Source organism: Lissotriton helveticus, chromosome 1_1 (genome assembly GCF_964261635.1).
Source record: "Lissotriton helveticus chromosome 1_1, aLisHel1.1, whole genome shotgun sequence".
NCBI lineage: Eukaryota > Metazoa > Chordata > Amphibia > Caudata > Salamandridae > Lissotriton > Lissotriton helveticus.
Window position 1 is genome coordinate 1439621863 of NC_136057.1, and position 72089 is coordinate 1439693951.

Below are 72089 nucleotides of genomic sequence, written 5' to 3' on the forward strand. Positions count from 1 at the left end.
CAATATATTTTCCCAAAAGATTTTTTGATTATCCTTGGGGTATAATCATATATACTGTCTGATTTTTCACATTTGTTTTACAAAAACATTCCTGCCTGTCACTAGGCAAACTAGACACTATTATCTTGCCTTCTCTTATCTATTCTCTAGATATATACACATCAAACAAACAATCAACACAATGTGCCCAATGATTATATACAGTGCGCAAGAAGAGATTTTAAAACATATAGTGCATATAGTGCATTGTTCACAAAAATGATGGTCAATCAAAGATTAGACTCAGGTACATGTAACATCCTAAAGAAATGTATTAGGTGAAGACTGTTCCTATTGCACTCTCTTACCATGGGATGAAACAAAGGCAAGTTGCTACTTTTCTTGTCCTTGAAATTATAATATTTTTATGACAGGCAGGAATGTTTTTGTAAAACAAATGTGAAAAATTAGACAGTATATATGATTATACCCCAAGGATAATTAAAAAATCTTTTGGGAAAATATATTGGTTGTTCGATCTATGGTGTCAGAGGCATTTTTGTTTTATAATACATTCACAGGCAGTGGCTGCAGGATCCAAGAGAGAGCGCGGCCCATCAGTGAGGGCTCCTCGCACGGGGGATCAATCTGAGAAGTTGGAACGGCGGTCATAGTCTGTCTGAGCATCCTCCTTAGAGCGAGGTGAGAGCGTTAGAACACAGGCCAAACCTAAAATGGTGTCTGTGGGGACGGGGGGAGTGGGGGGATGACGGAGGGGAGATTGCACAAGGGTAGATACGTTAAGGATACAGGGGTCGGCACGGGAGATGGGGTACTGGCTCTGGGTACTAAGGTTGAGAGCGGGACTAACACTGATGCAGCGGGGGTGCTAAAGAGCCTTTGGAAAGTAAGGAATTGAAAATTAAAAAACTACCCTACATGGGTGTGACAAAGCCTTTGGGTGCTCATTTAATGCCGGCGACCAAGGAGAGTATATGGAAAGGAAAATACGTTGAAATACTGAAGCTCCTTTATAGGGAGGTAAGGTCCAAAGAGGGCTCCAAGGAAGAGGAGAATGAGTTGGACAAGCGCCCTAAAGTACCATTGACCACTGAGAATTGGACGGCAGCGTTTTTGATTTACGCTAGTGTATATTGTGAGAAGTTTCCTGAGCGCAGCATGGCTATCTTCAAATATATGGATGTAATCAGGAAAGCCCAGATTAAGGGTGGTGGTTATGTATGGGCCCAATATGATGAAGAGTTCAGGGCACGGATGGCATGGGATTCGGAGGCAAAATGGGGGGAGTTGGACACCGATTTATAGCAGCATACTATGGGGGCAGCCGCAGGGGGCAAGACCATGTTTACAGCTAGTGGGCTGCCTCTAGTTTACCGGCCCGTTCAGGGGAAGCCCACCCAGGGTGGGGTGGGAGGCGCAGCGGCGACGCAAACTGGATTCTGCGCATGCTGGGTCTTCAATAAAGGTCTATGCACAAGGGAGTACTGCAAATATCGCCACGAGTGCTCCAAGTGTGGAAAGTGTCATCCCCTTGTTAACTGCTGGGGTGCCAAACCGCAGGGAGGCCAGCAATGGCAGCAGTTAGGAGCAGGCACATCTGGCACTCCGCAGCAGTTCCAGGGCAGTAGGGGAGGTAGGGGAGCACAGGGTCCTGGGCCCAAAGGCTCCTACGCCTGTTAGGGTATCAAAGCTGGGAGAGGCATTGCAGGATAAGGGGATTTGGGGGCAAAACAGTTGCTTTTGGATGGGTGTCAGTGGGGGTTTCATTTGGGCTACCGGGGACCAAGGCAGAGAGGATGGGCAGATAACTTGAAATCTGCGGCTGAGCATAGCAGGGTTGTGTGAGAAAACTGAGCAAGGAAGTGAGCAAAGGGAGGATGGCAGGCCCTTTCGATGATTGGCCACTTGAGAATTTGATTATATCACCCATTGGTGTGGTGCCCAAAAAGGAGGAAGGTCAGTACAGACTGATTCAGCACTTGTCATGGCCAAAGGGGTCCTCAGTGAATGATTTTATTGATGAGGAGGCTACCTTGTTTCATATTCCTCAGTTGACGTGGCCATGTCACTGGTAGTGACCGCGGGCGCAACTGCAGAGACGACAAAATGTGACATTAAGTTGGCATTTCGGTTGCTTCCAGTCCATCCAGATGATTGGGATCTTCTGGGAATCCATTTAGAGGGTAAATGGTACGTGGACAAAGCATTACCGATGGGTTGCTCTATGTCATATGCTTTATTTGAATGCTTCAGCACTTTCCTGCAGTGGCATTTTACGCACCACACAGGTCACACATTGGTAACACACTGTTTGGACGGTTTCTTCTTTGTCGTTTCCCCGGGCTCCGCGGAATAGCAGATAGCTCTAGACACTTTCCATGAGCTCATGGGGGAACTAGGGGTGCCTTTGGCTCCCGAAAAGACAATGGGACCTGCTACAGCCTTATCCTGTTTGGGAATTGAAATGATTCTGTGGCAGTGCGGGCTCGCTTGCCACAAGACAAAAAGTTGAAAATGTTGGAGTTGTTGGACAGAATGTTTTCCAGGCAGAAGGTGACGGTGAAGGACATTCAAGTGTTGCTGGGACATCTTAACTTCGAGTTTTCAGGGCGGGGAGGACTTTTTGTAGGCGGTTGGGACGGGCATTTGCCTCACCACCATGTCCGCTTGTCAGCAGGGATGAAGGAGGACTTGCGTATTTGGTCAGTTTTTCGAAAGTCCTTTAATGGAGTGCCATTGGCCCGGGAGGAAGATGTCCAGAAGGGATGTTCAAATGTTCTCTGATGCAGCAGGCAGTGATGGTTTTGGATTATATTGGCAGGGCGGGTGGTGTGCAGAGAAGTGGCTGCCTGACTGGAGGGATGGTGGGAGGAGCATAACATTCCTGGTGCTTTTTCGTGTGGACAACATGGCAGTGGTGAAGTTCGTCAAAAGGCAGTCTGCAAGAGATTAACAGTTTTTGAAGTTGCTGAGAGTGTTTGTGCTGGGCTGCCTTAGATATGACATCTCATTCAGAGCTTTGCACATACCTGGTGTGGACAATGACATAGCAGATGCTTTGTATCGTTCACAGTGGGGGAGATTCCGTGGGCTGGCCGAGGAGGCAGACAGGACACCGACCCCAATGCCAGAGCATCTTTGGTATGTAGGCAACGTAGGGTTTTTCAATTGGTGGTAGGTTCTCTGTCAGTGTCTACTCGAGCAGCATACGAGTTGGCATGGAAGGGGGTTTTAGCATCTGGGGCTTGTAGGCGAGAGGAGGTATGGCGTCGTTCTGAGGATGTGATCCAGTTTATCTTAGACATCATTGAGAGAGGCCCTTCTAGGGTTACCATCGCCAGGAAATTGGCAGGAATCTCTTTTATGGGGAAGCTCTTTTGTGGCAACTCACCGTCCGCTGAGGAAGTAAGGAGGAGAATGCTGGAAGGCTGGGCTAGGGAGTAGCGAGGGGTTCAGCTGTCCCGTTCCCCTCTTTCTTGGCAGACTCTGGTACGTTTGCTGGAGGTTTTACCTGTGGTGTGTAGGGATGATTTTGAGTCATGTTTGTTTGCTCCACTTATTGCGTTCATGTTTTTTGGGGCGTTTCGAGTATCCGAGCTCCTGGGTAATAAAGCAAAGCAGGCCGTTACTTGGGGTGATGTGTTTTTAGCAGATAAGGGTGTGCATATTTGGCTGGCCAGTTAAAAAACTGATCAGAAAAGCAGTGGAAAAGGCGTTTGGTTAGAAACAGAGGCTCCCAGTTCCACCTGTCCTCTGCGTTTGGCACGTCGTTGGAAGATGTTGTCTGGGGGGGCTAGTTCTGACTTGTTTTTTCAGCATATCAATGGGGCCCGGGTAACAGATTACCAATTGCGCATGGTTCTGCGTAAAGTGGTGCAGAAGATTGGTTTGGACAGGGCGCAGTTTGGGACTCATTCCTTTAGAATTGGGGCGGCAACCGAAGCACACAAGAGGGGTTGGTCGCAAGGGGACATTATGCGGCTAGGGTGCTGGTCGTCAGATTGTTTTCGGCGATATGTGAGAGGGAATGCGGGGGAGGCGCATGCGTCATCCTCTTTGTTTTGAGTCTCATGCTATTTTTCACTTAACAGTTTTTGTGTCTGGGCCCCACTCGAAGGAGTTGACCGTTAGGATAGTGGGGCATTCTTTCATGAAATGGGCACAGGTTCAGGCGTGCCAAAGATATTTTGGGAAAATGTTGGGTTTTAATGAACAGTTGTTTAGAGTTATGTGGAAAGGCAAGGGAGGGATGCTTTGGAGGGAGCTTATACCATGTTTAAATAGAGGCAATGGTGAGGGGCCAGTGCCCGGATATTTTGCTGATACATCTAGGGGAGAATGATATTTGTGGAGTAAAGGGCGTAGTGTTGCTCAGGGAAATGAAGAGGGACATGGTCTTGTTGAAAGAGCATTGGTCGGGATGCCATGTTTTGTGGACGGAGCTGGTTCCGCGGAAGACTTGGAGAGGGGCAGTGAACCCCAGAGCTATTGACAGAGCAAGGAGGAAAATTAACTCTGAAATTTCTTGGTTTTGCAGCAGCCTGGGGTTTGCGAGAGTGACGCACAAGGAGATTCGTTTTGAGGCGGTGGAATTTTTCAGGGATGATGGGGTGCATTTATCCAGGCTTGGTATGGATTTGTATTTGCTAGAGATCAGAGAAGTATTTCCAGATGCTTGAATGTTCAGAGGCATGGATTCTGAAGAGTTTTTCCTACTTTGGGGGGCAGAAAGGGAGGGGATAGTTTCCTCCCCCCCAGCTTTCTGGGTGGCGGGGGTTATGTGAATTTTGACAGTTTTGGCAGAGGTTTGTTGATTAATTGTTAAGTTGGGTTATCGACTGGGAAAGGATAGGTTGGTTAATTTTAGTTAGGTTGTGCGGGTTGGATGATTGACAGCTGTGAAGGGACAGGCAGGGGAGTTTGTTAAAGGACGGTGTGTATTTATGGGTTATACAGTGATGTCATGTTTTGTATTGTTTGGAATGTTGTAATGTACGGGTGCGGTGGGTTCAAAGAAATATTAGGTGAGGGGGCGGGTTGTGGGGTTAGGTATGTGGTTTATTTAGTGAAGTTTGGTTTTGGAAGGCTTTTGCTGAGGTTTACTAAAATTGTTATGTGCACATGCTCCAGTAAAAGCAGCCTTTTTCACACAAGTCATGGTCCGTGGTCTGCTCTCCTCACCCCTCGCTCCCAAGGAGGGCTGGGGGGGGGGCAGCCGACCGCAGGGAGGTCCCCCCCGGGCATTTTGGGGCAGGGGGTGGGGAGGCGGGAACTGGCATCCATTTTGGCAATTGGGCTTGTTAAGTTTATAGCCCAAAAGGAGCCCAAGCATAAATGCTTTGAGATCCTGCTCCCAGCCACCATTTTAGGTTTGGTGACCTGGTGGGTGGGAGCTTTGGCTTAGAATTTTTTCCCTCCCTCCCTCCCTATTTTTTCCTTTTTTAGTTTTCTTCTTTTTCAGTATCTGGGAGTTTTTCCTTAATTTTTTCGGTCTCGCGTGGCGTCGGGTGCGCACTCGAGCTCGCGAGATTTAATGACTTGGAATAGCGAGGTTAAGCCTCGCCCATCTTCTCCATTGGCTGGCCTCCTAAACGGTGGCGAGCCATTGGAGAAGAGGTCCCAGTGACGTTCTTCTTTGGATCTAAGTCCCATCCTTTTCGTATTGGGAGGCGTGTTTTTGACTTTCTTTCTAGGCTGTAAACAACCGTCAAAAACATGCCCCCCAGTCTGAAAAGGACGGGGCTTAGAGACAAATGGCAAGCGCTTGTTTGTACTGCCTCTGCACTGTTTTTGACTATAAAAGTAAACTTGGAGCTCATGTGTCGTTATATTATGGCCATAAATTTGAAATTGTTTTTTTTTACTTTTACAAAACGGTGTTTGCTCATCAACCAATAATTAAGGATTACAAATCGGTCAATTTTGCTGTCTCACTAAACAAACACAAGCATTAACCTAACCATAGTTATTTAACAGAACTGCCTGTTTGCGCGCATGCACTGGGAGGGTGCGTTCACCCGAGCGCGTGTACCTGTGTTTTGCGGCTCCCTCACTCCCTGACGCAGTTTCCGAGGACTGCAGCAGTGTTATCTCCACGCGTTATTTATTCAGCGAAGCCGGCCGCTGCCGGGCTGCCTTGTTTGTGGTCGGTGTGACTGTGGCTGCCTGGTGGTGTCTTTCCGTGTGTGTTGCACGCTGCTCTTCTCTCACACTCTCTGCTCACCTGTTTGCCTTCCCTCGCCTGTGGTGGCTCCGCCCCCTCCTTCCCAGGGAGGTGAAGTGGGTTAAGTAAATGGCAGAGGTACCTCGAGGTGGCGTCGGCACTGCGCACTCCCGGACTGGGGCAAGTGCCAGAGAGTGCAAATTCACTGGGGTGAGGCTCGGGCATGGGTGTCACTGCCTCAGATGCACCTCACTCTACCTGGGAGAGGACGACAGGACGGGTCCGGTACAGGTGCCTAAGGAGAGCCGCGGGGATGGACTGAAGTGTCCTGGCAGAGCTGTGTACGGGTTCAGTACTGGAATGCCCAGAGGTGCTGCAGGTGAGTGTCGCTGTGCCCCAGGAGAACAGGTATGTGTCTCGGTCCTGGGCTGAGGTGTACTGACAGAGCTGTGTGTAGGTTTCAGTACTGTTTTGAGTCACAGTCCGGTTTTGATGAGCTGCATTGGTCGAGCTGTAAGCTCGGAGCTGTGTGATGGCCCCAGTTCTGTTGTAGATGGGGTTTCTTTTTTTAATTTAAAAAAAAAATTTATTGGACAGACAAGACCAAAATAAACAATACATGTTCTTGAACAGACAAGTATAAAAATTTATTTCTAAATCATTTCAGGGACAGATCATTATTCAGCAAATACAACAATAAAAAAACAACAAAAAAAAAGTTAATCCAGATAGGTTTATCTTTGTATATCAGCAAGATATACAGCTTAGATCCTTTAAAAATTAAACAAAATTAACCCATATCTTTTCGGTTTTAACTACAGCCTTTAAGCTTCTGCCCTTTGCAAGAGCCTTTTCCATAGTATATATTTCATATAGCAAATTCCACCACTCAATCGTATGCGGGGGATTTTGCGATATCCAGGCTCTCGCTACAACCAATCTAGCACAGGACAAAGCTATGTTTAGCCAGCTCCTATTGTTAATCCCCGGAGGGTGTAGCGATAGTAATACCATAGGTGCAGTGATTGAAGTATTAATCATGTGTTTTTGAAATAAAGCTTTTTCTATTTCTTGCCAGTATTTAGTAAGCATAGGACATGAATAGATCATTTGTATGAGATCTGCTGCCACCAGATCACATTTAGGGCATTTTGTACGATCACTGCTTAAAATGTTCTGTGACCATTTAGATATTTTTAATGGCGTATGATATATGTGGCTAACCGTCCTGTATAATTGTAGCTTTAAACTAGAGGAATGGACTAATTTATTGATATTGACGAAAGCATTTGAAATATTCTGTGGTGTAACATTGGTTCCTAGATCAGCCGTCCATTTTAGCGACAATCTTGGGCAATCATCGGCTTTGTATTGACCAAGACAGTTATAACCCATGCTAATTAGAGACTTCTTATTCGTACTGTATAAACAGCTCCAAATGTCCGAGTTGTTTATTTTTTTCAACTTCATTTTCCGTATCAGATAGTCCTTAATTTGCATATATTTGTATGTCATTACTACGGGCAAGTTATACAAATTTGTAAAGCTGAAAACTGTAAGAAGCCCTCTGGACCGTACAGAGCCCCTAGTGTCTTAATTCCGTAGTTAGCCCACTCCCTCCCCGTCTTATCACTAAAAATATCGGGAAGCCCAGGATTGTCCCAAATTGGCAGTTCAGTATGAAAAAAAGAAGTTTCGCAATAATTCAAAACCAAATTATAAATATATACAGCATCTCTTGCGGTCTTAAATTTTACCCGCTTGAAAAAGTTCGGATCTTGAACTCTTGCTAAAAATTGATTTGAATTTGTACCAAGCATAAACTGGTAGAAAAAAAATTTTTGGTTTTTATCTAGCAAACTCCTAAGCCGGCCTAAAAATGATGCAAAAAAGTAAGCTTTAAAGTCCGGGAAGTCCAAACCCCCTCTTTCTGGTGGTAATTTTAGTATAGCCATGGACCTTCTAGCTTTTTTGTAACTCCAAATAAAACTGCTACAAATTCCGTCTAGTTTTCTGAAGAATAAATTGTTGACTCGCAGAGGAATGGAACGGAAGAGGTATAAAAATTTAGGCAGAATATTCATTTTAATCAAATTAATTCGACCCAATAAATTGAGTGGAATTTTGTGCCATTTTTTTAACAATATAGTCACTTCTTTTAGTAAGGGGTCATAGTTTAATCTACTTATTTCATTAGTCTTTGAAGAGATTTTCACACCCAAATACACGGCCGATTTGCAAATTCCTGGTACTGTATAGTTAGTTTGATAGTTCATAATGATTTGTGTTTTGTTAATGTTTAATTTATATCCTGAAATGGCTCCAAAATTGTTTGCTTCTTCTGTGATTCCAATTAGTGCACCTGTCACATTAGTGGTGTAAATCGCTAAATCATCCGCGTATGCAGTTATTTTAAGAATTTTATGTTCATGTTGTATCGGTGTTATCTTAGCTTGGGTTTGCAGGGCATTGATAAAAGGTTCCATAGAGAGAGCAAAGAGCAGGGGTGAAAGCGGACACCCCAGCCGGGTCCCCCTTAGAATTGCAAACGTTGGTGAAAGTAGCCCGGCATAGCTAATTTTAGCGTTGGGATCCCTGTATAAGGCCTGTATGCTTCTCAGAAACCACTCTTGAATACCAAACTGCCTCAAAACTTTCCACAGGTAATCCCACCCCACTCGGTCGAATGCTTTTTCTGCGTCTAAAAGTATCATACCGAGTGGGGTGAGATTGGTCGCTGCCACATCAAAAGCCGTAATGGCCATGTTACCGTGGGTAGTAGTATCCCTTCCGACGACAAAGCCATGTTGTTGGTCGTTAACTAAATATGGCATAAGGGGTGCCAATCGTATTGATAACAGCTTTGAGTAAGCCTTAGCATCAGTATTTATTAAAGATATTGGTCTGTACGACCCGCATTCTGTAAGGTTTTTTTTTGTTTTTTTTTTAAACATGATTTTAGCGGTTTTCCAGAATTCCGGAGCCTTGCTGGTGATATTAATTGAATTAACTACTAAACAAAAAAGGGGTAAAATTTCTTCCGCACAAATTTTATAGAGTTCGACTGGAAGTGTGTCTTCTCCCGCCGCCTTGTTTGATGGAAGGGAAAATATTGCTAAGCGTATTTCTTCTAGTGTGTAATTCTCTTCAAGTTTATCAAGGTTTTCCTGATCTAAGTATTGTTTTGCTGGGAGTTTCTCGTTTATGTATGATTGTATCTGATCTTCAGTGTGCCTGCCCTCTGGAGTATATAATTTTTCATAGTATGAAGCAAATTGTTCCATAATTTGTATAGGCTGCGAATATAGAATATCATTAAAGCCTCTTATAGATTTAATTAACGTCGATGCTCTGTCGTCAGCAACTTTGTAGGCCAAAAACTTCCCTACTCTGTCCCCACATTCGTATTGAGATAGTTTATATTTTAGTATTTTACGTTTTTTTTTTCCCTAAGTGAGCTTTTCATAATAGAGCGCAGAGTCAGAAGTTTATTTTCCAATTGGGCAATATCTGGCCTACTCAACATCTCAGCTTTGAGATTGTCAGCTAGTTGTTTCTCAATCTGTAAAATGTTGGCAGTCGCTATCTTTGTCTCCTTCTTTCTTATTGCATTTTGTTTAAATATATACTGTTGTGCTATTCCTCTAATAAAGGCCTTACATGCATCCCATACTGATAGAACATTGGCAGTATCAATATTATTAGTAATAAACTCCTTTATATGTTTCTTAAGGGATGTTACAAAAACCTCATCCGATAATAGATATCTTGGAAATGTAAAAGGGCGTATTTCTTTTGATCTTGGGCTTAACCAAAATGTAAAAATAATAGGGTTATGATCAGAAGAAATTTTTGGCATAATCTGCATGTATCCTGAATTCATGAGTGCATCTGAGGCCCAAGTCAAGTCTATCCTAGAGCATAGTTTATGAGGGGATGAATAGTAGGTATATTCAGGTATACCTGGATATAGGCTACGCCATATGTCTTTTACGTTATGAATCTTTGCTAATTCTAATATTGCTACTCTTGTTTTACGCATGCGTGGGCATATCCCTTTCTTTGTCACATCCTGATCGTAATTTAATACACAATTAAAATCCCCATCAGAATAAGTTCGCCCTCCCAATATAGTAATTCTACATTCAACCAGTCATATATACGTGGCTCATCTCTATTTGGCCCATAAATAGCACAGAAAACATAGATACAATCTCCTCCCCGCATTTGCATGATTGCCCGTCGCCCCCCATTATCTGCCGCAGTTTTAATAACTTCTCCCCGCAATTGTCTCTTCTTTAATATTGCGACTCCTCTTATTGGAGCATTTAGTGTTGTGCAGACAACTAGTTCGCACCCTAATTGATTCAGAATTTTTTTGTCTTTAAAGCAAATATGTGTTTCGGTTAACATAACCACCTGTGCATCATACATTTTCAATTCTTCATAGACTAAATTTCTTTTAATCTTATTGTTCAAGCCTGATACATTCCAAGCTAAACAACTACAATGCGCCATTACGACTGTAAATGAAATCATAAATCTCTATCCCTTTTTTGTTGCCCTTGTTGACTTTACATCTTAGTTCCAATTTGACATTACTTTGGCTTATCATGTCTTTTTTTATTTTTTTTACCCCCAGTCACCCTCACCCACTCCCTCCCACTGTCCCCCTATTCTGTTCCCCTCCCCCGTACCATAGGAAAATACCCCCCTTTTGTACCTGCTGCAGTTGGTTGGGCAGCCTCTTGAGGGTGCAGCTGTCCGCATGCCCCTCCCCTACTTCATTAAGAATGTCACTCTAAACCCCCCCTAAAACAAAATCTATTTGTTATTTTGTCAGACCTGGTAGAATAAGTTTCTGACAATATTATCTGTCATACGTCATGTACCTTAAGCATTGGTAATTTTTGCTAAGACAAACTCCACCTCTTTAACCTGAGTAAGAAAATAGGTATGACCAGCTTTAATAACTTTTAAGCAAGCAGGTTCCTGAAGAAAAACCTGAGCCCCTGCTGCTTTAAAAGAATCAATTAGTTGTCGTAAGTTCCATCATCTCTCCATAGTAGTCTTTCAAAGGTCTGATCTAACAAAAAAGTTACATCTTCTGTAACAATAGGGGAGTTAGGTTTCGCTTTTAGAGAAACCGCCTGCCTCAATAGATGGTTGCCAAAAAAAATCAAGAACGGACGAGGAAATTTGTTTCCTTTATTTCTGTTGACTAGCGGTAGTCTGTGAACTCTTTGTAAATGAGAGTCCGCAAGGTCCGGGAATGCACGTTGGAAAAGTTTGACAATATATGCGCGAGGATCTGAACCTTCCGATCCTTCTGGAATCCCAAAGAGTCTAAGATTCTGTCTTCTTTGTCTATTTTACATATCCTCGATTTTATATTGTAGGGCCCGAATCTCTTCGTCATGACGAGTATTTTTTTGCTCGCCTTTTGTCGCTTGTTCTTCAATTTGCACAACCCTCTGTTGTAACTCTTCTACTTCTTGGGTTATAGTACTCATGTTGCTATTAACTTCAAGTAAGTAATTTTGTGTCTTTGTATATCCTCTTTCAGTTGCAAAAAATATTGCTGTGCTTCATGTCGTTGTTCGGTCAGCATATTTAGAATTAAGGCCAGAGAGGGGATCTCCTCCAATGGTGTATCAGTTGTTTTCGGGGATAAGTTTGGAGAGATTTGGGCCCCCTTTTCAGAATGGTCAGTTCCCTCACCTCTGTCAGTAAGATTGAGAGCCTTACCGATAGTCTTTTCTCTGCCATCAATGGTTTCAAGAAAGCTCTCTTTCCCTATAGTTTTGTCCAATATTGGTTGATTTAAGGGAATAGAAGGAGATACATTATCTAGCTCTTCTTGTGATGGAATTGGCAGTCCCGTGGAGGTGTTTCCTGATAGTCGTAAAGCCATTGATTTGACTCCTCCTTTAGCTTGCATCCACTTACGCAATGGGCTCTCATCTGTGATTGGTTTGCCTCTCGTATTTGCATATGTTATTGCTGAGGAGAGAGTGGAAGGGTTAGTATTTTTCTTGTTCTTTAATTTGTTTTTAGCCTTCCCTCTCCCTTTTTTTCGGGCCAATATTTTCAAGCCGTCCTGAAAGGGGTCCACCCCAGCGTTCTCTTCATCGTCCTTCAGTTCCTCATATTTATCGTTAGACTTGTCCTGTTTCTCATTATTTTCCAGTATAGAGTCCCCATGGGAACCAGTTGCTTCATGTCCTTGAGTAATGTTATGCACCTCTCCCTCCTGAATACCCACATTAGTTTCCAAAGTCTCGTAATTCAGATTGCTAGGTATAATGTTTAATTCAGCGCCTCTTAAATCTGGCTCCACATCCAGTGTCTCTGTTATCTCCCTATCCTCTAAGTCAGGAGCATGTTGTGGTGATTGTTCTGCATCTTGATCAATGTTATCTGCCCTATCTGCCTCTGGCAATTCCATAGCCTTTTCTATAGCCTTATCGGCAATGTCAGCTTCTTCAATTCTCTCCGTATCTTTAGTCGTGTCCTTATCCGTTAGTGCTATAGCATCGGTGTTTATAGAAAGAGCAGAAACAGTGGCAGTATTAATCCCTTTCAGTTTAAAAATGTCATTTTTTTCACCAACAGTAAACATAGGAGGTCGTATAATCTGTTGCTTACCAGCAATTATTGCAGTCTTATCTTGTTTCCCAGTCACCAATAAGTTCTGTGAGCTCAGTCCAGCTCTTTCTATCCCGAGAGACTTGGCTGGGGTCTTTTATTTATCGGCCATCGATTTTTTCTCTGTAGCGGCGTTGTTTGCAGCAGCAGGAGCTGCCGCGATGGTTCCCTGACTGCCGTTCTCCTCTGCAGCCAATACGCCCTTCGCGGTCCTTGTGCTCCGTGGCGGGTTTTTCGGAGCCATTGCACACGCCTGGCAGTTCACCAAAACACCAGCGACCAGAGAGAAATCACCGTAGGCGTCAGAGCAGGAGCGGGGAGAAAAGCTACGGCCCAGACGTGAAGAGCCAAGTCAAGACAGCAGCCTCCAGCGAGCCCAGCGAGCCTAGCCCGCCTCCGCCCACAGATTTCGGCCGACGTGTCCTCCCGCAAACAAAAGCTGCATCCGTTCTGCTTTCAAGACCAAGATAGATCAGCATAGAAAAATAGTTTTATATTCTTCTGAACAATAAAGTAGCGGTCCGTATTTTCTCAGTTTGGCATAGGGCAGATCAGCCGTTTCTCATCCGTTTTTGTTAAAGCAGGAGAGCCGCGGAGTCAAGCTGCTCCGGACGGCGTCTTCAATCCGCCATCTTTTTTCAATAGATGGGGTTTCTGTAGATCGGGGCAGAAGTTCATGCTCAGAGCATGTAGGGATCTCAGACCAGGAGCTGCAGGCCGGCAAGAGTAAGGTGCCTACACAGAGCTTGGGGTAGTCTTGGCGCTAGAATAGCAGAGGGTGCGGGGCACTAGTGAGGTAGCTCGGCGGGTCACGTGACGGAAACAGCAGAGTGTGTGCGCTTGTTGGCCTAGCCTAGTGATTGACAGCAAGGGAGGTGCTGGCAGGACAGAGGTGCATAGACTGAGTTCCCCGTCGGCCCTGGTGCTATGGAAAAATGACCGATACGAGCTGGCCTGGCTGTGTGTGGTGCCGTACTGGATAGGAGGGGAGCTGCAGGGCAGGACTGAGGTGCATCAGTAAAGCTGTGTGCGCGTCAAAACGCTAGGACAGCAGCGAAGCTGTGGGGCAGGACTGATGTGCATCAGTAGAGCTGTGTGCGCGTCAAAGCGCTCGGACAGCAGCGGAGCTGTGGGGCAGGATTGACGTGCCCTCGTAGAGCTGTGCGTGGCTTCAGTATTTGATTGGGGTTAACTGGCAGACCTGGTGACACCGGACGCAGTGTGTAATGCCAATCTGGGCTCGGCTCCTGTCCAGTCCTGGGACCGTGACAGGTGTGGTCTGTGCCCTTTGTGTACAGCCTTGGTGTGCCCTGATAGGGGATTATCAGTGATAAGCGCTATATCACTGGTGCGCAACCGAGCCCCGCGCCTGCGGCGTGACTGGCAGGTGGGGAGGGAGGGTACACGTGTATGCTCAAAGACCAAATTCAACAATGTAATTAATGTTTTTCAGTATTTCTTGTTATTATAGTGCTTTTTTTTTGCTAGAGCGCTTCACAGCCCTGATCTTCGCCAAAGAGTGCTTTGCTGGGGTGGAGAGGATAGGAGTTATATATGGGCTCCTTCTGGTGTAGTCCCGATGTCCAAGCCCAGGGTCGAATTGGTAAAATGGGCTCTCAGGCAATGGGGGAGGGGCCGGTACCGGAGTTGCAACCCCCCCCGGGCCGCTTTTTGGCCAGCGCGGAGGAGATTTGCGCTTCGTCTGTGCAGTTCAGAAGCCGCCAGCGGCGCAGTGGGGGTCTGAGCAGCCTCTCCGAGGCAGATGGGTCTCCATTACCCCCTTTTAAAAACGGGGCGGGGTGTCATTCAGTCTCCCTCTGTATGTAATGGGTGCAGATCGAGCGGGGGCAGGGCGCCTGAGCGGAAGTGGCCTTGCTTATATTCAAGTGTGGTTCACAACTGTGAGCTAATCAGGGCAAAGGAATCCTGGCAACATTTGCATTTTTTTTAAATTGCAGTGAAGTTAAGAAAACATACCTCTTTTACTGAACTCCTCCCCTTTCATAATACTTAAAACACGAAAGTAGTGTTTTCGGAGAAAGTGTAACCCGCAAACGTGGGCCACTTTTTTAGGGTGCCCTGGACTATTTTTGATCCCAATCCAACGCTGTCTTGCCGTGGGTGTCTTGACTTCAGATCCCACAGGTGAAGCAAGTGTTGCAGAACTAGAACAGGCTGTGAGGGTGGAACCGATGGCGAGATACACCAAGTTGGAGCAGGCTGGAACTGCAAAGAGGCTTCCACAAACCCCCCTCTGGGACATCAAAATGGTCTGTGTGTGGGGCTCTGTGTGTGTGGGTGGGGCTCTGTGTGTGTGTGGGGCTCTGTGTGTGTGGGGGGGCTCTGTGTGTGTGGGGGGCTCTGTGTGTGTGTGTGTATGTGTCTGTGTGTTTGTGTGGGGCTCTGTGTGTGTGGGTCTGTGTGTTTGTGGGTGGCTCTGTGTGTGTGTGTGGCTCTGTGTGAGTGTGTGTGTGTGGCTCTGTGTGTGTGTGTGGGTCTGTGTGTGGCATTTGCGAGAGATTAAGCTATTGGCATTGTAAATGACATTTATTTATCTGTTTTCAATATCAACACATAACTAAAAATGTTGTCATTTACAATGCCAATAGCTCTAACTTTTGCAAAGGCAAGACCATTGCATTGTAAATGCTTGTTATATTTCAGGTGGCCTTTTTGGGACAGGTGAGCAGGGGTCTTGCTATGTATTGTCGCTTGGAGCAATTGCTGTACGGGGGTTATGTGAATTTTGACAGTTTTGGCAGAGGTTTGTTGGTTAATTGTTAAGTTGGGCTATCGACAGGGAAAGGATCGGTTGGTTGATTTTAGTTAGGTTGTGCAGGTTGGGTGATTGACAGCTGTGAAGAGACAGGCAGGGAAGTTTGTTAAAGGACGGTTTATATTTATAGGTTATACTGGGTTATACGGTGATGTAATGTTCAAGGCCGGACTGGGAACCAAAACCGGCCCTGGCAAAGTGCTCGGCCAGGCCCCCCTCCCCCCGGAGGTCGGGGGTGCCGCCGAGCTCTTTGCCGGGCCGGTTTTCGGCCGATTTTGTTACAGGGCCGATTTTGCAGCTGTGCTGCAAAAACGGCCCTGTAACAAAAACGGCCCCCAGGGGCCCCAAACCGGCCCCCACCCATGCGGCGCACTGGCGGATTGCCCGGTGCCCGCTACGGCCAGTCCGGCCCTGGTAATGTTTTACATTGTTTGGAATGTTGTAATGTACGGGTGGGGGCGGGTTCAAAAACATTTTAGGGGAGGGGGCGGTTTGTGGGGTTAGGTATGTGGTTTATTTAGTGAGGTTTAGTTTTGGAAGGCTTTTGCCGAGGTTTACTAAAGTTGTTATGTGCACCTGTTCCTATAAAAGCGTCCATTTTCACACAAGTCATGGTCAGTGGTCTGCTTCCCCCCCACCCCTCTCTCCCAATACACAGGCACCAGGACAGGGAGAAGTGAACACTGGACGAAGAAACATACACATAGGCAGAGAAATACATAAACCTGGACAGTGAGACACAGAGACAGAATAGTAACACACGGTCACTAATTCATAAATTCTGGGTTGTGGGGGACACTGATGTAGTGTTGCCAACTGTGGGGCGTACCACAGTGGCACACGCCCCCTCCCAATGTTTCATGTGAGACTACCCCTCTAGCGTGAGGGGACATTTGGTTGAGGCCAACGTGTGCGTGAATAGCGTAAGTAGCCAATAAAAAGCCCAGGGCTCTGGGCGTGGTTAAGTTAGTTACTGGCCACCAAAGCTAACACGTGTGTCTTGTGCAGTCTATCCTATAGGCCTACACTGCGACACTACACTGGCGACGAGGGGGCACTTCGCCCCCCCCCTGCGTGCCCATTCTGCCACCGTTTGCACCTACGCACCTCAGCGGCGCACCCCCGGCACCCCCGGTGCCGCCGACGGCCCGCTGCAGCTCACCTCGACGCCTCAGTGAGGTCTGTCCGCTACTCCTCTCTGTGCACCCGGAGCGTTCCTGCCCAGCTGCGCCTGCCGCCAACGATCCTCCGCCGCCTGAAGCGTCACTACCAGGTACCCGTTGAGTGCCTGCCCGCCTGCCTGCTGATTACTGCCCTGAGGCCTCATCTCTGCCGCCAGGCCCGGCCCGACGTCTCTCCGTGAGGCCCGCGCATGCGCTGTGCGCACCTACACTGCCGGCCTGCCATTCCTCACGCATTGTGCGTGTTACCGGCCCTGCCAAACCTCACGCATCTCGCGGAAACGGGCCCTGGTGTCCTTCTGCTTGCTGGGACTTCATCCGCTGTGCCTGGCTCTTGCCTGCCCGCTGCTGCTGCCTGTTCTGCTCGTCCAACATGACCAACATTCCGCCTTTGGAGCCGTTCACGGTCGACGGTAGCCCCCCTTCCCAGGCCACCCGGTGGAAGAAGTGGGTGGAGCGACTGGAGGTCTACTTTATCGCGGCGAACGTCGCGGTTACGCGCCAACGAGCCATGCTGCTGCACCTAGGGGGAGAAGCGATTCATGATATCTCAAAGGACGTTACGGAAGGTGCCCCGCCCCACACGTACAAGACCCTGCGGGATGCCATCACAAAATACTTTGAGCCCTTCACCAGCGCGGATTACGAGCGTTTCCTGCTCCGTCAAGCGCGGCAGCTCCCGGAGGAATCCGTAGATGTGTTCTACGCTCGGCTCAAGAAGCTAGCCAGCACCTGCACCCTACCCGATGCGGAGGATGAAATTCGCGCCCAATTTATCCAAGGTTGCGCCTCCCTGAAACTGCGGGAAAGGGTGCTCGAAACAGACGCCATGTCCATGCGCGACATCCTGGCCCTAGGGCGGTCTAAAGAACTTTCCAAGGCCCGTGCTGCCCATATGGAACCAAAACTAGCTGTAACGGTCAAGACGGAACCAGTGTGTGCCATCCAATCACGACCTGCTGATGACCGGACGAGGCCCACCAGAAAAGGACGCCCGAAACCGGCCCAATCCGCGAAGACTACAGCGTGCATGTGGTGCGGAGGTGCTACCCCCCACAAAGGCGCCTGCCCAGCCCAAGGCAAAGTCTGCAGTGCGTGCGGCAAGGCCAACCACTTTGCGAGCGTCTGTCTGTCGTCGCAGAGGAAGAAACAAGGTGCCCCACCTAGGAGAGTGCGACAGATGGCTCCATTGCCGAACACGCCAACGAGCAGCGACATGGACGACGAACGATGATGAAGATGCTGCATCCGCCAACGTAGTGCGCATGCTCAACACTCTAGCGGCCACGTCTTCAGCCGAACCAATGTGCACCGTCCAAGTTCATAGCCAAACCGTCAGGGCCCTCATCGACACAGGCGCAACAATAAATCTCATGGCCGCCAGCGTCTACCAGAGCCTTGAAAATGCGCCACCACTCCACCCCACAAGAGTACAAGTGTTCGCCTACGGAACCCGGCGCCCCCTGCGCCAGTGCGGGGTGTTCCGAACTACCGTGTCCCACGACTCAACGCAGCTGCAAGCAAAAATCTATGTCTCCAGAGAAGGATCAGGATTCCTCCTCGGTTGCAAAACGGCACGGGAGCTCGGACTTATACACTTTGCCCTGACAGTACAAGCCCAAGGTTTGGACCATCTGGTTTCAGAACATTCCTCGCTGTTCGAGGGCATCGGATGTTTAAGAGGACCCCCCGTCCAGCTCCACATTGACCAGTCAGTAGCTCCAGTAGCCCTCCGGCACAGGCGGATCGCCTTTCACCTCCGGCCCAAGGTCGAAGCCGAGTTGAGGATGCTTGAACAAGCCGGCATCATTGAACGTGTGACTGGACCCACGCCATGGGTATCCCCTATTGTGGTTGCCAAAAAACCAAAGCAACCCGAGGCCGTGAGGATATGTGTGGACATGCGCCTCCCCAACCTGGCAATTAAGAGGGAGCGTCACCTGACGCCGACCATCGACGACATCATTGGGGAACTCGCAGGGTCCAAGTGGTTCTCCAAGATGGACTTGAGGTCGGGGTACCATCAGATTCCCCTCCATCCTGACTCCCGTCCAATCACGACCTTCTCCACCCACGCAGGCCTGTGGAGGTACACTAGACTTAACTTTGGCATTTCAAGTGCGGCCGAAGTGTTCCAAAACATCATTCACAATGTCTTACAAGGCCTGGACGGAGTGCTCAACGTGAGCGACGACATTCTGGTACACGCCCCGACACTAGAGGAACACATCAGGCGCCTCCAAGCAGTATTCCACCGACTAAGAGAGCGAGGCCTGACTCTTCATAGAGACAAATGTGAGTTCCTCCGCAAAGACATCAGTTTCTTTGGGTACAAATTCTCCGACCAAGGAGTGGGGCCTGACCCAGAGAAAGTTAAAGACATACACGATGCGCCAGCCCCCGCCTCAGTCACAGCTGTCCGTAGTTTCCTAGGCATGGTAACATACTGCGGGCGGTTCATCAAGGATCTGTCCGACCTGACAAGGCCCCTCCGCGACCTCACAAAGTCAACTGCTACCTGGACGTGGGGCCCGGAACAACAAGAATCGTTTATGAAGACGAAGGCTGCCCTGTCAGCAGACACCACTCTTGCCTATTTCGACCCGCAACGTGAATCGCAGCTGCTAGTGGATGCAAGCCCCACGGGCCTGGGGGCCGTTCTGTCGCAACAACAAGCATGTGGGGAGTGGGCCCCAGTGGCGTATGCCAGCCGTACACTGACGCCCACCGAGCAACGCTACTCACAGATCGAAAGGGAAGCCATTGCCATTCTATGGGGATGCCGCCACTTCCACATATACCTTTATGGACATCCCTTCTCCGTAATTACCGATCATAAGCCCCTCATACCGCTATTCCAAGGCTCGTCTTCTCGTCCGCCTCCGAGAATCGAAAAGTGGGTGTTACAGTTGCAAGAATTCCAGTTCACCGTGGAATACCGGCCCGGCACAAGGAACCCAGCAGACTATCTCTCGAGGCATGCCCGGCCAGTCACCGATGCTGAAGCAGCCGAAGCAGCGGCCACAGAAGAATACGTCCGGCTGATCGTCGAAAGGTCACGACCACGGCCTATGTCCTTGGAGGAAGTGGCGAACGCCACCAAGAATGATGACTGCATCCAAATAGCAATCCGCGCCCTAGAGCTGGAAGATTGGAAGGCGCTACAAAGCCCCGCATCCTTCCGCACCCCAGAGGCCCAAGCGGCCCTAAAAGCCCTGTACCAAGTCAGGCATGAACTATCTATCTCAGCCGAGGGATGTCTCCTGAGAGGCCCTCGCCTGGTACTGCCCAACAGCCTTACCCACCGAGCTGCGTTGCTGGCCCACGGGTCACATCAAGGGATCGTCAAGTCTAAGAGCAGACTCCGGAGCAAGTTGTGGTTCCCAGGACTCGACAAAGCGGTCGAGGAGGTGGTCCAAAGCTGCCCAGTATGCCTAGCGACGAGCCTACCAAACCCTCCAGCGCCTGTGATCACCGAAGAAGGGCCAACGTCCCCGTGGACACGAGTAAGCGCAGACTTTGGCAGTCTCCCCGGGGGCAAGTACATGCTTGTGGTAGTAGACGATTTCTCTCGCTATCCCGAAGTGGAACTTGTAACTTCAACAGCGGCATCTCAGGTAATCCCGAAATTCGAGAAGATCATTGCCACCCATGGGCTCATGGAAGAGGTCCGCACTGACAATGGTCCCCCATTCAACGGCAATGAGTTCACAGAGTATCTGCAGAGCCACAGCATCAAACATAGACGAATCACCCCAAGGTGGCCTCAAGCAAATGGTGAGGTCGAAAGGTTGATGAGAACTTTGAATAAGACGATCCAAATCGCCATAGCCGACGGCCACTGCCTGGAGTTGGCCATTTATCAATTCCTCCGAGAGTATCGCCTAACACCACACTGCACCACAGGAGTATCTCCAAGCCGTTTCTCTTTCAACCGGGCTATAGCCGACACCATTCCACACCACCCATCGTGGGAGCTAGCCCCGGTTCCCAAGAACAAGTCTACAGAACAGCGCACCAAGAACAATCAGAGAGCGTCCCAAAGACGGAGAGCAGCAGACAGCCTGATTCAAGTTGGAGACATGGTCCTAGTAAAAGACCGCCACCCTGGTGGGAAATTCCGTCTGCCTTTTGAACTTGATCCCTGGAGAGTAACGGAGGTCAACGGAACGATGGTCACCGCTGTCAAAAATAGAGAGACTGTGACAAGGAACATTTCATTTTTTAAGAGATCACCCGAAGCAGGAGAGGACATGGAATCGGACAACTGGCACCTTCACCCCCAGTACCGGTCGTCGGAATCAACAGACACAGATACTCTAGCGAGCCAAGCCCGTGACCTCACTCCGAGGGAAGAAGAGCCAGAGAGACCAACTGAAGACTCCAGTGTCAACGAGAGAGAGGCAGAAGACCAGTCCCTGGTTGCAGCGGAAGGGCGAAGCCAAACGAGATACAGTCTACGCCCGTGGCCAAAGTCTTCCCAGAGGTATCGGGACTTCGTGGCCCAGTGTTGGTGCTGAACTGATCAAGACAGCTGACCCCGCCGAGAATAAAGTAAGACTGTTCTGTGTTAGTAACCCAGTCATTTTTCCTCCAGGGCCTGTGTCAGAGACTTATGGCGAACGTTGTTACTTATAGCCTACAAGGCTCCTCGCAGTGTCCTAAATGACTATCAGAAGACTTTTGTGCACGGTTGTATCCCAGTTTGTTTTATCCCTAGGTAAAGGAGGAATGTAGTGTTGCCAACTGTGGGGCGTACCGCAGTGGCACACGCCCCCTCCCAATGTTTCATGTGAGACTACCCCTCTAGCGTGAGGGGACATTTGGTTGAGGCCAATGTGTGCGTGAATAGCGTAAGTAGCCAATAAAAAGCCCAGGGCTCTGGGCGTGGTTAAGTTAGTTACTGGCCACCAAAGCTAACACGTGTGTCTTGTGCAGTCTATCCTATAGGCCTACACTGCGACACTACAACTGACATTAGGCTATGATATAAAAAACGCTGGATATTTGGAAAAGGGAACATGAACAAAAAGAGAACAGAACCCAAGGCATGGAAGCACACACAGGGCAACAGGAAAACAGACACCGGGAAGGGAAAAACAAATAAGTAACTGTGGACAGGAAAACTAGGAGATGAAACGTGGAACAATGGACCATGGAGCATCAGACACTGGAACAGAGGCATGAACAACGGAGCAGGGAAACTGTGGGGTGGGATCTCAAACAGTGGGATACGAAAGCATGGATATTGAGACAGGAACACTTGGATAGGGAAACGTGGATACTGAAATTATTGGGCACGGGCGTTGAGATGCAAAACATTGCCAGGGGCAAATGACAGCACGACAAAAGACACAGTTACCGAGACGGGATTGCCAGACTGCCTTTTGGAGTGTGTGTTCAGTTAATTGGCGCATGTATACGAAAAGCAATGTGTCAGTCGACCTCATATATTCTTGGCGGTGCGTGTTGGGTGTGACGGTGTGTGCTAAATGATTTCACTCTGTTCCTCGTGGGAAGTGTTTTGTATGACCAGATGCTTCCCGGACGGTCTTATTCATAGAAATGTTGACGTGTCAGCAACTACCAAGGGGCCAAAGAGGAGTGCTCTTTTCAAAGTGCTATTAAGGGTTCTGTTATTATTTCCCCAACTATTAGTGTTCTATATTTGCCCCCTAACTGCTGCATGATCATTTAAACTGCTGACTTACCGAGCTATGATTGGTCCACGTGACCTGGAGTTTACTAAAGATCCCTGGTGCGTGAATGAAGTAAGCGCTTCCTCGTACGTGGTCCACGTGAGGAGCTGCCAGTCTGCAGTGCCGCGTGCTGGCCGCTGACTCTGCACCGCGTGTTACCTCACCCTAACTTCTATGTGGAAACATACGTCATTTACCTCGGTGGCGCAAAGAGCTGAGCGCGTTCTGAGAGGGAGGTGGGAGGTGAGAGGTACTTTGATCTGGAAGGACCCCTACTCCGCTCCTCCCCGCTCCCTTGAATAATCCACATGTCTGATGTAGGGGGGAGCCTCCTGGGGAGCGCTACACACCTGTGAATGACCTGCCCCCCGTGGGGCACGGGGCCGCGGCTTCCTGTGTACTCCAGGCCCATCGGCGGAGTCTGACTCGGGGGTGAGGGCGGGTCTGGCCCTTTGACGGATTCGTGCTCCTTCCTGGCCTTGTGTATTCCCCTGCTGCATGTCTGAGTTTCTCCGTCTGGTTCCCCCGGAGCTGCGGCAAATGTGAATTCACTTAAACCTGGCGCGGGGGCTGCCTGCGTGTGCTCTGAACGGGCCTCTGCGTCACGTGGTAGATGTACCCTCTGAGGGCCGAAAGGGAGTGTCCGCTAATAGCTCTGACCCCGTATACATGCCACTGGCCGGATTCAGGCTCGACAGTCCCGATATTTGAAGCAAATAATGTCTTTATTTTAACTGTCTCCCGCATGGAATGGCTCTGGTTCCGAAGTCAATGGGGAAAAACATCCCCCCACCCTTGATTTTTGTCTTCAAAATCTCTCACTTTCGTATTGTAAAACGTTAGCATGTATGCTCTGTAACTCGTTGGAGGAGAGTGATGTTGTTTGCATTAGGAGGTCAATAGCTGCCTGTTTCAGAATGCTGTGTGTGACATTTTCATATTTTCAGTGTAATTATGAGTGACATTTCAACAACTATGAGTGACACTCACACGAGCAAAATCAAGCAGTGAAGACAAGGGAAACATATAAATATCAGACGTTACACCCATTTGAGCAACAAGAATGTCTAATTAATATATTAAAACTGGTTTATTTATTTGACATAGAAATTGCCACAATTTTATTACCTGACTAGCAGGAGCCTTTAGCTTCCGCTGCGCACCCCGGTCCACCGCGGTCTGCGTGGAGGGTGTAGGCGGCTCCATTGCTCCTCTGCTGGCTGGCGAGGGGCGGAGACAGGGGGGGTTAGCGCTCTAGTGCGCTAAACCTTTTTCCCTATATAAACAGCAAGCCCTGTTCCCCGCGCAGCGGACGTGCCGCTGGTGCGCCAAAGGCAGGCCCGTCTGCGCCCGTCCACGCCAAGATCGCGCCAGGGGCCAGGGATGCTGCCACAAGGCCCCATTTCCAAGTTAAGTTACTCAAGGGGGGATCTTTTAGATCTGGGTAAGAGGAATCCGCCGCTCTGTGACCATATTTCAAACCTTGAAACGCTTTTTAGAAAAGGGTCCTCCTCTTGTAGGTGGTGTGGCCTTTGTTTCATGGGCGGTGAAGTGAACAGCTCCTTCACTATGAAAACTAGAGCTATCCCCACGGGAAGGAGGAAGACTCTTCAGGGATTTCTTATTAATTCTAGGTCCCTGATTAAAAACAATGTGGCCTTTAAAGATTTTGTTCTTCAACATTCTCCTGATTGGGTATTTTTAACCGAAACCTGGGCAAATGATTTCTCCGGCCCTGAGCTTGTAGAAGCTATTCCATCTGGGTATTGCCTCACTAGACTGGACAGGGAGGGCCGACGTGGGGGGGTCTAGCTATCCTGGTTAGGGATACTTTTACCTGTTGGTCAGAACCGCTCACTTCGACACCCGATTCATACCAGGCCCTATACTTTTCGTTAAATTCGACCCCTACGGAAAGCTTTTTCGGGGTCCTTTGTTATAGGCAACCAGGCCCTAGGGCTATGTTTAGCCAGGACCTGTGCAATCAGTTAGAGCCCTATTAAGAAATAATTAATTTTACTCTTCTTGGGGATTTTAATTTTAATTTAGAAAATAAAACAAGTCATGACACTCAAACGCTTTTGGAATGCATGAATGGTTGCGGCTTTCCACAATTAGTTAAATCTCCCACACACGTGGCGGGCCACACCCTAGATGGGATATTTTTTAATGATCATCGGATCATGGTGGGTGTGCCCCTCCCGTTAGCTTGGTCAGACCACTATGCTATTCCTTTTGAATTAAGGGTTTCAACATCAGGCAACTCTCAAGCTGCAAACCTGAAAGCGGCCGACAAGCGAAATCTTAATCTGATCACAAATGAAGCGGTCGCCATTGCTTTTGCTGATTTTCAGGGCTTGGAACATCTAAGTGCTGATACGGCTGCTGTTAACCTTTCTAAAAAGATATTAGCAGTGATGGACCCTCTAGCCCCCAAAAAACCTCACTACTCAGCTCGAAAAAAGCCCTCTGCACCCTGGTTCTCTGACCAACCGCGTAAGCTGAGACAAGAGTGCAGAAGGAAGGAAAGACTGGCGTAGAGATCTTGCTCCTTTGGGCAGAGAGCTGCACAAACAATGCCTGAAGGCATATAGAGCCGCTATTATTGAGGAAAAGGGAAGGTACTATTCAAAGATTTCAGAGAACCTTACTTCGCCTAAGGAGCTTTTCAACATCTTTAACTCCTTTGCTGCGCCCACGGTCTCTGATTCTGTGGAGCTGTGTCAGGCGCTTTGCGATAGTCTTTCCTCCTTTTTCTGCTCTAGGATATCTGATATTTATGCTCAGTTGATGATTTAAAATCTTAATCAAATATCTGATGCCCTGTCTGAAATCTACCCTAGGGATGCTCCAGCAATATGGCATCCGCAAGTCTTTGTGCTTTTCCAAAGCTTACTCCTGAAACAGTTGAGCACCTACTTGATGGAGTTAAGTCGGGGTCGCCCTTGGATCCCTGGCCCTTAAAAGTTTTGAAAATGGCTAAGGCGGCTCTGATCCCGCATTTCACCACGGTCTTAAATTTAGCCATCTCACCGGGCCAGTATCCTCTAATTAGGAAGGCGGCAGTGGTTAGGCCACTTTTAAAAAGCCCTCATTAGACCCGTCAAATCTAAAAAAAAATCTGTCCCATCTCCCTTCTGCCGGTCCTAGCAAACATTTTAGAATCCCACTTGAACTTTCACTTGAGTGCTTACCTGAGGGAGCATCAGATTTTGGATGGTTCTCAACATGGATTCAGAAGGTCTCACAGTACGGAGACTGCCCTCACTGCGGTCTTTGATAACATACGATTTCAGGTGGATGCTGGTCATACCACCCTCCTGATTTTACTCGATCTCACCGCAGCATTCAATACCCTGTCTCCCCTGAGATTGGTGGAGCGTCTCAGGGAGATAGGGGTTGGGGGCTTGGCTTTGGACCTACTTGCCTCCTTTTTGGGTGTGCTGTCTCAAACAGTTAAACTGGGAAGTTTCTATTCGGATTCTACCTCCCCTTGTCTGCGGCGTGCCTCAGGGCTCTTCCCTGAGCCCCACCTTATTTAATATCTATGTGGCCCCGCTTGCAAGGGTGGTGAAATCGTTTGAGCTGGAAGTGTCCTATGCGGACGACACCCAAATAATGGTGTCAATCGCGCAGAATGTCAGGGACTCCGTGCAGAATTAAAAAAACTGCATGTTAGCAGTCTCGATATGGATGGTACAAAACGATCTAGAATTGAATGGCGAGATGACGGAGGTCCTGATTTTTGGGGACAGGACTGACATTTGGTCTAGGGAGTGGTGGCCTGACTCCCTGGATAGTGGCCACCTGTTTTGGGCTCATCCGGATTATAAGGAAAATTTCTCAGTTCCTTTCATTTGAGGCATGTAAAAAAGTGGTGGTGGCATTAATATTATCCAGATTGGACTATTGCAACACCCTTTATTTAGGCATCAACAAAGGTCAGCTGCGCCATCTGCAGCTAGTGCAAAATGCCGCTGCAAGGCTAGTGATGGATCTACCCAAACATCATTCAGTCTCGTTTTCTCTTTGTTCGTTGCACTGGCTCCCGGTGGACCGCAGAATTATGGTTAAGACCCTCTGCCTCACTCACAACGCCTACTACGCATTAAGACCATATTCCAACAGTATGTGCCCTCAAGGAACCTTAGGTCAGCAAAAAAGAATCTCCTTGTGGTTCCGAGGTTCAAAAGAATGAGATGGGGCGGGAGAGTCTTTTTATTCGCTGCTGCCAACGTTTGGAACGCTCTCCCAGATGATCATTCGGGGCAACGAGTACACTCAATCTTTCGAAAGACTTTGAAGACCTGGTTGTTTCCTGAGAGACGGGTTTGAGCAGGAAATTGGTTTTGCGTGCATGTCGGTCTGTATTGCAGCACCTTGATGCCCTTGGGCTAAGTCCGCGCTTTACATTTTTTCCATTCATTAACTTGAAGGGCAGGAACCGGACACAGACTGCCTGACTGCAGTCCTTAGTAACAGAGGGCAGGCACTTTAGTTGTTCAGAGCTGCCATGCCTTGTGTGTGTCAAATGAAAAGGATGCCACCTTGGTTTGGGCCACACAAACATACCTCTGTGCTGAGCTCTCCCACATCTGCTTCTGGTATGTCTGCCGGCAGCCTTATAAATTCACCATATGACCAAAGATACTGTGCCTGCAGAGGTGCCACCACTACCTCAAATGGAGAGAGTGGAGAATCATGGTGGTACTAGCTTATGACCTACAGCTGTTTTGACCATGGCTAAGGGCTAGAGACACTGTGAGGTACAGAGGTTTAGTATCACGGGCATGGGAACTGTGAGCCTGCAGTGGACTCTGCGTGGCCACCGCCGCGACAGCCTCCTTAGTCCAGGGCTGTCTTCAGTGAGTCTGCTGCTGTCCAGTGAGTGTTCTGCTGGACTCCTCATGCGGGATGCCACGAGCAACCCGCCAAAGCAGACACAGTCATTGGACAGGCCATAAAGGGCAACCCCAAAACCCTTACGCTGGCTGTTGCTTCATACCCTCACTCCACAGTTTAACCACCAGGATGTGCAGAGCCATCATTCTGGCATCCTGACACCCGCAGAAATCTGAAAGACTCTGCCCGCTGAGCCCCACAATGGAGCAGCACCAACAAAGGCAGCAGTTTGGCCTTTCAGATGCAACAACATTAAAGTTAGGCGCACAGTTCACAAGTAATTCACAGGTAACTATAAGACAACCTCACTGCTTTGTTTCGTTGTGTTCCTGGGTGGCCACTGCAATCGCCGGTCACTGGCTCAGTGCCGTGAGGCTCAGCTATAATTGAATTTGGGGTGGGTCACATATGATATGTGAGTGACTGCATGCGACGGCCCGGGCCAGTGCAAGCAGCAGGGAGAGGCAGCGCTGCAGCGCCGTGATTGGAGTGCAGCCCGCTTGACTAGTGACCGCCCATTTACTCATATAAAAAAAACTCTCGCCTTCAGCACCAGGACATGACGCCACACCGCGGCGCCATACTTTTAATCTAATTCAGCTTACTGTCACTGGGCCCCGCCCCGGCTGAGACGGTAAGAGCCATTGGGCCCTACCATTCAGTCAGGCTGTCTCAGAGCTCAGAGCTGCGCCACAATACATAGTAAGATATAGTGTAGCAGTGATCTGGCTGCCAGCAGCCATAGCCCAGCTGCAAGCCGGCAAGAGAGGTGCACACACAGATAGGGCGGCCACTGCGAACTACTACACCATGATATTACAGTTTTAGCAAGTGCTTCAATGAGGCTGAGACACTATGCAAATGCGTGACAATCCATTTCAGTGCGGTAATGCGGTGCACCACACCGAAATGCGTTAGTCTAATGCCAGATGCGTGGTACTTGGCAGGACTGGGTCTCATATATTACTCTATAATGCTTGTCCACTTTTTAGTCAAAAACCCCTGTCGCGTCTGCGCTGCAGTAATGATGCGACGCGAGGAGTGCTTTCAAACTTCTTTATTTTCTTCAGGGCAGGGAGAGGTAGCAACATGTAATGCCTCTTGCTGCATAGTATTGAACTTCCCCTCCCTTTCCGGTGCCTGCTTTTTGTGATGACTCAGCCAACCAGAATCAGAGTCCTAGAGCTCCCGACTCTACACTACCCCCCCCCCCTTCTAAACATGGCACGATGTTCCTAACAAACTTCAAATAACTTCAATAAGTCTGCTAGGCCTATTCACAACTCTGCCGGCCCAGGTAGTCCTCACTGGAGGTTTCAGCTCAGTACACCTCAGGTCACTCGGGACGGCGGCTGGTGCTTCAGCGCTCATTGCCGTCGCGGAGTGGTTGTCATGGTCTTGACTGTGGGTTGTGGTCTTGAAGTGTGATGCAATTCAGGTGATGTATTTCCCAGGGCAACACGCCATGACCATGCTCCCTTTAACTGCTGTCACTTGACATGGTTGGGTGGTGTATGGGGTGTCTGCTTTCTTCTGTTGTTTCAGCTTGACTACCACCCAGTCACCTGGTTCAAAGAGTATTTCTTGCGCTCGCCGTCTGACATCTGGAAACTCTGACCAAAGTGAGAGCCCAGGTCCCTCTAACAGGAATTTTTTAGCGAAAGGCCAAGGACAACAGGAACCCCCAGGGAAGGGCAGAGGCAAACAACCGCAAAGGTGGCCGAACCCCCCAGGCGAGCGCTTCACCCGTCGCCAACACTATCGATGGTAAATGATATTAACCAACGTGAGGTCGCTACTTCAATAATGGAGGATGATACCAATATCCTCCCTATCTTTAATCTGACCAAACATACGCTATCCAACAGTGAACTTTCACTACTAAGTAAGGGACTATCATTTGTTCCCACTGTCCGCCCTAACTTTGTAGATGCTCAGACCGAATTATTGAGGTTCTTCAGGAAAGTAAGGTTACATAGCTACTTCCTACTGAACCCTTGTCCTCAGAAATTTACCAATACCCCATTTAAACCTCCATCAAAGTTCTCACCCACAAGCACTATGGTACCACCCGAAATTCTTACTTTCGAGAAACTAGTTCTTAATGACTTAACTACAATGGAAAACAAGAAATCTTTTATCCCCTACAACATCACTGCCCTAGAGAAGAACGCCAAATCCACTCTTAAGAACAACCAAACCTTGGTCATAAAGCCGGCCGATAAAGGTGGTGGAATCGTTATTCAGGAAATTGAGCAATATAAACAAGAGATTTTACGCCAACTTGGTAATCATGAACATTATTGCAAGTTGCCACGCAACCCCACTATTGAAATACAAAAACTGATAACTGAAGTCACTAATGAAGGCTTAGAAGCTGGCTTCCTATCCAAAAAAGAATTTGAGTTCCTGAACACAAAAACTCCCAGAATCCCAGTAATATACTGTCTCCCCAAAATCCATAAAAATTCAGAACAACCTCCAGGTCGACATATAGTGTCGGGTTGTGGCTCGATCCTAGAACCATTGGGACAATATATTGATCATTTTATCAAGCCGTTTGTACCAACAACTACATGCTATATCAGGGACACTATGTCAATGATCAACATCATTGAGGAGTACCCATTTGATCCCACATCCAGCACCATGTGTACGCTGGATGTGGAATCGCTGTATACTAATATCCCTCAATTTGATCGAGACTACTCTAGATACACGCCCAAGACCGCACAATGTACCATCCAAATTCATTCTTCAGCTCCTGGAAATATGCCTAACAAAAAACTTTTTTCTATTTGAGGGCCAATTTTATGGGCAAGTCCGTGGAACATCCATGGGGGCTGTTTTTGCCCCCAACTTGGCGATTCTATATATGGACCATATTGAGAATCATACCATCTTGGACACATCAAACCCCTTCCACAGTGGCATTGCCCTGTGGAAGAGGTATATTGATGACATTTTTCTGGTCTGGAAGGACTCAGATACTTCTCCAGACCAATTTACACACTGGCTTAACAACAACAGTGGCGGGCTAAAATTCACCATGACTACCAGTAAAGAATCTTTGCCTTTTTTAGACATTGAAATAAAACATTCTGAAGGACGACTAATAACAAGTCTCCACCGAAAACCCACAGAAAGAAACACCTTACTAAATTACACAAGTCACCACCCACGTGCCCTTAAAGATTCATTGCCCTATTCGCAGTTCCTACGTATACGTAGGAATTGCTATTATAAACAGGACTACTTTGCAGAAGCAAAAACACTGAGCCAGAAACTCAGAAATCGCGGGTACCCGCGCAAACTGGTACGGCGTTCACTAAAAAGAGCATGGTACTGTCCAAGGGAGATACTACTAGAACCCCACACCAAGAGTAACCAGGAAAGAATCACTTGTGTGACCACATTTTCTCCAGCGTCAAACGCTATTAAGAAAAGTGTCCTAAAACATTGGCCAGTTCTAAATGCTGGTATTCTTAACCTGGAACGACCAATGTTTGCGTTTAAGAGAGCGAAAAACATAAAGGATCACCTGGTCTGTGCCTCACTTCCTCAATCTGACTCGAGAAATACCCTAAACGATATGTGGAATTTACCAACTTTGAAAGGTCATGCCAAATGCGGTCAATGTGTCTCTTGTGATTCTACTATAGAGGGTAAGACATTCACCTATGGCACAATCAAATATGAAAGGCATTGTTTTACAAATTGTAACTCACATAATGTGGTATACGCAATTTTATGTCCATGTATGATGATATATATAGGACAGACCAGCCAGAAGATCAAGCTGCGGATGGGACAACATAGAAGCCGAATCCGCTGTCAAACTGCTAATGCACCCTTGGTAGAACATTTTATCGAAAAAGGGCACTCAGAGAATGACTTCAAATGGACTGTGATTACACAAGTCAAAGCACCCCCAAGAGGAGCAGACATTTCGCAAATTCTAAATAAGGTCGAGCTTCATTGGATCCTGAAAACGGACAGTATACGAAAGGGGCTCAACAGAGTTGAAGATTGGACCTCCTTGTTATGAAAAAATTACTCAGTTTTTGGTGTATGGTACAAATATAGTCTTTAGCTGAAATGCATTTTTTGATATGTCTCTAAATGTTCACTGAGCACTTTTCACTTCACTGGGGCTTGAATCACAGTCCCACTACAAGATGGCCGCCTTAGTCACTGATCCCTGCACGCAGTCCTCCCTCGACTATAATTATCAGACTCCTCCCTCCGCCAAGCAGCGATCACCGCCAGAACCCCACCGTCCTGCTATCATGCTGTACTAACATGTAAGTACTGCTCCTGACCACTGCCTATCCTAGATTAAATATAGCTTATTATGCCCAGCTCATGTATGCCCAATTTCCTTCTAGAAATCCAATATGGATAATCGGACCGCCACGAGCACACGTCTCGAGCTACCAAACTAAGTAAGTTCTGTGATGTTACACGGCATTTTTACTTTCCAGTGTAAGCGTCAGGCTGATTATTATATCTTTTCTCAGTTTCCCCGTATTATTCTACTCGACAACGAAGTTATCGTGAGTACATATTTCTGCCCTTATGAGCACTGTCTGCACCGTTAAATACGATATATAATCTAATGGCTGTATTTCGGTTCTCAATAGATACTTGTCCGCGTTGAACTTCTAAATATGCCAAAGGGTCTCAACCGAGTTCCTACGAGGTAACTGCCATGGGCTTGTTTCCACAAAGCCTATCTCCAAACTATCGTATAAGGCTAGAAGCATTCACTCCTTTCACTGCGTCGTTTTTTTAAGTAAACCATATAACCGACACCTTCTCCCGGTTTTATGGTCACTAGCATGTGCTCAAATGCACCAATTCGAACTTCCAGACAGTCGTTATTTTTCACTATGTCACTTTAAATTCTGATACAGCATTTATAAGCCTGCTGATGAATGATTTAAGTTGAATTTCTAAATATGCCAAAGGGTCTCAACTTAGTTCGTATGAGTTAACTGCCATGAGTAATGCGTTTTCTTTTAATCCCTACACTTCACGCACTATTTATGTGTACCCCTGGACCCTCACTTGCTCCACACACTGCGCCGTTAATATCACATTCTCTCCTCACTGCGTCAGTTTTTTCAAAAATTCAAATGCACATTGCCATTCTTGCTTCATTAAAACCACAAGCATGTGCTTGTTTCCTCAAAGCCTATCCCCAAACTATCGTATAAGGCTGGAAGCACTTACTCCTTTCACTGCGTCGTTTTTTTAAGTAAACCATATAACCGACACCCTCTCCCGGTTTTATGGTCACTAGCATGTGCCCAAATGCACTAAATCGAACTCCCAGACAGTCGTTATTTTTCACTATGTCACTTGAAATTCTGATACAGCAATTACAAGCCTGCTGATGAATGATGTAAGTTGAAAATACAAAATGCACTCATGCCTAGTCTTCTCTATTGAATAATCTTTTGTCCATGTTTTTTTCTCCCATTCTTTTTCTCTTTTAAACGTGTGTGTAACATTATGTAAATCGCAATAGAGGCATTTTAACTAAAATAGACTCTCTAGACAAACATGACATACTACTTTCTGTCCTGATGATGATGCATGTATCTTTGAACTGCATCGAAACGTTGTCGACTTAATTGCACCATATGTTGGTTTGATCTCTTGAATTGTGAACAACAATGGGTTGCGATGATCGAATTCTAGTCTGTAAAACTAAATAATAAGTACAGACCGCTTTTGTGCGTTTTCTACATAATTGTTGTGTCACTTGTTCTGTCTTGTCCCTTGTGGGTCACAAGTTGTGCCCACTTTTGTATTAATGTGTGTTATATATTCAAACTCATTACTTAAAATTGAAAAATAAAAAACCTGTCCGGCTGGACAAAGGTCATATATACTATTCAGTATATGTCTATTATCTATGTGATCCTTTATTACTAGGGTCCCCTGTTCTGTACAATAGATTATTGCCCAAGGACCCTAGTCTTAATCCTTTTGGGTTTCCCTTGTTTTGATAAACCCGCCGTCTGACATCAGCACAAGCTTTCATCTTCCTTTTCTTTTCTCCGTCAGTGGTCTTGACCTTGTTAGAGCTCAAGTGTTGCTTTTGAGTCTACTGTTGTAACTTAGTGTGAAACGGATCTGCCAAACATGAGTGTTGCCAGACTTTTTCCAGTTGTTGAGTGCAGGGTGGACTGGTAGGTCCTCAGAACCTGACAGAGGGTTTCCTCAAGATCAAGTTCCTCTTCGGTGCCTCTCTGCACAGTTCGCTTGGGGGTCCCCATGAACCACTCTAGTGTTCCATTGGCTTGAGGCCAAACAAGGGTTATTCGTTGATTTTCAATGCCAAGACAGTTCAGAAAGTCTTTGAAGTCACCACTGGTGAATGCGGCCCATTGTCAGATTTCAAAGCCATAAGAGATACCCAAGTTACAAAGTTCTGTCATCTTGAGGACCCTGGTTGCACTAGTGGAGGAGACCATTTTGACCAGTGGAAACCGTGCATATTCGTCAATCTCTACTAGGAGGTATTTACCAGACTCTAGTGGGCCAAAGAAGTCTACTGCTACCCTCTCCCACACGCCATCCGGTATTTCCGACATTTCCATAGGCAAAGGTCACATGACTGGCGGTCGACAGACGCTGAGGTGGTGTTTCCACAGGTCTATCGCCACCATGGTGGCTAACCCAGGGTACCACAGTCAGTCCCTTCTTGGTGTAGGTGAACAGCTTGTTTGTGGAGTGTCTTAAGGATCACGATACACTACCCTCTCAGGACAAGTCCTTCTCGAGTGACGGCTAGTTCATTCCTGAATTCGTAGAATGCTCATCTCCTGAGAGGCATCACTTCACTCTTTGCCGTGTTTCCACTTATTTTGCTGCATGAAGTGCATGACGAGAAGGTGACCACCGCGTTATCGAAGCGCTGAGCGTTACTTAGACTTGCGCTGTGGTGCGAATCGCGCTGCTCTTTTTAAAACCTGTTTGCTTTTTATTTTTTCTCAATTGCATTTTGCCTTTTAACTTGCCATCGCCGCTACCCCCCCCTGGCCCCTCACCGCATATAATAACAAAATCAAGCACCGCTGCTTAGCGGGTCCGGGCTCCTGGGGTTCCGCATCACGTGGTCTCTGACGTGACGCCGTCGCCATCTTGGGAAGGCTGGTTCCTTCACATCGGGGGTTAGCGCGCTAGCGCTTGTTACCGCCAGTCGCCTACATAAGGTGAGTCTGGACACGGGGTCTGCCTGGAGAAGGTGACCACCGCGTTATCGAAGCGCTGAGCGTTACTTAGACTTGCGCTGTGGTGCGAATCGCGCTGCTCTTTTTAAAACCTGTTTGCTTTTTATTTTTTCTCAATTGCATTTTGCCTTTTAACTTGCCATCGCCGCTACCCCCCCCTGGCCCCTCACCGCATATAATAACAAAATCAAGCACCGCTGCTTAGCGGGTCCGGGCTCCTGGGGTTCCGCATCACGTGGTCTCTGACGTGACGCCGTCGCCATCTTGGGAAGGCTGGTTCCTTCACATCGGGGGTTAGCGCGCTAGCGCTTGTTACCGCCAGTCGCCTACATAAGGTGAGTCTGGACACGGGGTCTGCCTGGAGAAGGTGACCACCGCGTTATCGAAGCGCTGAGCGTTACTTAGACTTGCGCTGTGGTGCGAATCGCGCTGCTCTTTTTAAAACCTGTTTGCTTTTTATTTTTTCTCAATTGCATTTTGCCTTTTAACTTGCCATCGCCGCTACCCCCCCCTGGCCCCTCACCGCATATAATAACAAAATCAAGCACCGCTGCTTAGCGGGTCCGGGCTCCTGGGGTTCCGCATCACGTGGTCTCTGACGTGACGCCGTCGCCATCTTGGGAAGGCTGGTTCCTTCACATCGGGGGTTAGCGCGCTAGCGCTTGTTACCGCCAGTCGCCTACATAAGGTGAGTCTGGACACGGGGTCTGCCTGGAGAAGGTGACCACCGCGTTATCGAAGCGCTGAGCGTTACTTAGACTTGCGCTGTGGTGCGAATCGCGCTGCTCTTTTTAAAACCTGTTTGCTTTTTATTTTTTCTCAATTGCATTTTGCCTTTTAACTTGCCATCGCCGCTACCCCCCCCTGGCCCCTCACCGCATATAATAACAAAATCAAGCACCGCTGCTTAGCGGGTCCGGGCTCCTGGGGTTCCGCATCACGTGGTCTCTGACGTGACGCCGTCGCCATCTTGGGAAGGCTGGTTCCTTCACATCGGGGGTTAGCGCGCTAGCGCTTGTTACCGCCAGTCGCCTACATAATGCTCGCCCGTAGCGTAGCGGTCTAGCGTAGCGGTCACGCCTTCGCTACGCCTGAGTCTCGCCAGAGTCCTGCCCGTCTGCGCCCGTCAGCGCTAAGGCAGGGCTAGGGCAGGGGACTCTGGCCTGTTCACGATGATTTCCGCTGAGAATATCCGCCTACTGCGGAGTCAGGTAATTCCCTGCCGACATGGCACACTGGATCCTCTTAGTGGGCCTTATCAGTGCCCCTTTTGTCTTTTTAAACTACCTCTACCGTTGCCCATTAAGAGTTTGCAAGCTAGGCCGGCTACGGTCTGTAAATTGGACACTGTTGTAGTTTCGTCTACTCCATCATCTCTTAAAATCTTTCATCTAAACGTCAGATCATTATCTTGCCACGCCCTTGAAGTTTTTACCTTGATAACGGACGAGGCTCCGGATATCTTTTTCTTTACGGAAACTTGGCTGCTTGACCAGTCTATGGCGGTTATGAACCTAGCCTTGCCTGTGGGATATACTATGCACTCCCTTCCCCGTAACGCCAGAGGTGGAGGTATAGCAGTTGCGGTGAAGTCATGCTACCCCTGCATTTGGAAACCCATCTCATTGCCAGGATGTGAGAGTGCCCTTTGTAACATCTCAGTTAATCCCCACTTTACGTTTACGGGACTTCTGATATATCGGCCCCCTGGTCCCGATGGTGCCTTTCGCCAAAGCCTCCCGGAGGTGATTTCCTCCCTAGCTCTGAAATCGGCGAATTTTACAATCCTAGGTGACCTTAACCTTCATATGGACGTTCCACTCTCCAACTCGGTACACACCCTATTGGAGGATTTGGAAGCGCTCCAAATGACTCAACTGGTCCAACTACCGACCCATACGGGTGGCCACATACTAGATCCCGTTATAACGAACCTGGTAACCAACATTTCAGTACAGCCTCCTAGACCAATGGCATGGACTGATCACCATTTGATTGAGATCCTTATTGCCACTACTTCTTATTTCCCGGAAAAGAAGATTCCAGCCAGTTTCAGACGTCCCTGGAGAAATTTGAATCTGGAGCATTTCCATCAGCTACTGATGAAATACCATCCTTCACCTCCTACTGAAGTCTCCCGGGGCTATGATACTTTCTGTGAATGGCTCAATCAATCTTTAGATAAACTTATTCCGGCCAAGTGGTGTAAGACCAAATCGAGCCCTTCAAGCCCTTGGTACGATGAATCTTTGAAAGCTCTGAAAGTCTCTTGCAAAAAAGCAGAACGCGCTTGGCGTAAAGCGTATGATACTGACCTCAAGGCGGCCTATAGGGCTTGCACTAGAGTGTATCATCGGGCCATTTGCACTGCTAGGGCTGCTTTTTACGCTCTGGAGATAAAAAATAGTACAAACCCCTCCAAGGTCATCTTCAGGGTATGTAAGGACCTTACCAGCAAGAGGACGGACACTGTTACTATTGAGCCCTCCTTGGCACATTGCGAGGATCTAGCCTCGTTTTTTGTTGAAAAGGTGGAGGCCATCTATAGGTCATTTTCTCAGCTTCCCATCAGGGAGGAAATGCCTACTTCTATGGCCCCAAAATCATTGCTAACCATCCCTAGTCCGACCAGGGATGAGTTCTTAGCTCTGACAACAAAAGTTAAATCCGGCTCTCCGGATGATCCTTTGCGACCTGCTCAGTTCCGGGAACTTGCTGAATGTTGTTATCCTGCCCTTCATGATCTCATCAACATATCTTTCAGCTCCGGCAGTGTTCCCAAGGCCTGGAAACAGGCTGTGGTCATTCCGATCCTTAAGAAACCTACCCTCGATCCGACCAAACCAGAACACTACCGGCCCATTTCCCTTCTTCCTTGGCCAGCCAAGCTAGCGGAAGCTCATGCTAACCGCATGTTATCTGCTCACCTGCAAGAAACGAATCTACTGGATATTTCCCAGAATGGATTCCGTGCAGGTCATAGCACCGAAACAGCTCTCTTGGCTGTGGTGGAACACATAAGGAAGATGTTGGATCAGGGTCAGACGGCGGCACTGATCCTTTTGGATCTCAGTGCCGCTTTCGACACGGTATCCCATCAGATTTTATTACATCGTCTGATGGAGGCTGGAGTCGGAGAGACGGCACTTGAGTGGTTTCGCTCTTTTCTTAAGGATCGAGGTTTTAAAGTGTCCACCCCCCCTTTTGTTTCTGCGTCACGTCCTATTCTTCAGGGTGTTCCCCAAGGTTCGGCTCTTAGTCCCACTTTATTTAATTTGTATGTTCAGCCTTTGGCGGAGGTTGCCCATAGTTTTGGTCTTTCCTTAGTGTCATACGCCGATGACACGCAGCTGGCGGTGGCACTGAATGGAGACTCCAGCATGGACGCCCCCACCTTCCAGTCAGCGTTAAAAGCTGTTGCTGGCTGGATGGCGGACAACCGATTACAACTAAATGCCTCTAAGACCGAGGTCATTATCTTCGGTAAGGAAAGTGGTCTATGGGGAGATCAATGGTGGCCTACTGATCTTGGCCCTGTGCCTACCCCTGTGAGTGAAGTCAGAAACCTTGGGGTGTGGTTCGACGACAAGCTTTCATTTATTTCCCATACCAAACGCGTGGCTGGCGTATGTTTTGGTACTTTGCATGGTCTTAGACCCATTTTTAAATTTTTCGATGCTGAGACAAGACAGATCATGGTCCAGGCTCTGGTTCTTACCAGACTGGACTATGCCAACTCTCTGTTTTTGGGCTTAAACCAGGCCGAACTGTCCCGTCTCCAGAGGGTTCAGAACGCGGCGGCTAGGATGCTTGTCGGCCTCCCGAAATTTGTCTCAGCTCGCCAAACCATCCGCAATCTTCATTGGCTTCCGATTGAGCAAAGAGTTAAGTTTAAAGCCCTCTGCTTAACTTTTAAAATCCTCAACCTAGCCTCTCCCCCGATCCTTGCACAGACTATTCTGCACTATGCTCCTGCCAGAGCTCTTCGCTCTGCTAGTCTTAACCTTGTCATAGTGCCTCGTTTTAAAAGGGCTAGAGTGGGTGGTCGCTCGTTTTCAGTGCTGGCGGCTGCTCTTTGGAATTCTCTTCCAGCTCCACTCCGCTCAATTTCAGATCTGCTTCCTTTTAGGAAGACCTTGAAGACTTTTCTTTTCTCCACAGTTTAGTCTGTTTTTTGTCCAGCTTTCTTAATCGTGTTGTGTTATTCAGATCTCCAAGCGCCGGGACGCCTCTTGGCTGCGGCATCCGTGCGCTATATAAAAAATAGTTAACATAACATAACGAGGGTCAGAGTGCTGTCATCCCTTGTGGCTTCGGCTATTTGAGGAATTGAAAGCGCAGGGGTTACACTCGTGCGGACTGTAAATTGGAGGTATTGCTCAGCCATGGATGAGTGTCTTTTTGGCAAGCCCTGTGGCTGTCTGCAGAAGTGGTTGGCTGGATTATGCTTCTTGCCAGGCTTATGAACGATGATATAGTCGTATTCTTGGAGGCGTATTCCCCACTTTTCAATCCTAGGGGGCATTTTGGCTCTGGGTTCCTAAAGATGGTCAGGCGGGCCTGATATTCCGTTATGATGGTGAATCTTTTGCCGTATAGAAAGACAGGGAAGTATTCACACTACTGGAAGAGCCCAAAAAGGAGCGGAGCATGAGAATATCACTTGGTGAGCTGGCAGATGTAAGGGCAGCAACTTTTTCTGGATCAGGCATCATACCCTCTTCTGAGAATAGGTCCCCCAAGAATTTCAACTTAGTTTTGTGGAATTTGCATTTGCTGGTGTTGAGGGTGAGGCCAGCTTTGAAGAGTAGATGACAGATCTTGTCCAGTGCAACATCAAGCGCCTCACAAATGGCCCCAAAAATTAGTATCAAGCAAAACCAAAGGGGATGATGGACGGAGCGTTGAACATTGCAAGCACTCACCCCCAGTCAACTGATCTGGGTTTAATCCATCATCATTCTTTAGCTCACTCCGCCACCCCAGTTCAGACATGGCCATATGCAAATCAGTCTGACCCTGTTACTCATGGGAACAGTCCAGCCGGAACTGCAAAGCCATGTCTTCCCTGGACCGGAAACAAGCATCCTGGGGCCGGTTTCTGGCTAATCAGCCGTCATCAGCCAGGCTAGATTGAATCCAGTGGCAAAGTGAGCAAGGGACCCACGTCTGGGCATACCCTGCCAACTTAACAAAGCAAAACCAAAGGGGATGATGGATGGAGTGTTGAACATTGCAAGCACTCACCCCCAGTCAACTTATCTGGGTTTAATCCATCATCATTCTTTAGCTCACTCTGCCACCAGGTCTAAACTGGGGTGGCATGGTGAGCAAAAGAATGATGGATTTAACCCAGATCTCTTGAGTGGGGGTGAATGTTTTAATTTGTTCTGCATTCCGTCCACCAATTGTGTGTCTTTTACTTTCTCGCCCTAAGTCCTGGGCTCACTGCCCCTGGAATCAAGCTATCCTGGCTGAAGCGGGGTGAAACCCTGGAACCGGTCCTAGGATGCTTGTTTCCGGTCCAGGGAGGACCTGGCTTGGCAGTTCGGGCTGGACTGTTCCCATGAGGCACAGGGTCAAGACTGATTTGCATATGGCCAGGTCTAAACTGGGGCACAATGGTGAGCAAAAGAATGATGGATTTAACCCAGATCTCTTGACTGGGGGTGAATGTTTTGATTTGATTTGTTCTGCATTCCGTCCATCAATTGTGTGTCTTTTGCTATCTCGCCCTAAGTGCGCCAGGTATGCCCAGACGTGGGTCCTGGGCTCACTGTGCCACTGGAATCAAGCTATCCCGGCTGAAGAGGGGTCAAACCCTGGAACCGTTCCTAGGATGCTTGTTTCCGGTCCAGGGAGGACCTGGCTTGGCAGTTCGGGCTGGACTGTTCCCATTAGGGACATGGTCAATATTGATTTGCATATGGTCAGGTCTAAACTGGGGTGGCATGGTGAGCAAAAGAATAATGGATTTAACCCAGATCTCTTGACTGGGGGTGAATGTTTTGATTTGTTCTGCATTCCGTCCATCAATTGTGTGTCTTTTGCTTTCTCAGTGAAATGGAGGAAATCCCAGAGGGTAAACTTATATAGCAACACTAGATACTGTACATCAATATGCTTCCACTCTCACTCCACTCAACCCACTTACTTTCCCCACACACCAGTAGATTGTGCCACATATATTAGAAGGATTCCCATGAAAAGTAAAAATTGCACAGATTTTTATTTGTTACACATGATAAAATAAATGTTTCCCATACAAACACATAGACCTAACAGTCTATTCAATTGTCCAAAATTAAAAAACAGTAATACAAAACAGATAAATCAACAGGATTAAAAACACCCACTCTAGAGAGTTCCACAATCAGACTGATATAATCGGTCTTCAGCAGCTAACACATCTACTATTATACAGTATTACTTGCACTGAAAGATAGATTCCATTATACTCAATATTCCAACAATGCTAAGTTAGTAGATTGTGCAAATTCATTTGGCATCGACGCGTTTCGATGACTCATTACAATTATTCCATCTTTATCAAGACAAGTTCATATCTCTCTCTAGTTGAAGTAAAATTATTTTCAGGCCAGCACCTTAAAAGTAATACCTGGTATCCTATTCTTGTTTGGATCGTCTGTATTTTCTTTAAAATGTTCGGCAGACTACACCATAAGGCAGAATCACATATCGGGCAGCTGATTCAATATCTCCGTGCTAATATTTATGTCCTCACTCTGAGGTTCCTACTTCTATAATTATCGAAGTTTCCGCCCCTTAATTCCTGGGGTTTTATATTGTATTCCCTTAGTTTTTCTTCATGCCGTATGGACTGCTCGATGGTATAATATTTGCAAGTCAGACCCTTTTATCCGATAGTATAGTCTAGAGCGTGGCGACGTGTGTCCTCTGCATTCGGCATCTATCTGTTGCTTTCCCGCCCTAAGTGCGTCAGGTATGCCCAGACGTGGGTCCTGGGGTCACTGTATTGTATTGTATTGTAAATGCATTTATATAGCGCTTACTACCCCTGGCGAGGCGTCAAAGCGCTTTTTCGGCGGGTAGCACGCTACTCCGGGACCCATAGAGGATTAGTGTTGAGTTAGTGTAGTGAAACATGCAAGTACATTTTAAGTGGTGGATAGGTTAGTCAGTTATTTGGATTTGGAATGATAGCAGAAGGATATATAGCGCTTCTAGCCCCTGATGGGGTTTTGAAGCGCGCTATTCAGGAAGCCCATAAAGGATTAGTGGGGAATTGTATTTATATAGCGCTTGCTACCCCTGATGGGGTTTTGAAGTGCAAGTAGCACGCTACTCTGGAACCCATCAGGATTAGTGTTGAATTAGAATGGTGATTCATGAAACTAATTTTTGTGGTGGATATGTTAGTCAGTTATTTGGATTGGGAAGGGTTGGGGTGGGGTAGAAAAGAGGGAAGAGTTTAGAAAGGTTTGTTTTTGGGGATCGGTATAGTAAAAGAGGTGTAAGATGATGCAGGGAGGGGTAGAGTAGGAGAGAGTCTAGAAAGGGTTATTTTGGGGATAATAGTAGTGGTATGGGGTTTGGGGTTAAATGAGAGAGTGGATGTAAAGGATATATTGAGCGAAGTATAGGCTGAGAAATAGGGAAGTGCATTGGAAATGCTAAATTAGAAGAAAGTGATAAATATATAGATCCATAAGTACATTGAAAGTATATAGATGCATAAAGATGGTATGTATATTGGGCAGCATTTCTGGCCCTGGCCCTGGTCAGTCTCGAACAGGCTCAAACAGGCAACTGCTCTTGTCCTCTCCGCCCTCAACAGGCTCAAACAGGCAACTGCCCTTGTCCTCTCCGCCCTTAGCCTAGTTGCCATGGCTGAATCGCGCTATTCAGGAAGCCCATAAAGGATTAGTGGTGAATTAATATGGTGAAATATGAAAGTAATTTCAGTGGTGGATATTAGTCAGTTATTTGGAGTGAGAAGGATAGTGGAGGGATAAAAAGGGAGAACGTTTTGCATTCATATAGCACTTGTTACCCTTGAAGCGCTTTTCTGGCGAGTAGCACGCCACTCCGGAACTTATAAAGGATTAGTGTTGAAAATTAGTATAGTAAAATATGAGGTAATTTGAGTAGTGGATACGTTATACAGTTATTTGGGTAGAGAAGGATAGGTGGCGGGACAGTGAAAGGAAAGAGGTTTGTATTTATATAGGAGGAAGTTCTGTACCTAGGCAGGCCACCTCAATCCAAGATGGCCACCAATCAGGAATTATGGCCTGGAGTGCTGGGGCAGACATGCAGGGCTCTGATTTGCCACAGACAGCCACACAGGTCCTGAGGCTTGAAGGCCGCTGGACATGAGCTCCAATAGTTATGTTATTTCTTTGCTTACTTGAATGCCGGACGGACGGTGGTTGAGGCGGCCACAGTGGTTCGTGGCTGGCCGGCTGAGTCCGCATTGAGCAAGCGCTCACCTCCTTGTCGACAGTTGTCGCATCTGCGCTGCTGTAACGACATGACATGAGGAGTGCTTTCAAACTTCTTTCTTTTCCTTGGGGCAGCGAGCGGTAGCTACATGCAATACTTCCGCTGCGAGGTATCGAACTCCCACTCTCTTTCCGGTGCCTGTCTTTTTAACCTTTTGCCTCTGGCAAATACTGCGACGACACAGCTGCCCGGAGGCAGAGGCAGATTCCCTGAGTCCCCGACTGTACAGCCCCATACCAAGTGTTCATGTTCTGAGATTTTGCAAGTGGCAGTAAGTCACATAAGAATGGGCGTAGTTCGCCACTGTTTGATTCTTAGCATTTAAATTGTGCCTTTGTTCCCCTTTGTATAGATTTAGTAGTCGTTTAGACATATACAGAATGGTAAACAGTCAAAATATCGACTACAAAATATCGAATGGACATAATATCGAGTTTTAAATATAGATTGGACAAAATATCGACTGGAAAGAATATAGACATCAAAAATATCGTTTTTAAGGTAAGTAATGTAATATCGACTGTTAAAAATATAGACAGTTAAAATATCGAAGTACATAATATAGGTTATTAAAATTACCTATTTTTTAATAATATCAACATTTTTATAGTGTTTTTTATGTTATTATATGTGTGAAAAGTGTGTATTTATGTTATAATTTATTTTAATAAATGAAATTTGTTTTTTTAATTTTTGCGTAATTTCATTCTGTAGCGGGTTGTGGGTTTAGGGTGGGAAGTAATTTAATTATAATTAATTAAATATGTAAATTTATTTATTGGTATTAATATTTAATTAATTGTTAATTAATTTATATTTGGTAATTCATAACATTTTAATTGGCAATTAATTTTAATTAAATGATTAATTGTTAATTATGTTAATTTTACTCATTTATTTTCTGTAGCGGGTTGTGGGTGTATAGGGGAATAGGGTGGGAAGTAATTTAATTATAATTAATGAAATATGTAAATGTATTTATTGTTATTCATTTTAATTAATTGTTAATTGTTTTTTGGGTAATTAATTAAATTTTAATTGGCAATTAATTTTAATTAATTGATTAATTGCTAATTATGTTAATTTTACTGTTTTTCTGTAGTGGGTTTATAGGGGAATAGGGTGGGAAGTTATTTATTTATAATTAATTAAATAAATAAATGTATTTAATTGTATGTAATTAGAATTCATTGTTAATTCATTTTTAAATGTTAAATTATTAATTGTTAATTTGTAATTAATTTGTATTAATACGTAAATAATTGTAATAATTATTTTTAATTTGTAATTTTAATTGATTAATTATTATATTATATTAGGTTGGTAATTACTTTTAATTAATTTTTTATAGATATTAATTTATATTTATTGAAATAATATATGAAGTATTTAATTTCACTACTATTGCACTCTCTGGAGTGGGAATAGTAATTTTTACCACTATGCTATCCAACGCTTTCCCTACTGTTGCAGTCATTGGAGTGGGAATAGTAATTTTTACCCCTACACTATCCAACGCTTTCCCTACTGTTGCACTCACTGGAGTGGGAATAGTAATTTTAACCCCTACGCTATCCAGCGTTTTCCCTACTGTTGCACTCTTTGGAGTTGGAATAGTAATTTTTACCCCTACACTATCCAACGCTTTCCCTACTGTTGCACCCACTGGAGTGGGAATAGTAATGTTTACCCCTATGCTATCCAACGCTTTCCCTACTGTTGCACTCACTGGAGTGGGAATAGTAATTTTAACCCCTACGCTATCCAACGCTTTCCCTACTGTTGCACTCTTTGGAGTTGGAATAGTAATTTTTACCCCTACGCTATCCAACGCTTTCCCTACTGTTGCACCCACTGGAGTGGGAATAGTAATTTTTACCCCTACGCTATCCAACGCTTTCTCTACTGTTGCACCCACTGGAGTGGGAATAGTAATTTTTACCCCTACGCTATCCAACGCTTTCTCTACTGTTGCACCCACTGGAGTGGGAATAGTAATTTTTACCCCTACGCTATCCAACGCTTTCCCTACTGTTGCACCCACTGGAGTGGGAATAGTAATTTAAACCCTACTCTATCCAATGCTTTCCCTAATGTTGCACCCACTGGAGTGGGAATAGTAATTTTAACCCCTACGCTATCCAACGCTTTCCCTACTGTTGCACCCACTGGAGTGGGAATAGTAATTGTTACCCCTACGCTATCCAACGCTTTCCCTACTGTTGCACTCACTGGAGTGGGAATAGTAATTTTAACCCCTACGCTATCCAACGCTTTCCCTACTGTTGCACTATTTGGAGTGGGAATAGTAATTTTTACCCCTATGCTATCCAACGCTTTCCCTACTGTTGCACTCCCTGGAGTGGGAATAGTAATTTTAACCCCTACGCTATCCAACGCTTTCCCTACTGTTGCACTATTTGGAGTGGGAATAGTAATTTTTACCCCTACGCTATCCAACGCTTTCCCTACTGTTGCACTCTTTGGATTTGGAATAGTAATTTTTAACCCTACGCTATCCAACGCTTTCCCTACTGTTGCACTCTCTGGAGTGGGAATAGTATTTTTTACACTTCTGCTATCGTACAGTAATAATATTGGATATTATTAAATTATATTATGTTACTATATATATATGTTTTAACAAATATGATTGTAAACATTTTTTTATAACTTTTATTAATTATTTAATTATTATAAGTTAATTTAAGTATTTTTAAGTATATTTTAGTAAATAATTTTAACTATTAATTTAATTTAACCTGTTTTTAATAAAGTCGATATTTTAATAAACTATATTTTTGTAAACGATATTTTGGACTCGATATTTTTGTACTTACCTGTTTGTAGATACAAACTCGATATTCTGTCTGTCGATATTTTGGCATCGATATTTTTGCTAGTCGATATTCTGTCAGTCGATATTATGTCAGTGATCCATACAGAATAAAACAGGAGTGATTTTGACTTAAATCACACATTTTAAGTTTGCTTATAAATGGGAGAAAAGTATTGGCCTCTTTAGATTTGCTGCTCTTCAACAAAAAAACAAATCATACCTGCGAAATGCAAGTCATTTGGCGTCCTCTGCTCATCGGCTGCCTGCAGATGCTCTGACGCGATATGTACTTCATCAACTTAGCCAATTGTCCTTCAGAGTCTATAAAATGAGTCTTACAATAGGCACTGGAAGTAGGTGTTTCAGGGGTGCTGAAGCACCCCAAAATAACAGTGCTGAAGTTCAGAAGATGAATGAGCAATAAGGATGCCTTTAAATTTTGTTTTTATCTTGTCACATTTGCTATGCGTTCAAGGACAGAGGTCAAATGTGAAGCCATGGAGATTAGGGTTTACTTCTCCTTTCCTGACTGCGAATTCAGAGGATTTTGTAAAGTGAACTATGTAACAATCTTGCTGTGGTACAGTAAGTGGGAAATGAAAAGGCTCTAGGATGTTGTTTAATGCAAAACAAACCTGTAAATAAACCGTACGAATATTTCAAAACCTATGAGCAGTTAGGGCAGCTACAATGAAGCACTTTTTTGGTAATTCTGAAGTGTAGTGGAAACTAAGATTTTAATATGCTTAAAGCAAACCAAGACCCTTAATGTGCAAATAGTAAAGATTCATTAAAACTCACTTTCCAAACATTATTTGTGCACTATATAATTGTATCAATAAATTGCATGTCTGTGCAAATTTATGATAATTTCAACGAAAAACGCGGTGTTTGTAAATGACAGTGCGCTGTCATTATACTTTAGTAATATACTTGCAAAACAGTGCTAAAAAATGCACCACTGGCTACAAACTATTCCCTAACCAGTCTTCTGCTGAATGGGTGTGGCTCAATGGCTACACTTGTTCTTGGTGAGATGCTTGGATTCTCCAGTCTGTATGACTAGAGTGAGATAACATTGATGGCAGCATCCCCACTCTGAAAATTGTTCCATCACCACTAGAGATCCATTAAGTTATGTAGCGAGAACGCCTTTGATGTAGCACTCCCAAAAATTAAAATCTGCATAGAAAATACTAGAAAATATTGCAGACTTTTCTTCCTTTGTGGTGCACTTTTTAATTTGTGACTAGATGAGTTTCCTCAGCTAGTTCCTTAATCTTACTCGTCCAGCGATGACCTCTATATTTGGTGGATGCTAATCCATCAGGTAACAGACGATATGTCCTCCTCCCCCCAGATGGACTGAATACTGTTAGTAAAACTCTAAATCTAGTCCTAAATGTTACAAATAAATTATCTGATTTCCTGAAAACATGAGACACTGCCTGTTTAACATCATGTAAATGCAACAATTCTTCCTCTATAGAAGATGGATTAGGGAAGATAGCTGATAGCATGATTTCTTATTTTCAGTGAAATTTACTTGACACTTTAAGAAGAACGGATTAAGTCTTAGTACAACCCCGTCCTCTACCATACTTAACCAAAGAAATTTGCACATTAAAGCACCAGGTACCCAAACCTTCTAGTGGATGTTATCACAGTTATCCTCATGTAAAAACGTAACTTGTGCTATGTAAAGCGCTCTGATACCTGATTCGGTTCGGGTCTAGTTCGCGCTATATAAAACTCTACAAAATAAAAAAAACAACATTCATTTTGAAATACTTCAAATCCATAGAGCCTAATGGTATGTGAGGAACTCCTTGTAACACATTTAGGGGCTCATTAGGATGGCGGACGGACTTGCGTCCGTCCGCCACCCTAGAGTAGGAGGGACCGTCCGCATGGGCTGCGGCGGTCCCTCCGTGCAAATTGGCGGTCACATCCTGGATATTTAACATTGCGGCGGGTGCAGCTTCAAGCTGCACCCGCCGTAATGTTAAAAAAGCATACATTGCATATGTATGCAGCAAGCAGCAGGCACCGCGCGGTGCCTGCCGCTTGCTGCATACATATGCAGGGGGGTACCATAGGTACCCCCCATGTGCACCCCCCACCCCCCCTTCACCCAGGGGGCCCGCAACGGGCCCCCGCAGTGAAGCACCGTATGCTTTTACACGGCGGAATATCCGCCGTGTAAAAGCATTTCTTTCTGTGCATCCTAATATGGTGGACGGTGTCTGAGAGACACCGTCACCATATTACAGCTTTTCCGCCGCTGTTGTAAGCCAACAGCGGTGGAAAAGCAGCGGACGGAAACCAGGACCCACCAGCCATCCTAATGTGGCGGTGGGTCTTTGGTCGGTCCGCTGCGGTTTTTCCGCATCCTCCGGGCAGGCGGTGGATTCCGCCGGCCCAGAGGATGCGGAAAAACCGCAATCCTAATGAGCCCCTTAATACTAATGGCAAATCTGAAGCAGGCATTATGAGTTTCACAAGCCATGCATAGAAATAGAAAAGAAACCTTTAAAAAGCCTACTAACTGATCCCTTATTCTGATTTCTGCCACTACAAGTATTTCAAATAACCTTAATGGCAGACCATAGTGCTTTCAATGTAAATACAGCTAACTCTTTTCAAAATCACCACGGAGAAACTGAAGGATGGAAGACATGTCCTAATTTATTGGGGAAACAAATTTTAAGGAGCACCAGTACTCAAAGTTCTTTCAGTGCTATGAATAGGATTCAAATTAGATGAAGGAGAAGAACTTGAATAATGTTAGCCAAATAGGCAGCAACTATTTTACTCTGAAGTCCATTCCTCTTAATTTATCAAACAATCAGTGACAACTGTGAGACAGGAAGACACCCTGGTGCTCAACGAGGTGAGAGTGATACAGGAATTTTACAGCGAGGCCACAGAGGCATTGATCTCAACAGAGGGAACCATGATCTGTGAGGCTAAAATGGTAACACCACTATCACCCTGGCTGCTTCCATCAAGGGAATGGGAGGAACTGCATAAAGAAGATGATGAGGCAAAGGTACAGATAGGGTGTCCACTCCCCAAGATCCCTGAGCAGAAATCCAAGAATAGAACTTGTCTATTCTCTGCAGAGGTACAGACATCCATGTACGGTTCCCAAATTTGCAGCATATCTTTACAAATATCCTCAGTGATAAAGACTGATCCAGAGAAGACAGAAATACTCTGCTCAGATGATCTGCTTTAGGGTTGTCTATCCCCTTGATGTGGGTCTTTTTTAAAGAGAAAAGAAGATGTTCTGCCAAAGATCCAAATCTGAGGGCAGTAACATTGAGAGAAATTGACTTTGTCCCTCCTTGTCTGTTCACATATCACATGGCTATCATATTATCTGTCCATACCATCACATACTGTTGAAGAATCTGAGGCTGAAAATTCAACAGTGCATTATGATTTGCACCAAACTCTCTCCAATATAACAACTTTCTTTTCTCCTGAACAGACAATCTGCCCTGAATCAGGAGATCCATGAATGTTGCTCCCCATCCTTCCAGACTGGCAATCGTTGTTAGTGTCTTTACTGAGCCTGGCTGCAGAGGAAATCCTTTTGAAAGAGAGGATGGATTTAATACCCACTTGAGTGCAGCCGTCATCTGAAAGGTTACAGGAATCATAATTTCCAGACTCATAGAGGCAGGTCTTCAGTACTATAGCAGATGCATTATCAAACGTCTCTGATCAAGATGGAGCTTGTGGACGTCTGAAAAACTGACGTAGCACTCCAATGTCCATTCAGAATTGTGCCCCAATAAAACACCTGTCTTTCGCAGTTCCACCTCGCACGTCTGAAGATTGGTTGTATGATGCTACTACGCATTCCGTTGCAACGCATGCCTTTTCCTCGCATGCGTTACAACGCGAATACCACTACCACGAATATGCTTTACAACGAAAATGCCTTTACCACGCATAGTTATACAACGATTTTCGTTGTATAACTATGCATGATAATGGCATTTTCATTGTAAATGCTTTTTTAGATCCCTGCCCCAATTCTTTATATGTTCCCTAAAATCATTTAAAGTTAGTATATTTTAATACAAATACTTACATTTGTTCATAGACGGACTTCTCCTTCTTCAATGTTATGTAGTACATTTTCTATTTTTTTGTAAAGGCAGAACGTACACGCACGTACGTTATTACGTCGTTAGGGAGGCTGGCTTATTTCAGGAAGGACGAAAGGCACAAATCATCGTCTTTATGGTAAGAGTTCTTTCTTTTTTTAAACTCACTCTTTTTTGGTGGGGGGGCCCAAGCCCCCCCAGCCCCCTTTCTTTATTCTACCTTTACCACACATTCCTTTACTACGTATTTCGTAGTAAAGAAATGTGTGGTAAAGGCTTTGCGTGGTAACCACGCATGCGTTGTAAAGCATGTGTGGTTAAGTACAGCGTGGAAACGGCCGCGTTGTAGTGGCTGTTTCCCCTGAAGATTGATCAAAAGCTCGTTTTTCTGACGACTTTCCTTAGCAGCCTTCTATCCCATCAATTAATCTTCTTTCATTGGAGCCTAAAGAAGCCAGGCGTTCCAGCCTTTGAGATTCAGGAAGGCTACTAGAGGAGCCATCCTCTTTGAGAAAGATGCTTGTGCTGATTTGATGTTGAAGGGTAACAACTAGAGCTGGTAATGTTTAACCCACAGATAAAATGTCAAGAATTTCTGATGATCCCTCGCTATTGGAACATGAAAGTAAGAGTGTGTCAGATGTGCTGTAATCATGAAGACACCTTATGTGATAAAAGGAATGATGTTTTGGAGATTTCTCATTGTAAAAAGTATCTTCTTAATCCATTTAATCACTTTCTGAAGGTCGATAATTAATCTGAACTCCCCTGATGACCTGGGAATCAGAAAAATTATTAAATAACATCCTCTCCCATTTTCCTCCCCGGGAACCAAAATAATTGTCTTTTTTCAACATGAATACATGGACAGCAGCCGTCATTGCTTCCTTCTTGACTAGATTTCTGGGGCAAGTAGTAATTATGATCACAGCCTCTGGACGTATTCATGAAAAATAAATTTGATAATCTCTCTAATTATCTTCAGGACCCATACATCTGAAGTGGATCTTTTCCAAAATGTCTAAAAATTCTTTAATTGCCTTCTCACACGAAACTTTACCTCCTAAGCATGGATTATTGGTTTTTAGAAAAATAAGAAGGCATTGCACTCTGAGTAGATTGATTCCTGTAACGTTTGTTTGTCTGCTTCCTGAGGTGTCTGTATTGTTGTTGCTGTGACCTTCTAGATGGCTATCGAAAGGAAATTTTTGAAGAAAAATGTACATCTGAAGCAGATGATCCTGCATACTGTGTAACTGATGAAGACTAACTCTTCTAATTAAAATGTTGTTTAGCATTTCGTCCAGTTCCGGTTCGAATAAACGATCTCCTTCGAAAGACACATGTGAGGTTTCTGACGTCTGTTTACCAGTCTTTCAAAAACAGGTTTTGCCTTTTTGCAGTATTGGCACCTTCCACCAATGCTAAGGCATAAACTACATCAAATGATATATCAGAAAAAAATTCCACCTGAAAAAAATCCCACCTGCTTGTTCAGTAATTTCAACAGGGTAGAACATTCAGATCCTTTTAGCACTGCCTTGAATAAGGCTTTAAAATACAAGCATTTGCAATGCAATAGGTCTCGCATTTACACCAGTTTGAGCTTTTGACATTGTAAATGACAATGCCTTTTATTTTGGTCTTCATTTTTAAAACATAAATAAATGGCATTGTAAGTTATAATGCCAATAGCTTGAATTCTCGTAAATGCAAGATAATGGCTTTTATCATAACTAGAGAAAAATTGAGCATCCCATCAACTGCTAAGACCTTCTCCGTGTATGCTAGATAATTTAGATGCCTAGCAAATATATTCATGTTAGCATTACAAGAAACCTGATCATTACAAGAAAACGTAAATACACCTTTGCAAAAAATGTCCGACATAAAATGTAAAAGCGAAAGAGTATTTGTTTCAAGATTGAGCGTTTTATGCCTTGAGATTACCGGTGAAACGTAATTAGAGAGGGGATAATCCCCAAGTGAAATAGTAAACATGTCCTATGTTCCCTCTGTACCAAGGGAAATGAGAGGTTGATATGACTTTTCCAAGGCATGTGCATACATATATATCTATATATATATATATAGCTGCAAGACTTTCCTGTGCAACAAATGACTTCACTAACATACCATTTGTACAAGGTCAGTTAATATCTCTGCACAAAAACAGCATGCATGATCAAAAAATAATTGAAATCTTAAATAATTGTAGATATCAACATGTATTTGTAGTATACATGAAATGGGTTGCATTACTTGACCTCTGCTCCACATGGGAGTTCACTTTAATTAACTATATGTCGAACCATATTGGCTACAATGTTATATTTCATATACCAAAATAAATATGATTAAAGTCTGACAGGATGAGCACAAAAAAAAAACCCTATTAAAAAAAAGCATTTGCAATGCAGTAGGTCTCGCATTTACACGGGTTTAGGCAATTGGCCTTGTAAATGACAATGCCTTTTATTTATGTTTTGAAAACCAAAACATAAATGAAGGGCATTGTCATTTACAATGCCAATAGCTCGAACTGCATAAATGCAATAGTTTAACATGAAGCTATATAAATTTTGCCTGGTCAGTTATGGAATATAACGTTTTTATTATATTACCTTGTGGTAAGTTATGTGTTAGGTTTTGTTGTGGCATGTTTTATGTGATGTTAGGCTGCTCTATGTTACATTACTCTATGATCTAAAGATTCAAGCACCTGACCTATTCTGGGTATTTTAGTTCTGGTGCCCCCTTCATGGAAAATATGGAATATCATCTTTTGTTTCGTGAAATTTGCAGTGTTTTTTTGTTATCAGTTTTGTAAGACTGGGATCACAACCCCCATCACTGGTGTACAGTGGCAGGAAGGTGCCACAGCCTTATGGAATACGATTACCTAATGCTTGTACGATTAATTATGTGAAACAATCTAGTTTAGTTTACTCAGGCCAGGCAAACAGCGGGTTTGCCTTGTAGCGGAAACAACTAATGTAGATATAATAATTGTGTGAATATTCAGTGTTTCACAGTGGCGACACCACGTGTGCTTGACAATCGCATCACATATGGAGCTGGTGACCGCACTCTGCCTGCAATCTGAGAACGAGCCGCCATTTGTCACTATCCATTATCTAAAGCTACGCGTCTTTTAAACTCCTGAGTGCCTGGGAGGGGTTGGGGAGGGGCATTCGAACACTGAGGGGTCAGTCCCTGTTGCACTTGTGGGAAAGAATTAAAGATGGCATGTCACACTCCTAGAATTTCGGCATTCTGAGGCCTGCTAAAATCAAGGGTCCTTTATGTACCTTGTATAGCCTGACGGAAAGTATGCCATGACCAGGAGTGGGAATCCTACCAGTTGTATCTTTTTTTCGAATGCACACCCTAAACATGAGGACTTCGAACATACCTGCAGTAGTGCTGAAATGGATTAGAACTTTTTTGGTGCAAAATATGTGAGATAAACTCTCAAAAGAAACTAATGAAAGTGATAAACTAGGTTCGAAATTGTGCTCTTTCATATCAATTCAGTGACAAGGTGGTTGGTATTTACTCACTGTGTGTGCATGCGTGCTTGTATTTCGTGTCTGTGGAGATGACCTCTCAGAAGGGGATACTTGCCCCCAGAAGGCTATGAGACGTGTGGGAGGGAGACTGGCCTCTCAGAGGCCTGGAACCTTGCCCACTGTGTGGATGTGTGTCTCGGGGCTCTGTGGGGAGCAAGTGACTGGCCTGTCAGAAGGCACAGAAGTTCACCCCACCGAGTGACTGTGTCTTCTGGCTCCGAATGAGAGGGGGTCACCTCTCGGAGGCCACTGATTCTCGCCCACCATGGGGCAGAGTGTATGGAGGCCGAGTGGGGCCATGGAACTGATCCCTCAGAAGGAAAGGTTACATCTAAAGAGACACTCTGTCTTCTGCGTGTTCCTTCCGGGTCACTGGTGCACGTGTACTTCAGAGACGATTCTACCCGAGACATTTTCTATAGCCGGTGGGGACTGCTTGCAAACTGCGTGGTATGTTTGATTTGGTAGTACACCCTATTATTATTTTAAATGCTGAAAGCATTACTGCGTCTGGTGCTTTCGTTTCCAGCATTTGATGTTGCCCGAGGTACTCCTCGCATCCAGGCTTGGATTACATGCCCGAAGTGTGCCCACCATGAACATCAGCCCTGTTGGTCTTTGGAAGCACTTCAGTGGTGTGTTCGTGACTTTGTGGCAAAAAGGTAACTGTTTAGTTCCCTTCAATAATGACCTTTAAGTTGGGGTCCTCGGGGGCTAGAGAAACCCCCTTTCCTTAAACAAAACCACCTTTGGAAGAGAGGAGCTCACCGTTGCTCTTGTTTCCACCTACTCTTCCAGAAGGGACTGGGGAGCCCCGTACTCCATGCACCCTGCACCTGTAACGGCCCTCTCCCACAGGAGGAGCGAGGAAACCTCGTCAGGACACCCCGAGGGGAATGACTCCCTCGAGGAACGGAAACCCTCAGCCATGCAGTGGCGTCAGGCAGGCGTCTCGGAGGCTCCAGCACTCCATGGAGTGTGTGTCCTTGATATCAGTACACTGCACGGCATGCGCAGCCCGGCTGCAGCCATGCTGGCTACCCGAGAGAGACGTCTTCATATAAATGCTTGGTGCCGAATCTAAAGCTAGCAGAGGGAGGGACGTCTCCACACAGCCCCTGGGGTGGGGGGGGGGAGGTGGTGGTGCTGGGAAGAGCCCGCAGCGCTCACTCCGGCAACCTGCAAGGTACGGGAATCAGTTTGCACTCATATACCCTCAGACCAGCTGTGTTGTCATTCACTTGACACCACACACAGAACACCCCGTGACTACTCCCTAAAAACACATCAATGTAGTGTGTGCGTATGAGTTGTGATATCTACTGCTGGCTGCTACTACTAAGTAGGCAAATGCAGCTATAGCCTGTAAATGCCTACATGATCGGGTGTTTCCTGCACCTTTCCCACAATCTCTTTCACATACTAACTGTGCCCTGCACTTCCCCGCATGAAGGGAACTCGCATCTCGGTGATCTTCCAACGTGTCTCGTTCAAAGATTCGGATGGCGTCAGTTGTGCCGTCCCCCCCCCCACCCCCCCCCCCCCCCGCTTTGACCAAAGTCCTCTAGAGTTTAGGGGATGTCTCTGCTGCACGGAAGGAGGCAGTGGGTTTAAACCCTTCCCAAGTCCTGCTTACTTGGTGATGCCATGAATCCGGACCAACTGTATGAGGGCTCTGCAATCTAACATCTTATCAGTTCACCCCAGCCCCCCTGAAAGTACACCAGTCCTGAGAGGATGGGGTGCATGGTCTACCCTGGCCTCTCTCTGTCCCGGTCACACTACAGCCTTCCCCGGGTGAGGCAGAACCGCCTGCCCTCCTATGAGGGCTCCAGCACCGTCAGTCAGCCCTCCCCGGGCCTCCACTCCCGCCTCTTAGCTCGGATGCACCTCTCTGACCCACTTCGCTACTCTGTGCTCTCCCTGCTCAGGATTTCCCTCCAGACACCTCTCCCAACTCCCCGGCCTCCGATTAGCAATTTAACGCGCCTGCATGCTCGCTGCCGAATCCCGGGCAGGCTCAACAACCCCCCCCCCCCCAACACACACACACACACATACAACGTGATCCTCGGGCGGAGAGCTTGCTGCCAGTTGTGCTTGTTTATCTTTTAAGTTGTATACGGCCCACAGTTGCAGACTAAAGGGAATCATGTATGTACGTGACAATGTCCAAACATGATCTGAAGAGTCGGACGACGAGGTGCACACTTTTAATCATGCCCTGAGAAGTGTGAGCCCAAGTTTCTGATCACAAGTGCACTTGTATCACCTCATTTAGCGCTGCACAAACACACACAACATAATATCACAAAGTGGTGCCACGTGACTGGACGGAGACAGTTAAATGTCTGCGATGGTGTGTTCAGCTTTGGGGGGTGGGGTGCACAAGTGAGTTGAGTTTTGTGGTTTCGCATGTGTGTCCTCGGGCCGGGCTGCAGGAAAGTTTCGCTCTAGGGTGGGAGCGTTAGAGAGGTATGGCTGCAGGGTACGTTTTCAGACGGGAATGGGGATCAGTTGTACAGTAAGTGTTCGGGAAGTGGGGAGGGGGGATGTGCGACAGGATAATTTGATTTTCAGAAGACCGATGTGAGCATGAGTTTTAAAGTACTCTCGCGATGCTGGTCGCAGAGGTGGTGCTGATGGCCACGGCCAGCCCGGGGGTGCAGGCTCCACCGCTGATGCCACAGCTGCCCGGGAGGAGGTTGGGGCTGCTGCTGCCTTAGCTGGTGCTAATGCTGCTCCCTGCGCCGCCGCTGCCAGGGTTGGATGCTGCTGGCAGTAAGGGCTCTGGCAGGAGGAGTCCTGCACTGGAGGCGGTCGGAGGGGCTGTGGCCGGAGTGGCCAGGCGCGGGGAGGGCGAGGAAGAGGCGGTGGACGAGGACGAAGAGCTGGAGGAGCACACAGAGAGCGCCGCGGCTGCAGGGGCACCAGCTGGGAATGGGGAATTAGAGCAGCCTGTATGGCCATGATGGTACCCAACCCCGTTCCGCCAGCAAAAAGATATTTAAAACACATTTAAAAAGAAACGCATATATAATACAACAACACAAAAGAAAAAATCCTGAAAAAAACTGGCCTTACATTGTGGAAGCGCTCTCCCTCTTCTATAATGGAATCAGCAAACCGCTAAGCACCTGCAACGGTCCAGCACGAGGTAAAAAAGACAGAAAACCACACGCACAAAAAAAAGCATTTACAATGCAACAGGTCTCGCATTTACGCGAGTTTGAGCTATTGGCATTGTAAATGACAATGCCTTTTATTTATGTTTTGGTAAAAAAAACGCATTGTCATTAACAATGCCAATAGCTTAAACTCGCAGTAAATGCAAGACTGATTGCATTGCAAATGCTTGTTCAATATGGCGTCCCAGTTCTTGCCAGCTCTCGTAACCAATGCTCATTTGTACTAACAGCTTCCGTACAATTGAAGTAAAAGCTCAAACTGCTGCGTTCTTACAAGTGTACGTAAAATGTGTTGAACATTACTTTTTCCCCGCTGAGAAAACAAGATACACTGTCCCTTTAACAAAGGCCTGACCATCTCACTTTCTCGTAACTTATAGTTCTACTTATTGAGAGACGCCTCTAAGAAAGCGGCTTCCAACGTTGAATTAGTCTGGGATTTTTATTTTTTACCGTAACAGTTTTGATTGCATTTCAAAATCATAGCCGCTTCAAAACATGATTTGATTTAGAGTTAGTGAGCTCGATATTCGGAGGTAATAGAAAAAGGCAGAAAAAATAGCGGACGTTTTATTTTACATAGAAGATTCAACATTGGCGGTAGAAGATACACCTTTTAGTGTTATGGCATGAATCCAGAGCTGTACCCGGAGACAGTCTTGCCAGGCCACAGCACCCGTCTTTAATAGAAAAGCTATGTGCTTGATACCATCCTAAAATGGGACACTAGAAAAACGAAAACTTCAGCTACAAAAAAGGCGGAGCCAAAGGCTAATCTCTCTGCTCAGATGTGTTTTTCATTTTTAAGGGATGGTAACGTAATGTCTTATGCACGGGTAAAGCTAGCTATAGCTAAAATCCCTCGGTTACTCACCAGTAATCTTCATGATTGCCCTTATTCATTACAAAGTGTCTCTTTAGTGACGTGGGCTGCAAAGCTGCCTACGGAAATAATAAGCAAAAACAAAGGTGATTGGCCCATGCTGCCGTTTTTGCTGGGGCCACGACGCACCGTGCAGTTAAAAAATGATAGCGGACCAGAGAGGGAGCATGTCTAAAAGGAGTTCTGCCTCCTGATTGGCTGTTTAAATAGAAACCTGTGGTGCGCGCGCACCACAGAGGAGCCGACGCGGGAATCGAAACTAGTGGTGCGCGCGCACCAGAAGAGCGGGGGCAAGGGAGCGCGAAGACGCCGAGATGAGGTAGGGGATGTGTGTGTAAGTGCCGGGGGTTCTCTGTGTATGTGTGTGCGTGCGTGTGTGTATGCGGGGGTTCTGTATGTATGTGTGTGTGTATGCGTGGGGGGGGCTGTATGTGTGTTGTGCATGTGTTGGGAAGAGCCTGCCGGAATCGGAGCGCGTGTTGACGCGCGCGACCTGATCCTGGCAGGCTGCTGCTTGTGTGCGCGTGCCAGTCTCTTGTCCTCTCCGGCTCCCTTTGAGTCCTTGAAAGCCGGAATGATAACAATAGTCTCGCTCTGCGACAGCAGGCCTTTGGCCTGCAATCGCAGGGCGAGACCTAAAAAAAATAGCAACTGGTTGGTGGCATAACTCCCAGCTCTCATTGCTAAATGTGCACCAGCATAACCTTTCTTCAATGCACAATATATCTTCTTGTCAGTTTGGTCCTTGAGAATATTCTCCTCTGCAATGGTACAACGCATTAAACCTGGCAACCAAGGAATCCAGTGCCACGGATTCTGGAATGTTCATTCCCAGGTCCTCTGGTAGATACAATCTAGACATAAATCTAGGAACATTAATTTTGTAGGATTGCTTCCATTCACGCATAACATCCAAAATGTGTTGATGAATGGGTAACCCTCGAGTATGAATTGTCTCAAGACAGATTCCAAAGAGGTTGAAGGCAATTCTTTGTGAGGAAACCCCATATTTTGATGTACTCTTGTCAACATTTCTTGAAACAGTTATTTATCAATATATTTACCCCTGTGATCTGGAGTTGGGACTTCAACCTCATTATCCTCAGAATCTGATCCCAATGAGCTACATCTGAATGCAGCCTCTGGGGATGTTTAGTATAAGCCATAAGTTCTAGCACCGTCTTCCTGATTCTGCTTTCAAAATAATCCTGGGAACAATCAATCAGCTTCCTTCGGCTCTTCCTGAAGGGTAAGGATGAGCTAGAAGAAGAGACATCTGACGTGAATTATGGGAATCTGAGCCTAGCATGAATCCCTACTCCTGTTCTAGTCTCAGTCATGAGACATGAGAAACAAGCATTGGCATAGCCAATAAGTCTCGCTTTTGGGACCTTGTAAGTGATTAGCTATGCAACACTTGATGTCGTTTAATGAAGGATATTGTGCGGGATAACTAACCATTTATAATGTCCCAAAGGCGAGACCTATTTGCTATGCATTGGGGGGCCTTATACATGTTTAGGTAGAGCTATTGACTTTGCCAATGTTTCTAACCTGTGCTGTAGAGAAGTGTGTCTGCTGTGCAACATGCCGAGAAGTTGTAATCAAAAAGTGTAAGAAGCACTGAGTGATGCTGTGGTGTTGTTAAGTGATGCTGTGCTGGCCCTGAGTGATGCTGTGGTGGTGCTGACTGATGCTGTTGTGATGCTGATTGATGCTGTGGCACTGCAGACTGATGCTGTGGTAACGCATACTGATGCTGTGGTGGTACTGAGTGATGCTTTGGTGTTCCTGAGTGATCCTGTGGTGGCCCTGAGTGATGTTGTGGTGGTGCTGACTGATGCTGTGGCGGTGCTGACGATGAGCTGCGACGATGCAAAGAAGTGAAAAGCTCACCAGAGCTTGAGATGTCAGATAATCTGTGTCCTTGAGTTAGATGTGCGCTGAGAATAGGCAGGGCTGTTCTTGTCCGCTCTTGTGTATGACTCCACTGCTGCACGTGTGAGTGAAGACTCTCGTCGTCAAAATTGTGGTAAATGAATGTAGGCCAGTCCAGTAGAAGTGAAGAGGTTATTTATTAAGATATGGAGAAGTAACAAGAGCTCCTTACAAAAGCAACCAGTAACTGTCATGGAACAGAACAGTACTTTGCAAGCAAACATGGAACAATAAAGAGAATAAATTCTGAATGTGAAGTAACTCCATTCTATAAAGACTAGAGCACATACCTATGTACTACACTGTGGTGATGCTGGTTGATGTTGTGACGCTGCAGAGTGATGCTGTGGTAGCGCATAGTGATGCTGTGGTGGCCCTGAGTGATGCCGTGGTGGCCCTTAGTGATGCTGTGGTGGTGCTGACTGATGCTGTGGTGATGCTGGTTGATGTTGTGGCGCTGCAGAGTGATGCTGTGGTAGCGCATAGTGATGTTGTGGTGGTACTGAGGGATGCTGTGGTCTTCCAGAATTTGTTTTGGGGTGGGAAACGACTGGTTTCTTTCATTTTCACATGCAACTTCGATATATGGACAACATCTAGAAATTCCACTCCAAAACGTTTAAAAGGACTGGGGTACAGAACATTTGGGCAGAAACATTCGCCAGAATCGAGTGCAGTCCAGGAATGCAGCCCTTTGTCTCCCCATAGAAGTAATTTGGAGTATTGTTCCCAGTATTTCTAATTATATGGTGTGACGTATCCAAGGGTGCTGCCACCATCCAGGCTGTTCTCAAGGACCTGATTCGAGAGGATGCCTTGCTTGCTGAGACTCGGAATATAATTATTATATAAGTACCTGAATGACTGATAACAACCATTATACAAGTACTTGAATGACTGATATCTGGGACTGTAGTTGTAGACAGGACCATCCTTCTTTAAGTGCCTGCTTCACTTTGAACACGTTTGTTTAGAGGATGCATTTACATAGAGAAAGAGATTAAGTACTCACGGTTGTTTTAAGGGGTCTCCAAGTTGCACAGCATGCTGAGGCTGCACCTGCCTCGGGTTCTTTTTGTTGCTGCCCCTCCAAAAACAGCCCCCGTGCAGAGGCAAAGAAGCAGCAGCCGAGTCCCAGCTCTAGCCATCCTTAGGACACCGAGGAGGGCGGCAGAAGAAGAAAACTTAAAGCGCCCAGACACAAAACAGAGTCAGGCAAGAGCGGCAGAAACAAAGTGGACAGCAGGGTCAAGGCTAGAAGCAAGGGGCGTGGCCAAGCAAAGAACGTGTGGGGAGGCAAGAGGAACCGTGGCCATGGCTCCAGGAAAGTAACGGGATGTGTACTGAGGGTAGGGGTGGCCAGTGGGAGAATAAGGTGGAGCAATGATTTGAGGGGAGGGGTTGGACCCTGAAGTGGATGTGATCGACAGAAGGTCTCTCTATGGGGGCAAAAGAGTGGCGTGGTCGGTTCAGGTAGTCAGCCGATAGCAGTGCTGTGGCTAATAAGTGTTGCCAAAGGAATAGAGGTGTGCGAGCCACTTAAGGCGAGAATACGAAGATATGAGGAAAGGCTAGGCAGGGAAGGGGGTTGCTACAGAGGAGGAGGGCTGCGTGGGAGGGGGTAGTGAGAGCAGAGAGCAAGGGGGTGGAGGAGCATGCTGTAAGGCTTAATAAGCCATGAAAGAAAGGCAGATGGCGGCTGCGCGCGTGTATGCACGTGTAAGCGCAAACTTGAGGCCAGCAAAAGCCTCTTGTAGCACTTTGAAAACCCACTTACTAAATGTCTCGCAGAGCAGCGCATGCACTGGCTCAGGCAAGACCTAAAAAGGAAGGGCTCTAGGTAGCCTTGTTTTATAGAACTCATCGGGCGAGTGGAGGTTTGCTTTTTCCATCCTGTTTTTTCTCACATCTGAGGTGGAAATCACCTTGAAAATAATGATTCTTCTTCCTCTGTGCTGAGCTTTTTGTTTGAGATCAGAGGAATTATCAGTGTACTCTTAGGGTCTCTGTGTGTGCTTGGGTGAGATCTCTGGGTGTTGTCGTGACCCGACAGATAGGGCGACAGGACAGGAGGACACTAGGACCCTGTGGGTCATGAGGGAGGTGACCAGGTCACCGGACACCACATCCGGTTAGGGACAGGAAGGACGGCAGATTGACCAGGACGGGTACTGGGACGGACGTTCATGTAACCAGCTCCAAGAGAAAGTAATAAAAGAAGCATTGCATGACCAACCTGTGTCCTGAGTCTGATATATTGCCTGGCGCCCGCCAACCGAGACATGACAACTGGCGACGAGGGTGGGATCGAACAAACGCGTGGAGCATTGCGTCGCGTGTCCGGGACGAGCATCATCGAAGGAAACCAGGTGCCCACCCTGGATGCGCTGCAGCAGTGAGGAGGAAGACGCAAGGAGCAACACGGGAGCCCACCCCGACAGCGTCCAACGAAGCGCAGCTGATCGCGGTAAGAAGAGCGTCAGCACAACAGCGCGAGTGACTGAAAATAAAAGCGCGCGGTCTCCGCGCTTGAAAATCAAATCGCGAGGTCTCACGAGATCTCAAATATCGGCGGCCATTAAGGAATCAGGCAGCTAAGGCCAATAGCAGCACAGAAACACCAAGGCGGCCATTTTAAAGGCAGGAAACGCGAGATTTTGATCGCAAAATCTCGCGAGAAGAGAAGCGGCCATTTTGGGGAAAAGGACAATACAAAGAAAGACCATAGGAACAAACAGGGCGGCCATTTTAAGGCCAGGCAAGAAAGAAAAGAAGCAAAAAAATACAAGGAAAAATACAAGAATAAAGACAATAAAAAGGACTAAGAAAGCCCAGAAAAGGCTAAATAAAGAAAAACAAAGGAATAAAAAAAGAAGAAATAAAGAAAAGAGACAGTAAAAAGAATAAAGAAGGAAAAGACAAAGAAAGCCCAGAAGAGGCTAAATAAAGTAAAACAAAGGAATAAAGAGAAGAAGTAAAAGGGACAAAAGATCACAAAAGAGAAAAGAAGATAAAAGGCAAAGAGAAGTGAAAAGAAAGAAAGGATCAAATTAACAGAAAAAAAGAGACAATCAAAGAAGAGAAAGAGCACAAAGACAAAGAGAAGTGAAAAGAAAGAAAGGATCAAATTAACAGAAAAAGAGACAATCAAAGAAGAGAAAGAGCAACAAAGGCAAAAAGAAAGAAAAAGAAAGAAAAGAGACAGTAAAAAGAATAAAGAAGAAAAAGAGAAAGAAATACAAACAACAAGGAAAGGAGGGACAAAGACCCTACAAAGGCAAAAATGAAAAAAAGAAAGGATCGAATTAACAGAAAAAGAGACAATCAAAGAAAAGAAAGAGCAACAAAGGCAAAAAGAAGTGAAAAGAAAGAAAAGAGACAGTAACAAGAATAAAGAAGAAAAAGAGAAAGAAATACAAACAACAAGGAAAGAAGGGACAAAGACCCTACAAAGGCAAAAGTGAAGAAAAGAAAGGATCGAATTAACAGAAAAAGAATATAAAAGGAAATAAAATAAAAGGAAACATAGAACAACACGAAAAGAGCGACAGAACAAAAAGAGAAAAGAGCATATAAAGGCAAGAAGGCAAGGATGGCAGACCCAAAGCCCAGTGCACAATACAGGAGGCCACTGCCGTTCAACTTATCGGAGCCACAAACCGGAATATGGTGGGAAAAGTGGATCAGACGGTTTGAAAGATATATGGAAGCAACAGATGTAACAGACGGAAAGAGATTAGGGTTACTGCTGAATTTAGCAGGGGATGACGTAGAAGAACTTCTGGTGACACTGCCAACAGAAGAAACAAAGACATATGAGAAACTAAAGAAATGCCTAAAGGCCAAATTTGACCCACAACGGAATGTTGACTTCGAACGATATACATTTACTATTGCGTGTCAACAAGTGGACGAGACGCTGGATGACTTCGCGACAAGGTTGAGAAAATTGGTGACACATTGTAAGTTCGACAAATTCGACAACGAACAAGCATTAAGGCTACAGATCATTGAAGGCTGTCGTGACACAGGATTCAGGGCAAGGATCCTAAAAGAACCGACCTCATTGGAGAACATCCTGTCACTGGCAAGAGCAGAGGCGAGAGCAACGGCACATGCCAAGGAAATGGAAAGAGGGAAGAATGTCGAAATCGAAAACGCACACCACGTGACAAACAAATATCGCACAGGCCGGTGGAGGAATGACCGGAGGGAACAAACAGAGAGGAGACAACCTGAAGGAACATGCTACAGGTGCAGAATGGAATTTTCACACAGAGGCCCGTGCCCAGCGTTTGGCCAGACGTGCAAAAGATGTAATGGAAGAAACCACTACGCCAGTGTGTGCCAAGGCGTACAATTCAGAGATGACAGAGGAAGAACAGGAAGACCACAAGAGTCGACAACAAGACACGTCAGATATGTCGACAAAGAAAGGAAAAGTTCATCACGAGGGTCAGGCGAAGAAGAGGAAGAAGAGAAAGTGGAAAGGCTATATTACATGTCGGAAGCACACACAGAACTGAGTGGGGGAGACGAAAAAGGAGAAACAACACACCCAACAAACAGAAGCACACGGGAAAAGACAGACTCGGCAACGATAGGAGTAGGAGCACATGAAGCGGAATTTGTACTGGACAGTGGTGCAACATGCAATGTCATGTGTGCATCAGAGTACGAGAAGATGGAAGCCAAGCCGACACTGAGAGCGTCCAGGGTTAAGGTTTTCACCTGGGGGGTCAAAGAAACAGGTAACAAACCTGGGAAAGTTCACAGAGGAACTGAAGTATAAAGACAAAAAGAACAAAGAGGACATCCATGTGCTGAAGGGCGATGCCCCAGGACCTTGCCTGCTGAGCAACAGCACCGCCCAAGCCATCGGTCTCATAACCATGACATATGACACGGAAAAAACGAAAGACACACTGAGCGCAAGCGAAGAGAAGATGCAGGGACCAGAGAAAGAGGAAAGGAACAGAAAAGAATCACTGAGGGAACAAACACAACGAAGGGTGGCAGTAGAAAGAGAAGAGCCTACGGAGATGGCGCCAGCTGGCCCACACCACTGGGCACATGGCAAGGAGCTAGAAGCAAACGAAGAGAGGCTGGCAAGAGGAGAGCAGAGGGAGGACAACCGACAAACAGAAGCCAAAGCTGACGGCAGAGAACAGCGACCAAGGGAGGAATGCAAGGGGACAAAGAGACTAAGTGATGAAACGTAGGAGTCAGAGACTGGGGAGACGGGTCGACCAGACCTATGGACACTCTCTCTCTCTCTCTCTCTCTCTCTCTCTCTCTCTCTCTCTCTCCCCCTCTCTCTCTCTCTCTCTCTCTCTCCCCCTCTCTCTCTCCCTCTCTCTCTCTCTCTCTCTCTCTCTCACCACAACAATGAGTAAATGCTGTAAAGGGGTGAGGGGGCGAAAATGATCAGTAGAACTGTACCATGAACATTTGTTTGCAACAAAGGGGGAGATGTCGTGACCCGACAGATAGGGCGACAGGACAGGAGGACACTAGGACCCTGTGGGTCATGATGGAGGTGACCAGGTCACCGGACACCACATCCGGTTAGGGACAGGAAGGACGGCAGATTGACCAGGACGGGTACTGGGACGGACGTACATGTAACCAGCTCCAAGGGAAAGTAATAAAATAAGCATTGCATGACCAACCTGTGTCCTGAGTCTGATATATTGCCTGGCGCCCGCCTACCGGGACACGACAGGTGTGAAAGCTCTGAGTGTCAGGATTGCTCTACTCCCGACCGCCAATGCAACCGGGATGGAGCCTGAGCACACAAAACATGCCTGCACGGGCGAAAGACCGCTCTGCATTCTAGACAACTTCCACCCCACGACGTTCACTCGCCTGCTTCTGCGTCACCAGTAGCTCACGCAAGTGATTCTGAGTTGGGTGTTCACCACACCAGCTCCCTCGTCCTGCATTAACTCTGGCTCCTGTGTCCTGCATTTACTTCGGCTCCTGCCTTCTTGTCCCTGAAGGCTCTCGCTCCTGGTTGCAACTTTTATTAGGCGCGCAGCTGCCCCAGCGAAGGGGCGTCCTGGCGCCAGATCAAGTGCCACAACACAACAGATCGATGCTGGAAAGACAGGGGATCAATCAATAGTAACAAACAGATGAGTTTTTATGGCGCGTCTGAAAAGAGTCAGGCTGTTCAGGGCACGAATATGGACAGGAAGAGAGTTCCACAATCCTGCCGCCAGAACTCGAAAAGAGCGACCACCCATCCTACTCAGTCTAAACCTGGTCTTAGTTGCCAGATATAAAGATTCCGACCTGAGCGCCCGCGCGGGAACATAGGGGGAAACAAGACCCACAAGGGCTGGAGGAGAGGAGAATTTCAAGATCTTAAATGTTAGACAGAGGGCCTTGAATTTAATTCTCTGTCTAACCGGCAGCCAGTGAAGAGAAGTCAAGACTGCGGAGACAGAACAACGTCTCGGAAGGCCAACAATGGCCCGCGCTGCGGCATTCTGCACCCTTTGCAGCCGAGTAGCCTCCGCCTGATTCACTCCAAGCAGCAGTGCACTCCCATAGTCCAGCCGAGAGAGAATGGAGGCTTGGACCACCAGTTGCCGAGTAGGGGGGTCGAAGAATTTGAGGACTGGTCTCAGTCCTCGCAGAATACCATAACAGGTAGCTACAATCTTCTTTGTGTGGCTGGTAAAGGAGAGTGTAGGATCCAGCCAAACCCCCAAGTTCTTAACTTCGGCAGCTGGGATGGGAGTCACCCCCAGTTCAGGAGGCCACCACTGATCTCCCCAGAGTTCCGCCTGCTTCCCTAAAATCAGGACCTCGGTCTTTTTGGCATTAAGCTGTAAACAGTTAATGCGCATCCAGGTAGCCACGGCTATAAGTCCTGCACGGAATCTGGGAGCAGTCACCTCAGGGTCCCCACTGAGTGTCACCGCCAGCTGCGTGTCGTCGGCATACGATGTCATGGTTAAGCCACTCTGTCTAACGACTGCAGCCAGCGGTTTCACATATAAGTTGAACAAAGTGGGGCTCAACGCAGAGCCCTGAGGGACTTCCAGTCCCAAAGAATGAGAGGAGGACTGACCAGGAGGAATGGCCATTTTAAAAGACCGGTCCGAAAGGAAGGAGCGAAACCATTGGAGAGCCGTCCCCTCAATTCCCACTTCCTCCAGACGCCGCATCAGAATGTCATGAGACACCGTGTCAAACGCGGCGCTCAGGTCTAACAAGAGGAGCGCCGCTGTCTGCCCCGCATCCAGCACCGAACGCAGATGCTCAATCATGAAGAGCAGAGCGGTTTCGGTGCTGTGTTGTGCTCGAAAACCATTCTGACTCTCGTCTAGAATATTATTAAGAGAGAGGTGGGCAGACAAGATGGAATTCACGTGTGCCTCAGTGACCTTGGCGGTCCAGGGCAGGAGGGAGATGGGACGATAATTCTCAGGTAGCAGGGGATCAAGATTAGGCTTTTTCAGAATGGGACTGACCACTGCTTGCTTCCAAGGGGAAGGAACCACGCCCTCAGTGAGTGAGAGATTAATCAATTCCAATATAGGCTCACGACAAAGGGGCGGGAGAAGAGTGAATAGCTCTGGCTTCAGCGGATCTAAGGGAGAGCCAGATTTGATTTTGAGGCTGAGAGTGTCAAAGACCTCGACAGACATAGCAGGCAAAGAGGAGAGAGTTTCGTGGACCGTAGCCGTCACACCACTAGGCTCAGCCCCGGGCACAGATGACATAAATCCTCTGTAGATTATCTGCACCTTCTCCACGAAAAAGGATGCCAAACTTTCACAGTGAGAGTCTGTGCAGATTTCTAGCGAGGTTGCCCGTTTTCCCATCAGGTCTTTGAGAACCTTAAAAATTAATTTAGATGGGTTAGGGCTACTGAGAAATTCAGAAGCATAGTGTGCGGCCCGGGTTTGGCAGATTGCCCTATGGTAGATCTTAAGCTGGGCAAAATACAACGATTTTAACGTGGCATCAAAGGATTTCCTCCAAGCCCTCTCTTTGCCACCTGAAACCAATAAGGAACAAAAGAAGAGACATTTAGTGCAAGAATCTACGATCTTGTGGGAACATTAGTTGTTTTATTAAGTAATAAATGGGACAATACTCATCTGATAGGCGTGTTTCCAAAGATGTGGAGATCTGGCTTTTCATATGCATATGCCTGTGATAAAAGAAACACAATAGGGAATCAGTAGGTTTCTGAAGTCAAGGAACTTCTATATCCACCTTTTTGTGCCTTCCACTAAATACCTTATTTCTTTTGCTAGTTCATTTCCTTTTTGATTATGGGGCTCTTCGATGATGCATCATATTAAAACAACAGGGGTGAGTGCTTGTTACACTTTCCTATTATATGTCAGTGCACTGTGTTAATTCATGTCACCTGATTGCTGTTTGTTATTGCTTAGGTAACTCTTGGATCTACATCCTTCACCATTTTCATATATAGTGGAATAGGGGAAAGTTACAGATACTTTTACGTTATTTACATACATAGAATTATCTCAAGTGCGTTAACCCTGTGGTAAACTGGCTCCTTTACTAAACTGATACACATCTCTTTCTCTTGTTATAGACACACAATAGGAAGTCTCCGAAGTTTACCTCTCCTCCTGACACCCACCTTGGACGCGAAACTCTCTTCTTTCTCTTCCCCTCTTTCCCCATTACACCTTTCTTGCTTTGACGTTGTTGGGTCTAAAGGTGGATGAGGGAAGTTGGGACCCAGCATCACGACTTGCATCTTGCTCCTGCGAAAAATAACAGGTGGGGTTGACACTGAGGCCCTCTCTGCGTCCTCAGAGTGCTCTAAGTATTTCTACATATGTGCACTCTTAAACTTCATATGCTTGGAGGTGCTTTCCTTTTCAGTGCTGAATTTTTGAAGAAGTGAAGTGGCACACATTATTTCTATGGAGCTACAATCAACACTGCTGAATGCTGAGGTTGTAGAATGCCAGGACCACATATTCCTGAGTCCACCTTATGCCTCTTTCTTGCACCCTATGCCTCTTTCTTGCACCCGCTACACCTCATGTCTCTTCATCTCACTCTTGCAGGTGTTGTTTTATCCCTGCTTTTCCCCTTTGGCACTGTTTTCCTATCTTTCTATACTCCTTTCTTTCTTTTCCTCTGGCTCAAAGTCTGATAATGAAAATAAGTCCCAGTCCCCAAAAACAAGCGCTCTTTCCTACGACCTACAAACACAGGCACAATTAAGCACAGTCTCTTTGTATGCTGTGGAGAACAGTGTGGCTGTTAGTTCCACACCACCAGAGTTAATAACAGGAAGTCCCACTGACTCTGGGGGTGAGGAACTAATGTGGATTCCTTCGGGAACTGATTGTTTACTATCTCAACACTGAGCATTGTATGAAGATCTTACTTTCTGTGAAGCTGCTGTTGCTATCCATAGGGCTTTGCTTTGGAGTTTTTGCAGAGAATGTTCGTATTGTTCCTGGCAGCCATTCCATTCTGGAGAGGCATATCACAGCATAAGTTGGATAATCACTATGATTACATTGACTTTGTCTTTAATAGTGATATAGTGTTGCCACTCTTGTAGGTGACTTCTGATGAGTTTTCTCAATGTAGTTTCTCCAGCTGGGTGCAGAGTGTAGTGTCATCTGTACGCAGGAGCAACGGTGCTCCAACTTTATTACCTATATTACCTTGAGGCATGTCTGTGGGTGTTATTCAATTTGTTTTGTGTACATAGCTGTAGTTGTGCCTGTGTTGAGAGCTATCGGCCAACAGGAGTAATTCCACATGCATGTTTTTTTTTTAGTCAACGCAAAAGGCCGTATCAGGAACCACAGATGCATGCGGGTCCTTGCCTAGGACCAAGACCACTGGAATTATGTGATTCTGCTGCGATTATCACATAATTATGGATTTGCAGCATATGCACAATAACCCATCATCTGCTGATTTTAACAAAAAATATAGTTTCTAGCTTTAGCGTATCAAAAGTAAAAAAATAAAAAAATGGCGACTCGGGTTCCAGCGCACCAGAAGTCTTTTTGTAAAGGTTGACTAGGCACATTTCAGTTGCTTATTGCTGTATTTTAGTGTTAAATTGGTACTAATTAAGATTAACTCTTTTCTCAGACACTGTTACCAGGTGTAAAAATGACAAAATAATGAAGTAAAATTATCATAAACTGTGCCGCATTATGCTGCATAATTTTCCATTTCTTGCTGCATAATTTAGCAAACCCTGCTGCATATGTGGGTTCTCCTCTGCCACATAATTCTAGTGGCCCTGCCTATGACTTAGCGCAAGCCTTCTTACAGGAACTGCATCGCACTTATCCTCTACGTAACATCCCGCTGCTGCCAGATTAAAAAGTGAAATAAATGGCATCATTGAACCCATGCAGGGGCTCATTTAGAGAATTGCTGGGGACCTCCCCATATATCAAGGTGGCAGAGATAACTTAGCCACCCTGGCCAGACTACCACCCCCTTTCATATTTAGAGATCTCTGCTGACCCTGTATAGACGTTTGTGCCTTCTGAGAAGCTGTTGCCATGGCTTCTCCTTTAAAGGCATTAAAGGTTTGCTAAGTGGCCACCTTGTTTCAGGTGACCCTGCAGGAAACTTTTTTGTTTTTCAAAAGCAAAATCTAAAAGACCCAGCTGTAGGAATGTTGATGCAGGGTTTCGCTGGCAGAGCAAGTGGGCAGTCCTAGCAGGATAGTGGTAATTCTTGGCATATTGTAGGCCTTTATGGAACACCGGTGCCCAACTGTGGTATACAAGGCGTCCTGGCAAAATGGTGCAAATTCCGGAATAATCTGGGCATCCATAGCACAGTGACGGTTCTGGCAGTATTGTGGTAATTCCTGTCATACAGTGGACATCAATTGCACAACGGTAATGTTTATTTTTTTAATTACATTTTGTGGTTATTCATGGCACTCACGCCTATGCTGGCCCATATGTTACGCTGGTAATTTATGACACATTCTGGCCATGCGTGGCATGATAGTCCTCGGTTGTAATCTACTTGCTAGGATAATGCATTCGCCCCATTGTTCTTCTCTGTCTTGCTGCTCAGCCAGTGGCGAGTTCATTAGAATGCTGGAGGGTTTATGCTTTAACTAGGTGAGTCAGTTGGAGTGTATGGGCTGAGCAGCAAGGAGGCTGCTCCTGGTGGGGCATTACATGGAACTTACCATCTACCTGAAACTGAAGCTGTAACTTGGTAAATAAATCTATAACCTATTTCTACATGACCTGTCTACATGGCATACTTCATTTTAACAATGGCAATGAGCAGAGAAGACCCCAAGTATGACGGGAAGTCTAATGCAGGACCAGAAAAGATTTGAAGTATCACAGAAAGAAACAAAGAAGATTACAGAGGAAAGGATGTTGAAGCCTGTGTAGAGGATTGGCGCCTGGTAGCCCCACTAGTGTCTATTTCAGCGGACAGCCTACGGTTCAGGACATCTTCACAGGTTGGAACAGAAGTAGAAAACTGTCTAGTTATGTATATGAGTGACTTTGTGTGAAATGGAAATCTGCCTCAATGGATGTTCTAAGATGTACTTTTGGAATGTAAAGTGCCCAGAGGATTGCGCTTAGCCCTAGCAGTTGTTCAATTTTGGTCTGCTGTTTCATGGAGCATGATTAACAGTGACAGCAAGCTAACGGTTTAAGCAAGCTGACAACACAGCGAGTCTGTGTAACCTGCATAAGGATATTTGGCAGGTATTTATGGACTGGCCAGAGGCCACAAGTTGGTAAAGTGAGTGCTTACCCCTAAATGTATGCTGTTTTTGGCCCTAGTGCTTAAAGCAACATTTAAAACAAGCATTGGAAATGCAATAGGTCTCGCATTAGAAAAGTTGGAGCTATTGGTCTTGTAAATGACGAATATTTTATTTATTTGTTGGTTTTTAAAACAGCTAAATTGATAGCTTTGTCATTTACAATGCCAATAGTTATAACTTTCGCGAATGTGACACCTATAGCATTTGGAATGCAACACTGATTAAGAATTCTATTTTCAGACTGCCATGTGATGCTAAAAAGAAAGAAAATGAACGTTGTTATCAGGTAATTCGAAATAAAGGGACAGGGGAGGTGCGAAAACAAACAGAAACAAGTCGGGCGGCACAACAGGGGCTGAAAAAAAGGGGAGGCTGAAAAAATAACACGCCTGGCGGCCGTGAGCGAGAGGGGCGGTGCTGGCGGCTGGGGAGGGGGAGGAGAAATGCGAGCAAAATAACACGGCCTGGCGGCCGTGAGAGAGATGGGAGGTGATGGCGGCTGGGGAGGGGGAGGAGAAATGCGAGCAAGGCTGTGTGAAATGCGAGCAAAATAACACGGCCTGGCGGCCGTGAGAGAGAGGGGAGGTGCTGGCGGCTGGGGAGGGGGAGGAGAAATGCGAGCAAGGCTGTGTGCGGGGAGAGAGATGGGAGGTGCTGGCG